General features: G+C 52.3%; 2 long non-coding RNA genes across 5 annotated transcripts; one reads left to right on the forward strand and one right to left on the reverse strand.

Moving 5' to 3' along the window:
• The first annotated feature begins 19,323 nt into the window (after nt 1-19,323).
• LOC103553377 (uncharacterized) lies at nt 19,324-32,540 on the forward strand. 2 transcript variants are annotated; one of them, XR_011540541.1, is made up of 4 exons: nt 19,324-19,396; nt 23,216-23,358; nt 27,119-27,290; nt 28,597-32,540. It is a non-coding gene; the product is annotated as an uncharacterized lncRNA (long non-coding RNA). The 2 variants fall into 2 exon arrangements; XR_545453.2 differs by lacking the exon at nt 23,216-23,358 and having other exon boundaries at nt 19,326-19,396.
• A 4,716-nt stretch (nt 32,541-37,256) lies between these two features.
• On the reverse strand, nt 37,257-54,067 carry LOC103553378 (uncharacterized). 3 transcript variants are annotated; one of them, XR_011540548.1, is made up of 6 exons: nt 53,922-54,061; nt 50,608-53,113; nt 48,321-50,470; nt 43,894-43,989; nt 41,185-41,418; nt 37,257-39,595 (listed from the first exon to the last, which is right to left on the reverse strand). It is a non-coding gene; the product is annotated as an uncharacterized lncRNA (long non-coding RNA). The 3 variants fall into 3 exon arrangements; XR_545454.2 differs by having other exon boundaries at nt 37,257-38,447; nt 50,608-54,067; XR_011540545.1 differs by having other exon boundaries at nt 50,608-54,067.
• Between the last annotated feature and the right edge of the window lie 16,505 nt (nt 54,068-70,572).

Raw genomic sequence — 70,572 nt, forward strand, 5'->3', positions numbered from 1 at the left:
AAATTGCTGTTACTCATCTAACTGGTAATTCGAAACAACTTTGCATTCATTTCCTCAGGAACATCACGCTCAGGCTGCCCTCCCCAGGGTCGCGGCGCAGCCTGGACGTTGCCAAGGCGGGTTTAGGGAGTGGAGGAGGGAAGTGCAGTGGTGTCCCCCACCTGCCTCCTCAGTGCAGCCGTGGACTTACAAGGCCAGTCCTGGGTCAGCAGGAGTGGGAGAAGGGAATCTTTCTGTGGGACCTAATCTCTCCTAATCTTTCTCTCAAAACTATTCCCTTCCTGGAGAAACTGAAGGGCCCGATCAGACATGGCCCATGCAGACAGGCAGATTCCCCCGCTCTCTGGAGCGCCAAGGCAGGGCCTGGGCCAGGTCTGTGGGACCAGCTTCAGCTCTACTCCTTAGAAGCAGCTGACTGAGGCCTGAGATGGCCTGGGGCCTCTCCTGCCTCCCAGGCCTGTGCTCTGTACATATCACACAGCTTAGAACTAGGAGTGGAGAAGCCAGAGGTCTGATTTCCACTCTTCTTTAAACTAGCTGGGTGTCCATAAACAAAATCCTCAACAGTCAAGTTCTCACTTTCCTATCCATCAAGTGGGGCCGGTAACTCTTGCTTTGCTTCTCTCAGAACGGGCTTAGCAGGACCTGAGGAATAGAGAGGTTTTCTGGAAATGTAATATGTAAAGTTGTACTCTGGACCTTCAATGGGCAGGGCTCTGCACAGGGAAAATAAAAGTTCTACAGATGTAAGAGGCAGAGGACTTTGGCTGTTCTATCAAGTAGATGAACCATCCATTCACCCAGTCATCCATCCATCCTTCCATTCTGACATCCATGCATCCATCCATCCTTCCATCCATCCTTCCTTCCTTCTGTCCCTACATCTATCTATCCAGTCAGCCAGCCAACCAGCTAACATCCACCTATCCGTCCATCTAGTAACTATCCATCCAGATATTCAGCATCCATTCATTTATCCTTTCATCCTGTTATCCTTGTATCCAGCCAGCCAGCAAGCTAACATCCATCCATCCATCCATCTAACATTGATCCATCCATCCCTCTGTCCACCTTTTTTCTCGTTCACCAAACAGTATGTTGGTGCCAGACACTAGGCTGGATTCTGGAGATTAAATGATGACTGAAGCCAAATCACAGAGACAGCTCACAGTCTAAAAGAAAAGAGTGTATAAACTAAAACAATGCACTACGAGCTGCTATGAAGAATGAACCAGCTGCTTTTGGAACTTGAAGGCGAGGGTTGACATGGAGAGGGCAGCACCACTAAATTGGGTGACCCAAAAAGGAAAGTTGGAGGGGACAGTATAGAATATACTATAGAGCAAGATAGCAATGGCTGCATGTTTAAAGCAACAGGGTGGCCTGGAGAGTGAGGTAGATCCGGCGGGAGAGGCGACTATGAAGGGGGTGGTTCAGCTGGTGATGCAGCCAGGTGTGGAGTAGGCAGGGCCTTGGGGAACCACTAAATATAGGATGTGTCTGCCCATCCCCAGCAGTGCCATTCCAGGTCAGCCGTCTGCCCTGGAGGAGCGCCACTTGGCTCCAGACCCTCCACGGCAAGCCAGAGTAAGACCGCTCAGCCTTTGTGTCTGGAGTGACTGGAGATCCAGACTGCTGAGCTCCAAGTGGGAAAGTGGGGTTGACAAGGAACCCACCAGGTCAGGGCTGAGGTGCAGGTGGGCAGGGAGGGCGGCACCCAGGAATCTGGGTGGCCTGCTTGGAATCCTTGGTGGTTCCCTGCCTTGGGAAGCCGCCCTGTTCAGTTTGCTGGCTGCGGCGAGGCAGGGCCCACGCCCCAGGAAATCAGGTGTTGGCTCAGTTTCTCAGTGGCTTCCTAGCTGTGTGAGGGAGGGCAAGTCATTTCATTTCCCCGAGCCTTGGTTCCCCACTCTGTGAAAATGAAAGGAGTGAGATGAAACAGCCTGTGGGCTCCTCCCGGCTCTGAAATCCTCTCTCTGGGACCCACACTCAAGGGCAGGCACACTCTGGGCTCTGAATCTTTTCCTGCACGGATGGCCCAGGTGCTGGACGTCCTACCACTGGGGTGATTTGACTCGTTTCTTCTGGCCTGGGCCCCCAGATCTCCTTGAGAATGGTAACACCCATGAGTTCTGTTCTATACGTGGCCCTTCCTCGGCTTCTGCTCCCCTAACCCCGGCAGCTTTGGTATGAGGAGTTGAGTAGACCTAAAGCTGGCAGCTGAGATCTGGGCCCAGAGGGACTGGGGTTTGCTGGGACAGAGGTCCTGGCGGGATACAAGGAAGTGCCTGAGTTTTTAGAGGTGAGTGCCCTGAGGAGGGGAGGAGGGCATTTAGGGTGAGGCTGCCAGAGATAGACATTGCTGATCAGACAGCTGTGCCAGAGGCCCGCCTGGGGCCTGGGGACGCTGGTTTGGAGATCTGAGCTTGATCTCCTGGAATTTATTTTAAACCTAGCTAGCGGCTAAGGCAGCAAATGAAAGTTACACACATCTTTAGTCAGTAGCTAACGAAAGATCCACCATGGCGAGGCCTCCCGTCTGTCACCTGGTAACCACTTCATCTTCCAGCCACGGGCCTCTCACCACTAAGCCAGCCACCCCACAAGGGGCCCCAAGATGTACCCCTCAGTCATAGCTGGTTTCCATCTGAATGTGCCCTGGGTTTCCTGTGGGGCCCAGAGCTGCGGGCTTCCTTCCATCTCTTCTCTCTCCCAGCTTTCTCCAGGCAAGGCTTCAGGCAGTCCTCCACGCAGCCGGCCAGTGACGTGCTGGGGCTCTGGCCAGATCTTCCCACGTGGAGCCCTGAGCCTTCCTTGTGCGGTGGCCACCCCGTTCCTGGGACGCAAGCTTCAGTCACCGGAAGAATAGTGGTTACTGACACTTAGTGAGCACTTAGTCTGGCCAGGCGGTGTCTGAGTCTTTCCCATGGCCTGTTCTCTTCAACCCGGTGCTCATCATTCCCATCTGTGGGTAGCGTTATGCGTCAGCTTGGCCAGCCTGCAGCACCCAGTTACTCAGTTAAACACTAATTCTAGGTGTTGCTCTGAAGGCATGTTATAGATGTGGTTAACATCTGCAATCAGTTGTCTTTAAATAAAGGAGATTATCCTCCATAATCTGGGTGGGCCTGATGCAATCAGTTGAAAGACCTTAAGGAAAAAATTGAGGTTTGCCTGGAGAAGAAGAAATTCCACCAGTGGGCAGCAGCTTCAGCTTCTGCCGGAGAGTTCCAGCCTGCCTTCCTGAGGCCGGCCCTATGGATTCAGACACCAACCCCCACATCATGTAAGCCACCTCCTTTATGTGTAAACTCCTACTGGTTCTATTTCTCTAGAAGAACCTGAACTAATACACCATGTAACAGCAAATGAGCCTGTGTCACACAGTTAGTAAGCAGGGGGGCTGGGGTTCAGGTGTAGGCAGCCCAGTTTCTGAACATGGGTTCTTAACCTCTAGTCCGCTGTTTTACCCATGTTCACACATTGCATTCTTAGTTCTGTTTTATTGATGAGTCTCAGAAAGGTTAAATAACTTGTCCACAGTCGCACAGCTTATAAACGTCTGTCTGACTCCAGGGCCTGAGCACTTTCTGCTCTGTTCAGTGGTGTGCTGGTGAATGGTTAACAGTCAGAAATAAATATATGCGCACATCTCTACATAGATACATTTATTATGAATTTTACTTCTATAAAGGATTGTAGCACATGGTTTATAAATAGTAATAAAATATACAATACTTTTTATTATAAATTCCATCTAGTCAATTGATCCTCACAGAATGCTTTCATCGATATTTCCTAAACTCCTGTATCTGTAACCAACTTGTTGTTACAATTGACAAATGAGTGTAGTTCCTACATGAATGTTAGTTGATCTTCTCATTTACATTAATGAGCTAGATGGAAGTGAAACAATGAAGACGTTTGTTGAATTTCATTTGTTCAGCAATGACATGAATGAGTTTTTTGCTGAATCAGGTAATAGTTTTTGAATACTGGAAGAATACGTCCTCAGATTTTCTGTGCTATTCGTAATGGAATGGCTACAGACAAAACCCGTTTTTAAGTTTAACCTACATCATTATCATTTTCACCCTCATTTTCTTGAGTCTAGACGGTCACCAAAGCAATAGTCAAGCCCTGATGAGTAGCGTTTGCCAATTTCCATGGTGTAAATACTTCCATGGCTGATTTCCAGCCACCAGCGTGAGTGACTGGAGGAGGAGTTGGACAGAGCCGTGCACTAGCACACCGTGACACAGCGTTTCCACACACACACACAACTAGCACACCGTGACACAGCGTTTCTACACACAGATACAACTAGCACACCATGACACAGCGTTTCCACACACAGACACAACTAGCACACCATGACACAGCGTTTCCACACACAGACACAACTAGCACACCGTGACACAGCGTTTCTACACACAGATACAACTAGCACACCGTGACACAGCGTTTCTACACACAGATACAACTAGCACACCGTGACACAGCGTTTCCACACACAGACACAACAGCTGTGAACAACCTCAACATCATAGGGAGTCATAAATTACAATAAAGCAGAAAATGCTTTAGTAATCATTAGCTCTGTTATGAATGATGTAATTGATAATGATATAAATAATATAATTCATTTAATTATAAATTTATCTAAGTTAATTTTTTAATAATAGCTGTTTGACAATCAACTGACAAAATTCCTGAAAATTTAACAATCAGCTTATGAACCCATATGAGCTGTCTCTAGCACACCTAAGTCTGTGCTATTCTTGAAATCACTTATCCTCAGACCTTCTGCCAATGATTTATAGGCAAATGACAATATGGAGCAAATTGTGGGCTGGGGTAATCTAAAAAGGCATTTTGGAATGATTTTCACTTAACTCTAAAGAATGAGTGAGATTTGAATAGATTATAGAGAAGTCCAATAAGAACTAACACCAGTAGTGTCAACGCTTTCCGTAAGTTATTATGTATCATCCTTACAATGTTTTGTGGAAATGGGTGCTATAATTGTCCCCATTTTACAGATGAGAAAACTGAGACACCATGAGGTTTACCCAAGGTCAAAAGTCATATTGTGGGGGCTGGCCCCGTGGCCGAGTGGTTAAGTTCGCGCACTCCGCTGCAGGCGGCCCAGTGTTTCGGTGGTTCGAATCCTGGACATGACACTGCTCATCAAACCACGCTGAGGCAGCATCCCACATGCCACAACTAGAAGGACTCACAACGAAGAATATACAACTATGTACTGGGGGGCTTCGGGGAGAAAAAGGAAAAAAATAAAAATCTTTAAGAGTCTTAGAAGCCCAGGGTGAGGCCAGACTCCTTTAAAAAAAAAAAAAAAAAGTTGTATTGTGGTGGAGCCAGGATTTGAACTCAGAGGGTTCCAGAGCCTACACTTTTAGAAGTTTATTAGAAATGAAGGAAATCTCCCAAATTTTTATTTAAAAGAAAGGACGAGAAAGGGACTGATGGTTGAGGCTCAGACTCCCTGCCTTCTGCTTGTTCCCCTGGACTTATTTCTACCCAGGGCTCTGGGGGGTTGGGGGTCGCCCCCTCTAGAAGATGAGCTCTTGGCCCAGCCCCTCTGAGCATCAGGAAAGTCGGCATGTACTGACTTCTCCAAAGATGCTTTGGCCTCTGTCACCCAGGTGTCCTTTAGCTCACATCCATAGCATTAAGCATAGAACAAGTTTCTGTCCCCGTACACCAGGGCCTGCCTCGGCTTCCTGCAGGACCACGTGGAGTTCAGGAGCCCTCCCAGAATAGCCCTTCACCTCCATGCCAGGCTGCTGAGCCCCGTGTCTGCTTGGAAGCCCATTGGGTAAACTGGGAAGGAAGCTTTGCTCAAGTCAAGTCAGCAAAGTCCTTCTGTGCATTCACTGTGTGCAGTCACCACTCTCGGTCATAGACAGTGGGCTAGAAGGAAGGAGGAGGAGAGAGTGATCCCTGAGGAGCCTGAAGCCCAGATGGGCAGCCAAGACCAAGACAACGGAAGAAAATGGTCCAGGATGCTGTCAGGCCATGGGCAAGGGTCTGGGTGTCCCATCTAGACATACCCCTCGGCGGCATTCCGAGAGATCAGACAGAATTAGGGCCTGGGAGTCAAGACATCAGACAGCCTATGTCCAAGTCCAGTTCTAGCCACTTCCTTGCTACAGGATCTTTCTTATATATGGAGACAAAATACGTCTAACCTGATGGGTGGGAGGACTGAATGAGGTAAAATGCCTGTTAAGTGCTTAGCAGGAGGAGATGCCCATTTAATCGTAGCCCACATTTTTCCATGTCCTCTAGCCCCTATTCAGTGAGTTTTCCCTAAGGACCTACTGTGTGCCCAGATCTTTTCTAGGTGTGGAGAGGAAGCCGAAGAACTAAGCGAGAGGTGGTGTGTGCAGTGGGCAAGCTCACAGGCTCCAGCCTGGCTGCCTGCCCTCACATCCTGGCTTTCCCTCCTATGAGTCCTGTGATCTGGGGCAAGTTTCTTTACCCCTCTGTGCCTCTGTTTCCTCATTTGTAAAATAGGGATAATTATAGTACCTACCTCGCAGGGTTTCATCTCTGTAAAGCAGGGGAAAGAATCTGTCTTGCCTTCCTCACAGAACCACTGGAAAAGTCAAGTGAGGTAATGGATGTGAGAGCACTCTGTCAGCTAAAAATGACCTGTGGTCATCAGAGACTAAACTTATTATTAACAGCAATAATAATAAAGCGCAGTCTCTGCGTGCAGAGGGTAAGACCTTGCCGGGGGACACCCAGAAGATCTTCATTCAGGGCGAATAAAGAACGCCCCTCAGTGCTGAGGAGGTTGTCGTTGGGCTGGAGTGTCTAAGGGAGCTCTTGGATGAGGAGCCGGCCCTCCGATCAGCCTGTCCCAGGACTTCCAGAGGGGACCTTTCTAACACACTACCCCATCCATGTCATTCTTTTCCAAATGACCTTCTGATGACTTTCCAAAGCCTGAAGGACCAATTCCAGACCCCCTTGAAGGCACACACAGACCCCCTTGAAGGCACACAAGGTTCTTCATGGTCTGGTTCCTGCCAACCTTGAAACCTCAGCCCTAGATTCGTGGCCTCTCCCTCCCACGTTCTCTCATCCTCCCTGAACTTGCCCAGCTATGTCCTCTGCCTGGGATGCTCTTCTTCTCTGCCTAGAAAACTTCTACTCATCCCTTAAGAAGCACTCAGGCGCCACCTCCTCTGTGAGGTCTTCCTTGATCTCCAACAGGCTGTTCGTCACTCCCTCTTCTGTAAGGACCTCTTGTGCACCTGTCATATTGTCATTTATTTGACATTTGCCTCTGCATCAATTGGGCTCTTGAGGATTGAAATCATAGCTCATTCATCTTTGTAATGTCCACAGCACCCAGCTCAGTGCCTAGCACTGGTCAAGTGCTCAAGAAAGTTTATTGATCAAATGCATACAACAGAGATTTTCAAACTATGTTTCCAAATGCTCAAGAATTCCACAGAGATATCTCTGGGGTCACCATAAGGCTGATGAGAAAGCTGAATGGGTGCAGTTCCAAAAGTCAAAACAAGGTGCCATGAAAAAGCAGCAATCAGTAAATGAGAAGGAGCTCCTGGAAATTACAGTTCTTACTGCCAAAAGTTGTAAAAATTAACAGAAAGGTTAGAATACAAAGTCAAGAAAATGTCCTAGAACGTTGAACAAATGGCATAAAATATGAGAGAAAAAAATATTCAAACAGGATCAGTTCAGAAGGTTCAACATCCAGCTGCTAGTAGTAGTTCCAGAACGAGAAAAGAAAGAAGATGGAGGAGACAGAATTATCATAGAAATAACAACATTAAAAAAAAAATCCACAGGAAAAAAAAAAGGGACACTGAGTCTCTACATTGAAAGGGCTGAGAGAATGCAAGGCAGACATAGAATTGAGCAATTTAAAAATATCAAAGATTAGAAAAGATCCTGAACATTTCCAGAGAAACCAGAATGTCGACTTACAAAGAACCAGAACATCTACTCCTTTGATTGACAAAGAAGCAGGATCAGACTGAGATCATCTTTCTCATCAGCACAATGGAGGCCAGACTAATAACTGCTTCCACTTACATGATGCTCACTACATGCAGGTGCTGTTTTAAGCAACTTACATACATAAACAAATTCAATCTTCATCACAACACCATGAGTTAGGTACTATTTTTACCTCTGTTTATAGATGAGAAAACTGAAGCAAAGAGAGATTAAGTGACTTACTGGGTCCAGTAAATGGTGAAGTTTAATATTTAACCCTGGCATCTCGTGCCAATGACTGGCCTTTGAATCTCCTGGCTATACTCCCTCTCTAAGTGCTAAGTGTAAATGGCTTTGAACCTGGAATTCTATACCCAGCCAAACTATCAGTCAAGAGTGAAGACAAAAAATAGCTCATATTCAGTCAAGGACCCAGAAATTTACTTCCCATGCTGCCTTTCTGAGAAATTATTTGAATATGTATTCAAGCAAACTGACTTGGAAACCATGAAGGATAAAGTTATGGGATGAAAACTGGTAGAATTAATCCAGGGATCTAGTGTAAACGAATTCGAGAATGACTGGTGTTCAGCCGGCCCATGAAAGCTTGAGAACAAATAATAGCAGAGGACCAGGAACCTAAATAGAATGAAATCAGAAAGAAGAGAGGAATAGATTCTAAACAATACATAAAAGAAGGCTGGAAGACTTTAGGAATATGGTGAAGAGTGGTGTGTTTCTCTTACAAAAACAAACAAAACCGTAAGAAATGCCAAGAGGTAGGGAGAAAGAAAAAACTTCCGCAAGAAATTAATGGCTCAAATATGAAACAAACTAAATTTTGACATGATTTGTAAGAATTGGTAGAGAGCAAGAAAATAAAATCCATTTAATGCTGATGTTAGAAGCATTTTCCTGAGAGTGGTGTGGGGCCAATAATACTGTGACCATAGAGAAGGGGCTGTGGTCACTCAGATCCGCTGCTTGGCTCACAAGGAACAAAGTTACACCATCAACACAATGTAAACACTGAGCCCTGGGTCTTTATGGGCAAAATAGGAAAGGCTTAAGAATGACTACAAAATAGAAGCAAATGCTATCAACCTTGATGAAATGAACAAAGATAAAAGAGATAAGAAATTGGGAGCTAGAAGAGGACAGAAATGGAGGGAAAAATAGGGATACTAATATCCTCATCTTACCAAGTGACCTCGGGAATAGGGGTTACAAATATTACTTAAATTTACAAAGTTAAGCAATGGAGAAACTAAAATAGGAAAAGAATTAGCAACACTTGGGAAGAGGAAGAGAGCTAGGGATGGGGTATATAAGTCGAATCCTCATCCGTGAAGGCTGGGCATAAATAGAGAATGTTAGCTTGACCACATACCCTCATTTGCCGAGGACAGTCCCATTTTACACATGTTGTCCTGTGTAATAATTAGTTCTCTTCCGTTTTACTTTCAACAGTCACCTGGTTGGAGGATTAATGATATGCCATCTTATCTGAAGTTGATAGATGAAAAAGTATCAGTATAAACACATGACATGGAAAAACCACCAGAGAAAATAAAATGAAAACTGTTTAAAGTCATGTCTCATGGGAGGTGGGGGGTGGAGCAAAATGTGTCAAAACTCACCCAACTGTGCAGTTGAAAGGTGTGCATTTTATGGTATGTAAATTATACCTCAGTTAAGTTGGTTAAACCAAATATGGTGGCATTTGGGGATGGCAGGGTGGGTGAGAAGCCATTCTGTATTATTTGATTTTGTTTCAACCATGTACATTTTTACTCTAAGAAGAGTCTTAAAAACTTGTATTAAAACCTATTTTTAAAAACAGAGTTTGGGGTGGGGGTGCTGGATAATGCCTAAGGCTCAGATGCTCCCTGAGGTTTTAGACCAGAATTGGGGAGCAGGGAGTTTCCTCTGAGGCCCCTTTTTCCTCTTCTGGACAAAAGGGGGATCTGAGGAATTAGATGACTGGTTCTTGTTAGATTTGCCTGGGCAGCTGAAAAAGTTACCAATGCCTAGGGTTTACCCAAGAGATTCTGATTTATAGACATTTTTAAAGGCCTCCTTGGTGGTTCTGATGGGCAGCCAGGCTGAGAACCACTGAGTTTTTGAGGGATCCCTGGGCTCCAAGATGTGAGAAATTCAAGATGGCAGGTGGTGACTGAGCTGCTGGTTGGCTAAGAGGTAAGAGTCACCGGATCACATTCTCTCCTTCTGTAGGTGTAGAAACTGTGGTCAACTGGCCCAGAGAGAGAGAGGGTCTAGCCCAAGGTGGAGTGGCGAGTCAGTGGCCTGGCTGAGGCTGGAACATGGATCATTCAACTCCTAGCCTGTGCTTACTCCTCCCCAGCATCAGGGCTCCATGGCTTTAACATGAGAAGGACAATCACAGACGTCCAGTGGTTCACTGAGCACCCGCTGCACACCAGGCTCTATGCTGGGCATTGCACGTGGCTTCTCCCCTTCAATCTTCCCGCCCTCCTGTGAGCCCCAGGTCAGACTTAGCATTACCCTGTGCCAGTCTCACTAGGCTCTAACCCAATATTTCTCAAGGTGTGGCCCTCAGCAATATTTTGCTCTCAATTTCCTGAGATGCTTGTTTAAAATGCAGATCCCTGGGCCCCTACCCCAGACCTGTGGAATAAGAATATTTGGAGGGGGGAATTCAGGGAGGCGCTTTCTACCCAGTGTCCCAGGTAGTTCTTAAGTCCACAAGCAATTGAGAGCCACTACTCACACAGGCCTTCTTTGCCTTTCTTGAGTGGGCCAAACGCCTCCCACCTCAGGGCTTTGCCCCTCTATTGCTTTTGCAGAGTTAACAGCCCCCACCTCCAACTCACTCTTGAGTCGCAGCTTCCTCTGGGAAGTCTTTTTGATTCTTTAGTCAAGGAAAGCTCTTCCCCAACACACTCCTTCTCACATAGGCTGTTCCTCCATGGTGCTTGTCACAGTGACAACTTACAAAACAATGTGCCTGATGTTTTGTCTAATGCCCCCTCCCTGCTACTATCGTGTCCACGGCATTGTTCACAGCCCCTAGCCCCACACTTGGCACCCAGCAGGGGTTAAATAAGCAGCTCAGTTACAGGGCCAGAAACAAGTGGAGCCAGGATTCAACCCCAGACCTGCCTGACGCCGCATCTGCTTCTCAACCTCCGTGATGACCTGTCCCAGAGAGCAGCGACCAGACCAGATGTGGGAATCCTAACATTTGCTCCATTTCCCAGACCCTTAAGCCACTCTGCTTTTGCACAATTAGTAATTCTTTTTGATAAGTACTGATAGCTAACAATTAAGGGGCAGGCGAGAGCTAGGATCTTCTCCCAAGGCCTCTACACCAGGCACGGTGCTCATGAGGCACAGGCAGAACTGAAGTCCCAGGCCCGCTGGGAGTTGCTGCCAGCAGCGCAGACAGGCAGACAACTCCTGGGAGCTCAGTGAAGTCCTGGGTCTCCGTCCTTTTAGGGGTTCGGGTAGCATCACCAATGGAAGTTCCCCCTGCGTCAAAGCTGGCAATAGTGACAGTGTGCTATGCTTCCAGTCAGAGCAGCCAGTCAAGAATCGGCCAGTCCAGTGGCTGCACACGGGACCATTTAGGAACTGAGTCTGGGGAGCCTTTCCTGGGCTCGCTGCACTCATACCTCCCTCAGACAGGGCACGTTTCCGTCGTATTCTAGCTAACTCGCATAGCTCCAATACCAACGTGCCAGTGAAAACATGTTTTTAACATCCATTCTACTAATTAACAAAACCTTCATATTGATCAGAGATAAAAGTAAAGGAAGTTGCAACTTGTAGTCGCTGCCTCTCAAGATGAATTTTCACTTGGTGCAATTGATCATACCTAGGGTACAGATCGAAACTAACACATGCACACATTTTCATCTTCCTGCACCAAATGAAGTATTTTAGAAGTCATATAGTAACCCAACCAGCAGTGGGAGGCAACTTGGATCCTCCAGGCCCCTGAACATCTGCTCTGCCATTTGGGCCAGTGCTGCCCTGAGGCCTGGTCTGACCTGCCCGCTCGAGCTCGGAAAGCGCTGGGATTTGCTCAAAAGTTGGCACTAGTCTTGGTCTGGAGAGGCTCTCTGGGTCCAGGCAAGCCAGAGGCCAGAACGGGTCTAAGATAGTGCTTATCAAACTGTATTTTGTGTCAGGAAAAATTGTGAAGGACTAAAATGGGGTGGAAGGGAGAGAAAGAGAGGGAAGAAAGAGAGATTCCTGGATCTCCTGTCCAGTATATCCTTCTGGGTTTTTTTTTTTTTTCCCTCAGCTTTTCATTATCTGAGCTATTTTACAACTCTGGAAGTTATAGAAAATTGATATTGACGTAAATGATTCTTGTCCATAGAAATGCAAACTATGTCCAATGCAAAGCAATTGATTATTGCCCTATGGACTTTTTGCCAGTTTTGCATCTATTTGTAAATTCAACTCAGATTCCTGATGACCTATATATGTGTCTACTCTTTGCAGTCTCCTTTGAAATGATTATAACATCTTAGTGGTTTCCTCGTTAATTAACGAGTTGAATAAAATCTTTGACCCAGATTCACTTTATATCTGTACGAGAGTCATGATTGTACCTTCTTTTAAAAATTTCACGTGCTTATAAATCGCCTGGGGATCTTGCTAAAGCGGAGATTCTGATTCAAGGTCTGGGGAGGGGCCTGAAGTCTGCATTTCTCTCATGCTTCCAGGGGACGCCCACGCTGCTGGTCCCACAGACGCCACTTAGATGTTAAGCTACTCTTCTGATGATTCATCTTAAAATACCCAAGTGAGATCATGTGAATAAGTTCATTATTATCTTTACCTTAGGTTTGGCTAATTAGCATAAGGAGTGTTAGAAATTGTTTTTCACTTTTTGGTGAAATTATGGTGTAAAAGGACCCTCTGTGCTTGCATGAATAAGGTTTCAGAAACTGGCCAACCCCGGGCCCTGGATCCTCCACTTCACCAGGTTCCACCACCTCATCCTCAGTGTGAACCCCACAGCTTTCCAGGGCCCTCTGCACACTTGCAAGTTCTGTGGGCTCCCAGCTCTGGCCTAACCCCTTGAAGGGAGCCAGAGGGGTGTGGGGGGAGGCAGTTATTAGCCCAAACAGGGTTCCCATTCAGGCTTGGTTTGGCCTACCCCTGCAACGGGGATGCGGACTCTCTACTCCCGTGGCATTCCTGCCCCTCACAGACCCCAGAGGCTGTGCACTGGAGGGTCCCTGGGTGCCCCTCCTCAACCCAGGAGCCCTTCCACGGATGGGGCTGTGCATGCTGAGAGGTTTCCTGGGCTCTGCTGCTCAGGCGGACAGGCACCTGCCCTTCCCCTGCTGACTTCCGGCCACAAGGGCTCACAGGGGAAATCCTGGTGAAACACCTTTCAAGGCAACATCCTGAGCTGCTGTGCATCAGCGGCCTCGGCTCCTGGGGCAGCAACTTTGGACCCCACCACTGCGGTTTGCCGGCCTCTGGGTCACTGTGGGCTGCTGAGCCATTCCTGCAGGGGAGCAGGAGAAAGGCATGCTCAGTTTTTCACCTCCCTGAGCCTGGGAAAGGGTGATATGACACTCTGGGTCCCACAGCCTGAATCCAGGGCAGGAGGACAAGAGTGCAGGGAGGAGGGTGCACTTCGATGGGCTGGTTCCGGAACTCCCACTGCCCCGGATCTTTCTCTCTCCAGGCCTCAGTTTCTTCTCTCGTGCTATGGGGACATGATTCAGAGCCAAGACCTGTGGTGAGGCGGAGCAGACAGGATGTAGGTGAGCATTCTGGCAGAGTTCCTGCAGCCTGAGATGCTCTTTCTTCTGCATGACAGATGACAGGTCGTTTCTCCACATTCAGAGGCCTCTGTGGACACGCCCCTTCCCTCACACCTTTGCCAGGCTTTATCCCTGAGATTCGTGTTTGTGGGTTTGTTTTCATTTCCTGCTATCTGCTCCATGTGCCCCCACCCCCAGAGCAGGCGGCTCGTCTGTCTGTTCCTGGCTGTGTCCCTGCTCCCACCTCAGTGCTTGCACACAGAAAGCACTTGAGGAACTGCGGTTGCTCGGGTGAAGGTGTCCAGCCCTGTGCCCAGCACTTAGTAGGTCCACAGAAAACAGGAGTGCTTTCCCTAGGACACTCGGCGCACACAGCAGCTTCCTCGCTGTCTTATTCCACCTTAAATCCAGCCTCAGTGGGCTTTCTGCTCTCTGCCAAAGCAAACAGAGCATTCAGTCTACTCGCCACTCCTAATTGTCTTATATTTTTCCCGTCAGCCTAGGCCTGGCCCCAAGGTTCCCAGTCACGGGTCGTTGTCTCCCTCGCTGCTCTCAGAGCCACAGAGCAAGCGTGAGCAATTAGAGCTGGAAGCTGCCTTGGCCACCGAGTCAATACCCCACCCGCAGGGCGTCCTGCCCACATGGCAGCGGGGGTCATGTCTCGTCCCAGCCAACACCTGCCAGGGGCCTGCTGGACCGGGGACCCCACACGTGCCAGTTCATTGCATCCTCATAAGGGCATGTTATCCCCATATTTCAGAGGAGGAAACTGAGGTTCGTGTAGTTAAGGGTCTTGCCTGGTGTCCTAGCTGGAAGCGACAGAACCAGTGTCTGAGACCAGGCCTGTCTCACTTCAAGGTCGGGTCCTCACACAAGGTAGAAACAGAAAGGGTCTCAGGGCAGAGGGAAGAGGCCGGGGCCAGCGGTGAGAAGCTGACCTCAGGGAGGTGGCTCCTTCTGGGTGTGGCCTGCCCAGATGAAACCACAGCCCCGTTAGCCCCTGGGCCCTGGGGCAAATCACTTGCTTGGGCGTTGAAGGCCTTTCTGAGATGCAGAGATCCCTCCGCACCTCCACTGCTTATGGGATAAAGCCCAAGGTCTCCTGCCGCACAGAGAGGGCCTCCGCCGTCAAGCTACAGCCAGGCTTTCCAGAATTATCTCCCCAGCACAGGCCACACTCCAGCTTCTTATATGGCACCCAGACATGCCCTGCATTCTCCACCCCCACCCTCGGCCTTTGCTCCAGCCCGCATGTCTGTCAAAGTCTGATCCACCCTGTAAGGTTCAGCTTAGAACCCAAACCCACAGTCCCTTCATTTCAGCCTCATGGCAGATACTGTAACTGTCCCCATTTTACAGATGAGGAAACTGAGGATGGATATTAATGTCTTGCCTGGAGTCGTGCAGTGAAGTTGGGGGATCTGGCAGCAGTTGAGTCCCTCCACCTCACTTCTCCCTAAGCCCCCCAGAACTGATCCTAAAGGAGGTGAGTCTTTTTGGGGTTAGGGGCTGGAGATTAGACCAGAGGTCCTAAGCCCCGAGGTAGTCTCCTGGGCCCTGGGCCCTGTGCACCTGTCCCCAGCCTTTGATGAGATGTACCAGATTACATTTTCTGATTCAGGGATCTGACTCATCCTTGCTCCTGGCCAGTGGGAGCAGAAGCCTCCCAGCAGGGGACAAGCTGACATTCCTTTGGGCTCACAGGAGTCTTTGGGCTCACAGGAGTCGGGAGGGAAGACAGCTGAAGGAGAGGGGAGTTGGGGCAAGTGGTTGGGGGGCAGTTTCAGTCATCTCTGCTCCTGCAGGTTTGTTCGGAGTGGATGCTGCTGCCTCCCACTGTGGAGCTGGCTGTCCCCACCTTCCTCCCAGGGCCGCCACTGGCCTGAGTGTGCACCCTGCTTCCCGGCTCTTCCCCCCTCCTTCCCTTCCTCTGTCACTCCTGACCTCTAAAAGCTTGGGAACTTCATCTTCAGGCATCTCTCTGCCCCTCTCTCCCTCTCTTTCTCCCCACCCCTCAGCCCTGCACCTGCTCTGCTTACAGAATCTCCCTTCCACCAAGGTTATCCTTAGAGACCTGCTTGAGCCTAGTTTGGATTCACTCTCCTACCCCTCCAGTGGAGCTTTCAACCTTACAGGGCAGTGCTTAACACGGGGGAATGTGGTGATAACGGTGGAATTTCAGGCATTCAGCAATTGGACTTGTAAGCTGCATCTGGCCTTCCAGGCTCAGCAGACCAGGAATTTGGCACGTCTAGGATGCTGCAGATTTGTTCTCTGTACCTGAGGCTAACGGAAGGCATGTCTTCTTGGCAGCATGCAGGTCTGGCTCTCGGCTCATGGAAAACTACTGGGACTGATTGGTGGGGCTCTGGCCTGGACCTCAGTGGAGTCCAATGACTTGGGCTGAGCAGAGTTGTCCCAGGCATTCGAAGAGCCACACCTTCTCCCCTTGGCCAGCTGGCTCTCCAGGCTGGCAGTTGGCAGAAAGCTGGCACCTTGGTAACTAATATTGGTGGCAGGAGTGATAAACTCACATGGTTTCAGGGGCGAGGCAAACACAGTGAGAGTGTGGAGCAGACTGGAGTAAGCAATAGGGAGGAGTGGGGACTGGGGCAACTGGAGAGTCCTGATGTGCCTAATGTAATTCAAAAGAAAATATGTTCTGGCTCCCTGACTGACTGCCAACCTCTGTTAATGCATTACAGGGTCCACAGCTCTTTTCCACATGGTTTCATTGAATTATCATCTCCTTTCTTTCTTACAGTAATTACCCCCACTTGGCAGATGAGGAAACTGGATCTTAACAAGGCTAAGACATTCTCCTGGAATCATTTAAGGCAGTGATTTGTGGGCAGTGGCTTGAAGATATGCAAAGAGAGTTCTCTGCCCCGACTTTCTCACGGCTCATCACGTTTGGAGGTTGAAATACAACTATCCGAGTCAACCGTTAGGGACGTGATCTGTTCTAACTCAGGATTTCCATTCAAAACGTGCCCCTCCTCCTCCCCCGTAGACTAATTCTGTCCCACCTGTGACAGCGCATCCTGCTGTTCACCCCATCATGAGGGAGGATCCAGGGGGCCGATGGTGGGGGCCAAAGGGGGGACACGGAGGGCCAGAGGAACAGGGCCCCTGATGGGAGAGAGAAGCCGGAAGAAGACTCTGAGGCCTGGAGGGCCAGATGCTGGGACAGCCCCGTATCCCTCGGCTCCGTGCCTGCCCCACACCCACTCACAGGCAAGGGCACTTCCTCGTGGAGACACGGCCTTGGAGGTCTGGAGTCAGACCTGCCACCCATGGCCTTCTGAACTCCCTGGACTACAGTTTCTTCACATAATACAGTGACATGCAAGATATAATATGCAGTGACACCAAACACACTTCTGCACGTTTTACCTATTAACTCGTTTAATCCTCACAACGTTTAATCCTCGTTTAATCCCCGTAATCCTAGGAGGTAGGGACCGTTATTATTTCCATTTTGTAAATGAGGAAACTGAGGCACCGTTCATGCGAATGCAGAATTTGGAAACTGAGCAGGTTGTATAAAAGACAAAAGCTGTTCATCAGTTCCCAGCTCAGTCCAAATCATCCATCTATTCATTCCACAAACCCTGTTTCCAGGCGCCAGGCTGAGCGCCAACATTATGGTGGGGCACATAGACCTGGAAACCAATTATTATGAACAGTATGACAAATGAGACCTGATAATGTGCACTGCGGGGGTCCAGAAGTGTGGGGAAGTCTGGGAAGGCTTCCTGGAGCAGGTGACACCAGGCAGAGAAGGGGAATTGCTCAAAGTGAGAATGGTGGGTGCAAGGGCCCAGGGCAGGTGTGAGAGACATGTCACACTTGAGGGGCACCAGGAGGCAGAGTGCGGCAGGGGTGGCAGAGGAAGGGCAAGGGAGCTGGGTTTGGGATTATACTACAAGCCAAGGGGAACATTCAGATTCTATCCTGAGGCAACAGGCCTTGAAGTAGGGGAGGAGGGGCTGGCTGTCTTAAATGTTTTTGCTCAAAATGTTTAATAGGTTCAGATTCGAAAAGCGTGAAAGGTATCCAGTGAAAATTCCTTTCAACCCCGTCCGGCCACCCAGGGCCCCTCCTCACGGTCAACCATTCTCATTCATTTCTTACGTGTCCTTCCGGAGAGATTTTATTTCGCTTATATAAACTAATCTCTCCCCCAGCCTCCTTCTCTCTCTTTTTATTTATCTTTACATTTTTAACCCCAAAGATAGCACACTCTTTATGCATCTCTGCACCTTAATTTTTTTCACTTTAAGAATGCGTCATGACGTCTTCTATTTTTGCATGGCTGCGCCAGGGTGCACGGCTAGGGGACGCTGTGCTTTATTTAGTCAGCCCCTATTGATGGACATTGTGGTTTTTCCTAATGTTGAGCTCTTATAGTAAAGGTTGCAATAAATAATCTTGTACATATGTTATATCCTCTGTGTACGAATACACCTTCAGAAAAAAACTTTGCAGAAGTGGAATCACTGAGGCAAAGTATACATAAATTTTATTTGCATTAAAATTTTTTTTATTAAAGTTTAACTTTCAAACAGTCAAGTGTACAGCTCAGTAAGTTTTGCATGTGCACACATCTGTGTAACCACCGCCCAGATCAAGGTGTAGCTTACTGTAGGACGTTTCCAGCATCCCCCTCATACCTTGGCCTGGTCAACACACACCCACCAAGGTAATTGCCTAATCTGACCTCTATCCTCATGCATTGGTTTGGCCTGTTTCTGAGTTTTGTATAAATGGAATCGTAAAGAAGGTACTCTCGTGCCTGGTTTCTTTTGCTCAACATTGTGTCTGAGACTCATCCATGTTGTTGTGTTCATCTGTAGCTCTTTCTCATTGCTGGCTATATTCCATTGTCTGAATATACCACAATTTATTTATCCATTCAACTGTTGACGGGCACAGGGCTTGCTTCCAGCACTAGGCTATTATTAACAACGCTGTTATATACATTCTTTCGGGGGACATTATAGAACTCATATCCTTTGGTTATATGCCAACGCATGGGATTGGTCTGCACATTTTTAATTTGGTGGGTATTGTCGGTTTGCCATCCACAGAGGCTGGTGCAGCGTGAGGGACGGCCTGTTCCTTCTTCTGCGTGGAAGCACTCAGCTTAGCACAGCTCCTAGTGTAGACTGACACATTAAAACCACGTGCCCCTGCTCCAGAGGTCATAAGAAAATGCTTCGGGAGCCCTGAAGCCCCACTTGGAGCAAGTGATTATGATTTTGCCATCCTGCCTCACCAGAAGGATCAGGCGAGAGTGAGGAGGAGCAGGGAAAACCACCTCCATCCCCAGAGAAGCCTCGATAATTAGTAATAATAACCCCTTCCGTCACGTCGCTCTGGCCTTTCTAAAGCACTCTGACGTGCACCAGTGGTTCTCAGCCCAGCTTGCATTAGGGTTCTCTGGGGAACTTTCCAGAAATACCAATGTCAGGGCCCCACCCCCATGATTCTTATTTAATTATTCTTGGGTGGAGCCTAAGCATCAGTATTTTATAAGCTCGCCAGACAATTCTAGTGTGAGGCCAAGGCTGGGAGCCAGTGATAACCCGGAACATCATCCCCTGACGTGGGAGAAACTGGTAAGGTGCTGGGTGCGGGAGGGATTTTTACGTAGTATCTGCAGTATAACCACTTGCTTCCCCTGCGCCAGGAACAGTGCTAGAGCTTTATAGCCCTCATTTCATTTGAGACTGTATGAGAAAGGCATTACAGCTGTCATTCCCAGGTACCACTGAGGAAAGGGGCTGGGTCGGGGGACTGCCCCAGGGCCACGCAGCTGGGCAGTGGCAATGCTGGGTCCAGAGCGAAGGGCGTCTCTGCAGACTGGCACTCATGCTCACACCTGCCTCCAAGTCCTGCCCACCCTTGTGCCCAGCAAAAAAGACTAGAAGGAAATCCACCAAAAGGCTAATGGTGGATATCTTCGGCTGGTGTGATTATGGGGAATTTTTTCTTCCATGTGCTTTTCTGCATTTTTTGAGTTTCGATCAGTGAGCATGTATTAGGCGTATCATCACAAGCTAATAAAAGTCCCTTCAAGTTGCTGAAGTAAATAGCATTGCCATTGTCTGGAGGAGCAAATTGAGTCCAAGGGCATCTGAAGGGACTGAGTGACTGAATCGGGGCCACACTTGTCTCCCTGGCCCACACAGCGCTGCAGACGTCTCAGGAGGTAAGACAAGTGTTGTCTTTACCTGTAGGATGGGGCTCTGGGAAGGTGCAAGAAAATGTCCCAGATTAAAAGCTTGTTTTAATTTGATTATAGATGCTCTTGTAGAATAGCTGGGAAATACGGAAAAATGAAAATAAAGCAAAATAACTTGACATCTCACCACCCAGATGTAAACGGTGGTAAAATTTGAGGACCTATTCTTTCAGACAAGTCTCTATCCACAAATACTCATACAGATCTGAATAAACGTAGTTTTCCATCGGGGTCATGCTGTAAGCATGCGGTTTTGCAACCTTCTTTTTTTAATTCAATATGATGTCATGTGCATGTCAACGAATAGAGATACCTATCAGTCTCGGAATGCCTGCATATTATTGTGTAGCTATGCCATAAAATATTCAGCTATTCTCCTGGTGGTGGACACGTGACTTGTTTCTAACCACATCTTATTTTAAATGTGTCGGAAAATGAATATTTTAATATAGCCCTACCGAAAACTCTAGAGTAAAGTTTTTTTGGTTGTTCTGTCTTTATAGAGTAAAAAGTGGCTGAATTTGAGTGTGTGAATGTGTGAGAGTGTGTGTGTAAATATGAGTCTTCATGGGTTGACTTTGATTTAAATAATTTAATTTAAAGAATATTAATCCCACAGAAATCTTATCAAGCCTTTTCTCTCTCTCTCTCTCTCACATACACACACACGCGTGCGCACATACACACACACACACACCCCAGGCAATCTCGATCTCCCTGCATGCAAGGCGCTGGGGCTGCAATGGAGCTGCCTGTCCAGAGGCAGTCATAATTGACTGGCTGAGGGCATTAAGTCCTTGATTAAACTGGCTGTTCATTTGAAGGGACAATTAACCCAGTTAATATTCCAGGCCAGCCCAGCGGGTTCGTCCCCATCAAAGGACATACTGAACAGAAAGTGGCTGCATCACCTTTATAGAAGAGAGTAGGACTCTGGGGTCCTTACCCAAGGTCCACCACCCAGGCCAGGCTGGGGCCATGGACACTTCAAAGCAAGGAGATTCCAAGCCCAGCCAGCCTGGAGTTGTGTGAGCTTGAGTTTGTGGATGGAAAAGGATGTTTCTTCCAGGGAAGTTTTCTCTCACAGATGAGGCCTCCCCGTCTGCTTGACTTTGTCACATCTGCACATGATTCTTGGAGCTTCAGCAGCCATCTTGTGACCATGTGGGGATGTCACTGGCTCTGTCCTACCTCTGAGCCTTTTGCTATGTCACAGCTTTCTTATTGTTGAAGCCAGTTGGGTTGGGGTTCCCTGTTTCAAGCAGCAGGAAGCATCGTGACTGATAAAATGGGTCCTTCTCATCACCCACCAGCTTCCTGGGGGAGTGGAGGTGAGGAAGCAAAGAGACAGGGAAGAATCTTCCTCCTTTTTCTCTTCCAATGCCTGATGACAGTCACAGGGTAAGGTCTCCCCCAGAGCACACGTGTGCCAGTTGCTTGGATCCTAGAAGGTTGAATCCCGTAAGTGTACTTGTTCTGGCCCTAGAGGTCAGCCACGGAGGTGACTGTGCTGGGGGGAGCAGGGAGAGGAAGCCACGGCCTGGCCTCGATGAGCTACTTAGGTTGGACAGGGCCAGAATATGACTGGCCAGCTGTCAGGCCTGGCCGGGGATCCACAGGCTGGCAGAGTCCAAGAGTGGGCAGGAGTAGGCGCAGGTGAGCAGTTTGGTGGGCAGTGCCAGCTCCTGCAGGAACTAGTAGAACTAACACCCATGATGGAATCGTGTCTTCATGCCAGGCGTGTGCTATGGGTTTGCATGTATTGCCAGTATCATCTTCCCCACACCTGGAAGATACGTGCTGTAACCCTATTTTCAGACAAGGGAACTGAGGCCTAGAGGGGTTAAGTGGCTTGTCCAAAGGCACACACTGAGGAAATTGGAGGCAGATTAAAATTTAAGATCGTACAACTCCAAGCCCTTAACCACCCTTTGTCAACCTATGTGTCCATCCATCCAGACATCCAGACACCCAGCCATCATCCATTCTTTTGTTTGTTCTACAAATATTATCTGATCACGTGCCAGGCACTGTGCCAGGTGCCAGGAATAGAGTGATGACAGCCACAGACCCTGCCTTCTCAGCGCCCTGAGTGGGCAGTGGCACCCTTGACTAAGGGCTAATGACCACACTCAGGCTATGGGCCAGTCTTCTCACATCACCCAGGCAGGATTTGTGAAGATACTTTCTCATTGCTGATCCCCTTTGGAATGTTCTGAGCCAGGAGATCACAGTCCCTGCGTTAGGCTTGTCTTGGCCTTGTGTACTTACTGTACTTACAAGCTCGGTGTGACCTTGAGCAAGGCACTCTCTCTCCAGGGCCTCGGTTTTCTCATCTATAGAACTGGGATAAAAATGTCTTGTGTGCTCTTTGCAGGGGTGTTGAGAACATGAAAGGAAATTCTTCTCTTAAAGAACTTTGCGAACTCCAATGTCTTAGGCGAATATCAAGCAGTAAATCTATTCACCCACGTTTGAGGAAATGGGCTTCTCTTTTTAGTGACCAGCAAGTCTCAGATAAAAATAACCTTTGAAAGCTCATTTGTCATGTGCTTTAGACTTGTCCAGCAAGCACCACTTGGGAACCCCAGAGCCTCACGTGTGCCTATGTCTTAGCTACCCCCACCCTGGCCCCGTCATAAAGGAAGGCGCTGAGGCCCAGATCACTAAGTACAGCCAAGGATGCACAGTGACTCAGATGCGCTGGTCCAGGGCCTATCTCAACACCATGGCTGCTGGCCATGCCAGGAGAGGGGCTGCTGTTGGCTCAGATATTCTTTGGGGTTCTGCACCAGGAGGGTGACAGAGATGAGTATGTTTTCTTCCAGACGTAAAGGAGAACAAGCGTGGCTCCCTAGTGGCTCTGGGGTGGAGCGACCTGCCAGGTGAGGGGCAAAGCGGAGCTGACACTGCTTGACACAGCAAAGGGGTGCCCATCGCCCAGTGGGGGAATGAGGAGGCTACAACCATCGTAAATTCCTGGAAGGGGAGCTTCCCGTTTGCATAGAATCTATAGACTCCTGGGCTGACAAATCCCACATTTAAAGGTTGAAAATACGAATTTCTTAATAAGGTAGAGGCTGGTTTTAATTTTTCTCTATTAAAGGCATTTACAAATTATTTATTGATTAAAAGGAATAGAAAAGAAAATCACCACCAAACCTCACATCACTATGATTTATCTGATGTAAAGGTTTAGGATATCCCGAACAAGAGCTGGGGCTTCAAAAATGCAGAAATAAATTTTTCAGTGCCAAAGAATCAATAAACTACACTCAAGTTGAGACATAAAGCGGTATGTGGAAGGAGCTCTGGAAGTCAGAGATGTCTATGGAGGTATGTGTGTGTGTGTGTGAGTGTGCGTATATGTGTGTTCATGTGTGTGTGTGAATGTGTGTCTACATGTGTATGTTAGATGTTTGTGTGTCCTTGTGTATGTTGTATTGTGTCTGTGTGTATGACAGTGTGTGTTTGTGTGTCTTGTGTATGTGAGTGTATATGTGGTCTCTGTGTGTCTGTGTGTTTAGCATGCGTGTGTCTGTTCACATGTCTGTGTTTGTGAGTGAGTATGTGTATCTGAGTGAGTGTGTGTGTGTATGACTTGGAAGTGACCCACTGCACCTGTTCCACGATTTCACAACGAGCAGTGGGGACTGAATAAACTGGTATCCGGGGGGCACTGGCGTGCTCAGCTATCCCATTGGGCCTCTGATGGGTTCAGTCTTCCTCCCCTTCCCCTGGAAGTTTGCCCGCTGACCTTTCACCCTCCCTGCCCCTCACATGTTTGTGCAGGCCTTCCTGCTGCCCAAGTGCTGCTCCAGGCACTGGCAGGAGGCCTAGCCCTTTGCCTGTTACAAGCTCAGCCATCTCTTGCCCTTACACCCCGTGACCTTGGACAGCCTCTTCTCCTCCCTGGACCTCAGGCAGGAAAGCGAGGTGGTGACAGGCTTCTCTGGCTTTGACATTGTCCACATGGAAGCTTCCTGCCCCTGGTGAGCAGGTGGGATCTGGGACCTCGTCCAGGAACCATCACACACACCACACTCCCTTCCAGACTAGACACTCCTTCAGGGCAGGGACGAGCACTTCAGTGTCCCAGCACCAGCAGAGGGCCTGGCACGGAGTGGGGCTGTGGAAGCACGTACAGGAGGAGGGCAGACTGACTCAGTGGAGCCAGTGCTCCTGGAGCCTCCTCCCCGGCACCCCAGCCCCAGATGCAGCCCTCAGAGCTCTCACTCACTCTCTCTCACCTTGACTGCACCAGGATCACCTGGGGAGTGTTTACAAGTAGTGGTGCCCAGGCCCCCCAGACCAAGTGAGTCAGCATTTCTGGGTTTGAGGTCCAGCCATCTGCATTCTCATTATTCCCCAGATCACTCTAACACATGGGGAGAATGGAGAACTGCTGTCGGGGTGACCATGGCATCTCCAGGCACTGTCCACAGACTCTGTCTCATGGAGACCGAATCACAGGTCTGCAGCCAGCACTCTGCTTCCAGGTTTCCTGCCGAGCTCATAAAATACAGATTTCAGGACCACTCCACAGTTTCTCACTCCAGTGCTCTGGCCTGGACCTGGAAATCTGCATTTACATCAGCTCCTAGGCCTCTGGGACGCGCGGGTCCTTCTGGGACCCAGTGGCAGGAGGCTTCAGTGGCTGAGCCACCTACAGTGTGGTGCGCATGCCACAGGCTGCTTTAGAATAAACATCATCAGTGACAGGAAACCCTAACTTCCCCTAACTGACCCCCTCCTCAACTCTCATACATCCTTTAAAAACCAGTCTGCTCCTGTTCCTTCCTTTTTCGGTGGCTCTGATGACCAGACCCTAATCTCTAAGGCAGCCTATGAAGACCTGTGGGGTCTGGCCCTGCCTGGGCCCCTGCTGAGCCATCTCCGATGGCCGGAGGGCCTCTGTGTGTACAGCTCGCTGCCCGGCTCGCTCCTGCCCATCTCCCCACTTGGCTGGGCTAAAACTCCTGCTCGTCTCTCAGGGGTCCCCTGACCCCAGGTGGGCCCAGGTCACCAGTTTCTCTCTCCTACGGCTCCCAGAGCCCCAGGATGAATCCTGGGGCCTCCACCAAACCATACCCTTCAGGAGGGCAGGACCTGAGTCGGTTTTGCTCACCACTATTCCTGGTAACCCACATGTCTGCCTAGGGCCTCCCATGTAATGGGTGCTCAATAAATATTTGCAGAATGAATAAATGACACAATACAAACGCACACTTCTTGAGTCTCTTTGTTGCTCACTCTGAAGAGGCTTCCCAACCTCACTGAGTGAGCAGGCAGGGGAATGTATAATTGAGGATGTTCAGAAAGTGCAGAATGCCACCACACCTTGCATGTGTGTGCATGTGTGTGGGCAGGCATGGGCCTATGTGTGTGCGTGTATGTGTATGTGTGTGCCTGTGATGCCTGGTAGTTAGAGGCTGCATTTGGGTTGAACTCAGGCAGCTTGGCCCAGGGCCTTTTTCTAACAATCACACAATGGCTCCTGGGAGTCTGGTTTTTCTCCCTGGAATAGGGCCATCCTCCAGGTGTCTGCAGTGCGCAGCCGCACACAGAGCCTCAGTGCCCACAGGAAAGGGGAGAGAGGGTTCCCCAGTTGTCTGTGGTTTGACCACTTTAGGGTAGTCGAAAGAGCATGGCTCTGGAGTCTGACCGGGGTGGTTTCAAATCCAGGCCTTGCCCTTTCCTCGCCAGCTTTGTGACCTTGGGCTGCTTCCTCATTGTGCTCCTGGGCCCAGTGGGAATAATGCCAATGGCCCACCCAGCTGGGAATGTGCTGATCGGTGGGACTGGCTGGTGATGCAGTGAGCATTGTTCTCACCTTCTCAAAGGGAATCTCTCCAAACACCTGTCTCCTCCTCTTGATCCTCCACCAGTGCCCGGCACAGAGCAAGACATACAGTTGGTACTTAATAAAATCTTGTTAGCTTGATTTAGCACCTTGTTTGGAGACTGGCACATAGTAGGTACTCAGTAGTTCCCGTTCACTCCTTGAGACAGTGCTGGCCTGAGACTTAGGGACTCGGATCACAGCCCAGTGGTGTGTGTGTGACTTGAGCAGGCACACTCCCTCTTTCTGAGCCTCAGCCTTTTCCCGGGATGAAAGAGGAGGCTGAGCCACAGCCGCTTTGCGCCTTCCCTGTTACATTCTGTCTTGTTTGAGATGGTTCCACCTATGGCGCTGAGGTCCTGGCGTGGGTGCCCTGGGAGGCTGGTGCAGATGAGGGGCTGGCTGCCAGCACACATCTGGGCGTGTTCCTGGCCTGCAGGACCGGGAGCAGTGTTCCTTCCCTACCTGCTGATAACAGAAAGTTGCTCCTTCAGCTGAGCTGGTCCCCTCTTTTGCCCTGAGCAATTGGATGAAACTTATCAAGACTCCTCGTCTAGAATAAATATTATTGAAATGGAGCGAGTTATAAATAAGCAAGCAGCAATATCCTGTGTTATGAATATATAATTTCCACCTTTAATAGCTGACTAGGCCCCAGGGACTGTCTGAAAATGGCCTGTCTGGTCCTGATATTTTATGTTTTTCAAAAAAGGCCTTCAAACTTTTGTTTCTTAGCCCTTGGAGAGTTAAGTCTCCGGGGAAAATAATAAGAGTTGAAAGTCACAGTGAATCCATACGCCAAGGGGAAGTACTTTTTCCTGAAATTCCAGAGAATGCAAAGGCTCAGGCAGAATCCTAGAGTGAAGGCTGGGGGCGGCGGCTGAGCTTGGCTGGTCCCACCCCCTCATTTCACAGAACAGGAAGTGGAGGCCCAGGTAGGCAAAGACGGGTCCAAAGTCACACAGCAATGAAGTACATTCTAGAAGTCTAGGATGCAAGCCTGTCAGATTCACGAGGCTGTTGGCTGGCTCTCTCTTCTAAAAAGCTGGAGAGCCTGGGGCTCCCTGATTCTGGAGTCCACAAAACCTCACCAGGATGATTGACAAGGAAATTCGCTTCTAGCGGCAGCCCAAGCTCTGGATGAGGGGAGTTGTCTGGGCTCAGAGGCAAGACTGAGAGGTCCAGTGAGCACTGGGGGCTGACTTTTCTCACTTAGATCTTCTGGTCAAATCTGCATCTCATCCTGGTTTTCAGGAGCCTCTGACGCCCATCCTTTCTGCTTCTGCGGCCCCAATACCCAAGGATCAGTGTGGTTACGTGTCACTCCAGCCTGGAGTCATGAAAAGACAGTGGGCTGTGAGGCCCCACAGATCCCAGCAGACCACTGGCCTCTCCACTTCCTGGCTTTGTGATGCCGAACACGCTGGTTGGTAACTTGATCTCCTCATCTGTCAAATGGGTATGGGGATGTTTATCAGAACTAAATGAAATAATGTGTGTAAAGTGCCTAGGATGAGGTCAGGCAGGACCCAGGTGCTATGAATCCCATCCATCCTTCCAGGGCTGCAAGCTCTTCTTCCCTAGGCCACAGCCCTGGAGCTGTGACCATCTCTCACTGCAGACCAGCCCCTGAGAGCCCTGGATTGGCGTAGTCCAGTGATTTCGTGTTGATTCATCTCATCTCTCAGGGAGGATAAATCTTCTCCAGAACCCTACATTCTCCTCCCTTGTCCCCAGCAGTGTCCGGCGTAAGGCCGGTCACACTGTAGGTTTCAATTCGGGACACAGTAAATAAGCACGTTAGTGCCAGGTACCAGGTCTAGTAATGACTATCAGTTATTGAGCATTGATGGTGTTGCATTCAGAAATGCGTTGACTCCTTTAGTCCTTAGCACAACACCGCACTGTTATCCTCATCTTAAAGAGGAGTAAAAGGAGGTTTGCCGAGGTGATTAAGTTGCTCAAAGTGACAGTGTCAGGCATGGCGGGGCTAACACCAGCCTAACGCAAAACCTCTTTTCACCCCTTTCCGTTGCCTTCTTGCAGGGTGAACTGCTTTTTCCAGGATTAGAGTAAAACTGGAAGACAAATGAATTCAGCAGCAGGTCCCCAAATGGTGGGAGCAGGGATAGGTGGGGGAGATAGTAAGGCTTGTGCAGCATGCGAGTTAAGATGCAAATGTCCTCTCTTGTGGGTCTTGAGGTACACTCATAATTATAACCCAGCATCTGAGGTTCTGATTTTGATGGCATTAGCTTTAACGGCTTTTTTTTTTTAAAGCCATTTAATTACTAATCAGTGCTGCCTTGCAAGCTAATGTGAGATGCACACTTTGCATCTGGGGACAAGGGCCCTTCTCTGTGGGCAGCTGAGAAGCCTGCCAGGGGCTGCGCTGGGCCAGCTGGTCTCCCGCCTTTGACAGGTTCCCCTGTGTCCAGTCCCCAGTCCTCTCTGCCATTGACACTTGTTTCTGAAATCACAGAATCGTATCACATCTTGGAGAAACCTCAGCAATTGGCTAGCCTAGCCCCTTCCCCCCTCACCTCACAAAATGGGAAACTGAGGTCCCTAAATGTGCCATGAGTTGCAATGACTAGAATTTGTGGGGCTTCTTTCTTACTTGCTAATTGATTTCATATACTCATTTGCATTCCTAATTTCAATAGTTAAAAACTTTCCAATGCTAAAACCTCATTTTCTGAAGCTAATTTAGGTCTCATTTTCATTAACAGCTTGGCAACAATCATGCAGTGGAAATTTCTCCCAGGTCGAAGAAGGAGCCTCAGCCAGGAAATTAGGGTGTCTGCTAGCTCCTGCCGTGTGTCTCTGGACAAGCTGAGTCACCTCTCTGGTCTGTGGTTTCCCTCCACAGTCAAATGAGGGGTTTGAGTTATCTCAGTGTTTTTCCAAACACTAGTCTGTAAAACAGAGCATGCCACAAGATGTAAATATTTATTATTCAGAAAAAAAAATTTCTTTTGAAAGGTTACATGGCCTAATAAGTTTGGGCAATGCTGGATTCAAGTTAAGTGTCGTTTGTTTGCCAACATGTGCTATGTGTCATCACTATTACAACACAGTGCCCTGTGGCCCTCGAAGAGGAGGCTAGCTTTTCATGGCACATTTGTCAATGTCTTTTGGAGCACAGGGCTTCCCAGGAGCTTGGAATGGGAAACCGAGGAGGGTGGGTCCCAAGTCTCTTCTGCCCTTACTCTCTGGGACTTCTGGGACTCTAAGACTCAAGGAATAAAGGAGACAGCTCTTGAGACATCCTCTTAGCCATAAGACTTAGACCACTCGCTTCCCCAAAATGTCCCCATGCTCATGTTTAGGGGCTCCCTCAGACCGGACCCAGTGTCCATCTTGGGGTCTGATTTTGCCACTCGGCCAGGAAGCTTGCGCCGACCACACCAAAGCTCACCACGCCCTGCCTCGCTGCCCCGGCCAGCCCTTGCTCCCTTCAGCCCAACAGGCTCCTCCCAGGTGAGCCCATTTCTTTATCCTTCCCAGTGCATCATTCCCAGGCTTACCGCCACAAAGCCTTGCTCAGAGGCAGCAGTCTCAGTGCCCTGGAAGGAGCCCAGTCTTGGAATCAGAGCCAGATTCAAATTCTGTCTTTGCGACTTCCTTGTTATGTGGTTCTCAGCCAGCGGCTGAACTTTCCTAATACAGACTGAGCAATGGTCGTGGTCCTCACTGACTAGACTTAGGGTAAAGATGAAAAGGGCCTGACATTTTGCTTGGCTTAAGTTCCCTGGAAAACAAAGCCTGAGGCAAAGGCTGGTGTGCTCCTGCCTTTTTAAGGAGTGCAACTCCTGGGACGCAGGAGTGAGGGAGAGGTTTAAGCAGAGCTGGAGACAGGAAAAACTAAGAGAATAAAAGAAGACAAGAGAATGTTGGCTACCCAATGGCGTCAAGCATGATGGACTGATTGATCTCATGAAAATGTCTTTCAGAAGACTACATGGGGACTGTAACTTAGGATGGTCCCTCCAGGCGGAGTAAGGGAGAAGAACGTATCCATAGGCTCCTACATCCCATTGCTGAAAGGACTGCCCCATGGGGTCTTTATTCCTCTATGCTTCCTGGTGGCACAGGTATGGGTACTGCATGGATCTTGTTGATTTCAGGACTCAATATCAATAGGAGAGCCCCAGAGCAAGGGTGATAATTGTGTGGCACAGACAGGAGATGTGCCTACATTAATTGATCAGAGTCACACAGAGTTGGCCACTGCAGTGGAATGCGGTGGGAACAAATGTTTAAGCCCCTAGAAACAGCTGAGGTCAAGAGGATCTGAACTCGTGCATAAGAAGTGCCTGTCCGTCTACCCCTTGTCCACCCAGATCTGCTCTGCCCTCCCACTGTGTCCTGCTCCCACGCTGTAATCCAGGGCCTCAGTTTTCTGTGAAAACAGGATGTTCTCTCTTTTGCTCCAAGAGGAGGGCTCAAGTCCAGTTAGTCATGGAGTCTCCGTCCAATCTCCAGGAAGACTTAAGGCAAAAGGGTTGGTGAAACAAGCCACTGTCCGTGCTGCCTCAGCTGCTCCTGAGGCCCTAATGGAGTCCATCACATCTCCGCTCCACCACTCAATCTTCATGTCCCTCATCCTCAACTAGCAATTTCGCTGATCTGCGTTGCTTACCAGGCGAGGTGAGCCAGAGCATCATCGGAAAGGGGTCTGAGCTCTTAGTTTGCCCAGTCCTCATGGAGCTGTTATTGCTGCAATTGCTCAGTCACAAATCCTTTGTATCAGGCAAAGGGGCACAAGACACCCCAGAGAATCCCTGTCCCCACCGGCAGTAAAAGCCCTTGCCCCTCACAGTAACCATGGTAAATTACCCCGCCCGTGTGGTGACTCCTTTCTCTGCTCACTAGTCCACTGACATGAGGGCCTAAAGTCACGGGTGGTAATCACAGCTTTAAGTCCAGTGGGATCCTTACAGTGTCACCTGCAAGAAGCATCAGCCTCACAATAGAAGTGACAGCTGCCTGGGGAGGAGGTCCCCCTAACCTTGCAAAGCCTAAGTTTTGTTGGGACAGGAAGCAGAGGGTCACCGGGAGTGATGGCAACAGCAGATGAGCTTTCAGCCCTCGACTCGCAGATAGATCCATGTATTCCAGTAGTGGGGACAGCACCATTTACTGCTTGTTGGTTAGGTGCTGAGACACATCCTAAAGGACAGTACTTTAACCTCGCAGGGGGCTGTCCCCAAGCTGGCAACTTAGCTCAGCCCTTGATGGGCCATTTCACCACTGTAACAGACCCCTGCTTCTGGGTGCTGGGTACCTGATCCCAGGGCCATGTGTCCATCATCATAGCTCTTTTGCCATACAATGGTCGCTTGATGGGAGTCAGTGACATGAGGAACTATGCAGGTAAATAAGGCATCCGCAGCCTTCACATGCTGGTGCTCCTGGAGGCGCTGAGCGGAGGGAGGAGAAACCTCTACCCGGTAAGGACCAGTCAGCATTCTCCCAGGGAGAGGAAGGCTCCAGCGTGATCAAGCCATCAGCGACTGGTGGGCTAGTCTTCTGTAGGGATGGTCTCACACGGAGGGCTCAGGGGCAACATTTGCCATTGACATATTGGGCACAGTGGAGGGAATGAGATGAGCCTTGATGAGAGGGACCCCCCTGCTGTTGGGGCTATTCGTGGCTCACACCCTTGCCACTATGGTCGATGAGGCAGGGAGAGAGGCTGGCTGACACACACAGGATGGGTCCTGCCCTCCTATTGTCAAATGCCTCTCCGGCAGCAGGCACTAATATGACACCCAACACCTGATGTTGTGTGCCTGTTCTCATAGGTCCTCTCAGATGCCTTTTCCCTGATCTCTCACTTTTCTTCCTTCCAGGCCCTTGATCAACCAGCCAAGCCATTTCCCACTGCATCTTTGTATATACTTTCCTCAGATCACTTTTCCTTGAGCTCTGCCCACCCAGGGGATGTCCTTTCACTGCTGTCCCTTCGGGCCGTCCAGATTGGGACCGTAACACAGCACAGTCTGTTTTCAACCACTGATGATATGTCATGTTGACCCATGTATGAACAAGGTGCAAACTTTCTTCTTCTCTGTCAGGTGATCGTAGACAATCCCGAACCATGAAGTCTTAGTTGTTCATCAAGAGGAATCAGTGCGACGGTCTGGGTCACCTCATGCCTTCTGGGCATGATTGGACTTGATCCCCTTTCCACCATAAATAAACTACCCAACCTTATGACTTGGTGCATCTGATAACACCCAGCTCCTGGTGGGCAGGTCTAGTCCCATAGTCACTTGGTGTCCCACGCCAATTTCAAGTGGTACCCAGAGTAGGGGTTCTCTGCCCTGAGAATAATGGCCTTGCTCTGGAACCGGGGGGTGTCTGCCTGCAGTTCTACAAGGGCTTGCCAGAGACTCCACCTGGCAACCTTGTCTGCCGTGGAGACCTCTAGCACCATGGGACCTTTGGGTCAGATGGACCCAGTGACAGCCAGCTCAAACCACAGCCTAGATGTGCTGCAGAGCCCTCTCTTGATCTCAGAAAGTCACTTTGCTTTAACTATGTGCAACTTAGAAGATCTAGTCGGATATTAAATTTTATTTTTGTCACTTTTTTAAATTCAATTTTTTGAATAAATAAAGCATTAAAATAGTTCAAAAAATAAAAATATTAAAAAAAGGTATAAAAAGATGTGCAGTAAACAGCCTCTCTTCTACCACTAATTTCCTTTCCAGCAGAAAACCACTGTGTTTAGTTTCTTGTGAATTCTTCTAGAGACATTTATGCCTATATAAGCAAATATAAGTGTGTGTGTATGTAACTTCCCATCACCACTTTTTTTTTTTTTTGGGTGGGGAAGATTGGCCCTGAGCTAACGTCTGTTGCTAATCTTCATCTTTTTTTGCTTGAGAAAGATTGTCACTGAGCTAACATCTGTGTGAATCTTCCTCTACTTTGTATGTGGGATGCTGCCACAGCATGGCTTGATGGGTGGTATGCAGGTCTGTGCCTGGGATCTAAACTGGCAATCCCCAGGCCACCAAAGTGGAGCATGCAAACTTAACCACTATGCCACTGGGCCGGGTCCACCCACTACCACCATTTTTGAACACAGTTGGTGGTTTACAGTTGTGTCCCTTACTTGTTTCACTCAACAGTACATTCCAGCCGTCTTCACACAGGAACACATAAAGAGGTTCCTCATGGCAGTTCACGACTGGCGAGGCGTCCATTTAGTGGACGTGTTGTAATCTAGTTAACCATTCTCCTACTGATGGACCTTCAGCCTGTTTCCAATCGTCTGGAAACCGGGAGGACTACAGCGAATAGCGCCTACACATGGAAGTGCGGCTTCCCAGGAGGTGTGCGTATGTCATTTTAAGGATATTTTCAAACAGCTCCACTTAAAGTTTGTATCAATTCACACTCCCACCAGTAAGTAGAAGTGTGCTCACTTTTGTGCACCACCACGTTCAGTGCATATTTTAATCTTTTCCAATCTGATCAGTAAAAAATGTTATTTCAGCATACTTTGCTTGGAAGTTGTTTTATTAAACTCTGGTATGCTTATCCCTTGTGCCACCAGTCAGATTTAAAGCTACTTGGGCTTTCACAGACTCTGTATCTTGTGCCTTGATATATAATCATGGAAATGAGGAAGAGAGCAAGAATCAGGTCTAACTCGCTTGTGGCTCTCTCCCTGGTTCCAGGTATGGTGTCTGGCCCCTAGTAGATGCTCAATAAATATTCCCTGAATGAATGAATGGGCCGAATGTGACGTTGGTCCCATCTGTGGAGCAGTTTGTATGTTAAAGAGTACTTTTTCCCCATTTTATCATCAATTCCATCCTCCCCAAAGTCCAGTGAGAGGGCACTAGAGAAGCTGATGACAGCCTACTCTGCACAAATCCCTGCCAAGGGACAGTGCCTCACCCGTAGACCCTGCTGAGAGGCCGTGGCCATGTTTCCATGTTTTATCCCATGGAATTCCCTGTGTCTCTTGCCTGATTGGACCAAGAGGTAGGCAGTTGATGCAAAGGTATCTTATTTATATACTGGCCAGCAGCCTATGATCTATGAGAACTGGCTGGAAAAGCTGGACTGGGCCAGTCAAGACTGGGGATTGGGACTCTGAGTGCAGTAGACTTATAGCTGAAAGGTCAAGAGATAGAATTTGAGTCATAGTGGCCATTATGGGTCATGAAGAAGCCATGAGCTGTGAGGGAGGACTTGCGAGCCTCTGAATGAGCAAAGGAAGCTGGACAGACAGCAAAGAAGGAAGGCCACAGATTCCCCAAGAGAAGTGAATTCCCTCATGTGGTCCTGGGAGGCAAAGTGAGAGCTGTTTCGTTACTGATGGCTTCCCAGTTGAGTTTCATGATTCCTGGGAAAAAATTTAGGATTCTGTCCTTAGATTTCCATGGGACGCCTGAGTGACCCGACAATAAACATTTCTCTACTTGAGCTGCCTGGATTGGGTCTCTGTTTCTCGCCATCAAAAGATCCCTGATTGGACTGCATTTTGCAGATTGGAATCTGAGGCTCTGAGCAATGGAGTTCAAGTTCTCTGCCTGCCCCATCCGCTGACTCAGTGCTTTGCACACGGAAGGTAGTCAGTATATGTTCGGCAATTGCCTGATTGGTTGACTGATTTCTCAGTGGCTTGATTTAAAGCAACAACAGATCTTTTAGCAGAATGTATGTTTCAAAGATGGTGGGAACAGTGACTCCCATCCCACATGCTCTTCAGCAATGCCACCTTGCCACTCCCCCATCAAGAGATGAAATCTAATCCATCTACCCTGAATTTGGGCTGGCCTTAGTAATTCCTTGTAACCAATAAAATGTGGCAGAAATGATACTGCATGACTTCCAAGGTTAGGTCATAAGAAGTCACAATCTTTTTTTTTTTTTAATTGAGTTAATGGTAGGTCACAATCTTGTGAAATTTCAGTTGTACATTAATGTTTGTCATTCGTGTTGTAGGTGCACCACTTTACCCTTTGTGCCCACCCCCCATCCCACCTTTCCCCTGGTATCCACTAAACTGTTCTTAGTCCGCATTTTTAAATTCCTCATATGAGTGGAGTCATACACAGATTATCCTTCTCTAGCTGGCTTATTTCACTTAAAATAATTCCCTTAAGGTCCATCCATGTTATTGCAAATGGAATGATTTTGTTCTGTTTTGCAGCTGAGTAGTATTCCATTGTATATATATACCACATCTTCTTTATCCAATCATCTGTTGATGGGCACTTAGGTTGCTTCCACGTCTTGGCTATTGTAAATAATGCTGCAATGAACATTGGGGTACCTAGGACTTTTGGGATTGCTGACTTCAAGCTCTTTGGATAAATACCCAGTAGTGGGATGGCTGGATCGTATGGTGGTTCTATTTTTAATTTTTTGAGGAATCTCCATACTGTTTTCCATAGTGGCTGCACCAGTTTGCATTCCCACCAGCAGTGTAAGAAGTCATAATCTTTTGCTTGATCTCTTGTAATACTGGCTCTCCAGATGCACTCACCACCCCAAAGAACCCAGCCCCGATGCTGTGAGAAGCCCCACCCACACGGAAAAGCCCAATGGGAGTGCTCTGTTGATCAGCTCAGCTGATATCCCCGCCCTGGTGCTGACAGGCGAGTGAAGAAGCCTCCAGTTACCCCAGCAGTTCAAGTCACCCCCAAGCCTTCTTCCCAGCCGAGGCCCTAGACACGGTGGAGCAGAGACACGCCCTCTCCACTGTGCCCTGTCCAAATTCCCCACTCCAGAAGCTGTGAGCTTAATAAATCAGGCTTTATTTCACCCCACCAAGTTTGGGGGTGATTTGTTACACAGTACGTAACTGACCTGGAACAGACTTTCTTTGCCCTAAAATCATGACTTCACTTCCTATCCATGTCCAGCTAAGGGTTAATAGACACCTTCTAAATTCAGTGCATATTTCCCTAATTCGAGTCCATACACAAAGGCAGAACTTTTCCAGGAGTGAGACTGGCTATAAAAAGAAGGTTCCTTGACTTTAAGCCCAAGAGAGCTTTGTTCGTTAAAACTGGTGAAAAGAGGCTTCCTGATGCATGAAGAAATGACGTCTGTTTCTTGGGTTAAACCCCCACCCTACACACACACACTCAGGATGTAGATTGACTTCTTGTGTGGACAATATGGGCTCAGTTTTCTGGGAAGTAGTTATCCAGTTAGGAAATTCTCCAGTCAAGAAAACCCACCCCGGCCATCTGGCTCTGGTGAGGGCACATAGGCACAAAGTGTGGCGGAGGAGCCGGCCCCTCCAGCACACCTCCTCCTAAAGAGATGGAGCCACCAAGGAGCCCCCAGTGCCGACATGACCTCCCAAGCAGACTGCAAGCTCCTGCCTGCACACTGCGTTGTCAGCTGTAAAGAGCTCTCCAAAGGCACAGCTGTTAGCCTGGACACCGCCTCTAAGTGAGCAGGCTTGGGAAGGGAAGGGACCATGACATGCGGGGAAAACAGATTCCCCGGCATCCTGCTGTGGCTGACGGGAGCACCCACACAGAGCTCCAGAGCTGTGTGCAGGCTCATGGTTTGCACAGAGCTCTTTCGCTGCATTCTTCGGAGCCTCTCCCCGTTAGGCAAGGCCTCGTTATTTCCGTTTTGCTAATGTGAACCTGAAGCTCAGAGAAGCTGAAGGCTATTTTAAAGGCTACAAAGCTATTAGGTGGGAGAACCAGGGCTGAGGCCTGGGTCTCTTTCTTCCTCGTCTGGTGGCCTTTGCATGGAGCTCACTGTCATTGCTCCTTGCATTTGCAGAAAACTTTACTGTTGGCAGACACTTTCACGTTCAACACGTCCTGCGTCGTATCTCCACAGAACCGGCAGTTCAAGTGAATTTGCCTACAGTCCTGCTGCGGAGCAAGTGGCAAAGCCCGGCTCTGAGAGGGTCTCATGGCTCCCAAGCCAGTGGTCCTCCCACCCCGCGGCTGCTCAACACTGATCAGCTGCGGTGAAACCCTTTCATGTGTCTCTCGCCTTTCTCCCCCGGCTGCAGGAATACACGTGAGCCTGGGAAGGGGGCTCGCTGCCAGCAGCCTTTTAGCAGTGATGTTTCTGTGATTATTCAACACTTATTAAATAGCCACAGCATGTAAGGCGCTGCCTAGCTCATCATGACCACGACTGATGTGATATTAAAAGGCAGCCGTGACTTGGGCACCAAAGGGCCGGCTGCACCAGCGTCAGGTCTCCTGCTGGGCCCGCTGCCCTTTCCCAGGCTCTGGGAGCACCCACCCCCACACCCCCTCATGGGAGGTCGTGGAGCTGATCTCCTGTGAGCCGAGGTGTGGCCACAGGAGAGCAGAGACCCCCGGGGCTGCAGCATGATTAAACTCTCTGTTGTGAGAAAGTGACACTGTGATCTGATTCATATCAGTAAATATGTGATTTACATTTAATTCTGAGTAACCTTTCTGGGCTCGGCGAGGTGTGAAGGAATCTGATGGGGCCGACTCCGTGGAGGGGGATGCGATTCATATTCATTAAGATCTCCACATCAGCTAGCTGAAGGGTGACAGCATCCCAGCCTGCCCTCCTCCCTCTCGCCCTCCAGGGTCACAGCTTCAGGGAGGCCCACAGTCACGCTAGCTGCTATTCAGGGCAGGGGTTGTAGGTTAGCGGAGAGGGCTGGAGATGCTGGGGGAAACTGGGAGGAAAATAAACAGCAGGCCCCCAGGAGACCCTGCCCAGGCTTACGGAGCTTCAGATTGCTGCATTAGCTGTATTGATCTCCCGGACGCGGTGGGTATCCATCGAGGGGGTGGCCAGTCTCAGAGGCCCCAGCCGATCTCCTTTGTACAGATCCACAAGGCACTGTTCAGCCACCTCTGGTTCATACAGGCCTGGGGCCGAGAGAGAAACGCCAGCAAAGGCAGGTCGGGGTCTCAGGGCCTCATCCCCAAGGTGCTGAGAGCAGGGGTGCACTCCTGGCTCCTCAGGGCGTTAGTTTGGGTTTGATGCCCTGAGCTGGGATCACTGCAGGTGCATGGGGCCTGCTGAGCTTGGGAAGCAAAAGAAGTGCCCTGAGAAAAAAAGGTGCTTCTCCTGCAGAAGGGCCGTCGGGTTGCTCTCAGACCACTGGCTTGTCCGTCCTCTTGCTGGGCATAGCTGCAGGGATTGCTAACAGTCCGAGAGCTGGCGTCTGCTGCCCGCTTGCTGGGCCGGCCCCTCCCAGAGCCCCACGTGGCTCTGCGGGAGCCGCAGCACTTTCCTTGGTTCTCGGTGAGGATGCTCGCCATCAGGAGTACGATTCAAGATGCGGCCCCCCAGATCACGAGTAGACCGGAGGGAGGTGACCAGGGGTCAAGGCCTCTTCAAGGGGGCCCTTACCCTGCTTGAAAATGTGCCTCTGGCCAGCCCCTGACGTTGGAGGTGTATTTTGTTTGCCCGAGACCTGTTTTTCCCATAGGGCAGGGCTGATGCTTTGCCTGGTCCCATTCTGGGCCCTTTGAGGGACTAGAAGCAAAGAGAATATGGCCTCAGCCCTCAGGGACCTTTCTCCCCAGCTGGGGACACAGCTGACCCAGAAGCCATTAGAGAAGAGAAGGTCTGGACACTCGACCTGCAGGTGCAGATTCAAGCAGAGGGTGAGACCCCGGCGGGGACAGGTGGAATTCTAGGCAAGGACAGCTTGGCCCCTAGCTGGCTGTGACCTGGGGCTGGGCTCTCAGGCCAGCTCACCCAAGGCAGGGCTGTCACCCTCAGAATCACACTGTCACCAGGACCCTACAAGTGCTGAGGAAGGTGTTTCAGAATAAACGTCCCTCAGTTGTCCCACTGAAGTAAGTGGGGAGAGTAAAATGGGGGTGGGGGGATCAGTCTTAGGTCTCAGACTGCGGCCGTGTGCTGGCGATGGGGCATCCAGCACAGGGGTGTTTGAGGGGCCCCGGGGCCGGGCGCTGTGTTCTTTCAGTACATTATGCAATGCCTGGGCTCCGGGCTCTGGGCCAGTCACTGGGCCAGACCGCCAAGGGCAGAGGGCATTTAACCATCCAGGCTGAAAAGGGCCAGGAGGGAGTCAGCAGGCGGCTGTGAGAGGTGCCTGGCCCAGGCCAGAGCGGGGGAGGCCAGGTGCTCCAGGAGGTTCCCTAGGGGGAGTGACAGCTGAGCTGGGAGCTGAAGGAGGCCAGAGTCCCCACCGGCCAGGCAAAGAGGTGGGGAAGAGTGTGCCAGGTGTCCTGGGAAAGGATGGGTGGGCGGGGTCATGAGAGACCAAGGAACCCTCAACGGCAGGCAGTGTTTGTGTGTGGGGACAGAGGAGAGACACGCCTGTCCCAGGCCCTGGCACGGCGTGTTAAGAACTTTGAGCTTATTCCCGAGGGTGATGGGGAGCTTTTGAAAACCTTCAGGCAGAAGAGCGCTAGAGTCAAGCAGGGTTTACAAAGCTCATTCCAGCTGTGCTGTGGGGAGCAGAACACGGAGGAGAGAGACCCGAGGGCGGCTGGAGCCATCCCCCAAGGAGAGGACAGGGCGCCCGACCTGGGGTGAGGGAAGCGGATCAGGCAGGGAAGGGTCAGAGGTGACTGCTGGTCAGGGTGTAAAATGGGGGACAGCATCCAGGACGATGCTCTGGCTTCTGGCATCGGTGATTCTTGGCCCAGACTAGAGAGGAAGAGGAGCTGATTTGGAAGGAAGGATCATGTGCTCCATTTTGGACCTGCTGAGTTTGAGGCTCCTGGTGAGATGTCTGGGAGGCAGCCGAATGCTGACCTGAGGGGCAGGAGACAGGTCAGTAAAGATGTGGGAGCCATCAGCTCAGAGGTGGCATGTGGAGATGTGGGCGGGCAGTGAGAGAAGAAAGACGAGAACAGACCTCTAAGCAGCACTACGTGTAGGAGGAAGAGTACACTGTGGGTGTAATCAAGACGGCGCTGTCAGCCGCCGGGGAGAAAGCTGGGACACTGCTGAGACCAGCAGCCCAGGCGAGAAAGTGTGTCAGGAAGAGGAAGTGGTCGGCAGTGTCAGGCCCTGTCCATAGACCACGTGGGATGTGGAGTTAAAAGTGTCCACTAGATTTAGCAACAAGGAGGTCAGAGGTGGCCGTGAGAGGCCAGCCTCGGGGGCCCGGAGGGGCCAAAGCCAGACTGAGAGAAGTGGGTGGTGAGGAAGTGGGAGACACTTGTGCAGACACCCCTGGTTAAGAGGTTTGGCTGCAAAAGAAAGGCCAGGATGGGGCAATAGCTGGAAGGGGCTGGCAGGTCAAGAAAGGGATGTTTTCAGGACAGAAGAGGCTAGCTCGTTGAAATGTTGATGGCTAGGAGCCAGGAGAGAGGGAGAGAGAGTGGGGACGCAGCAGATAAGGGTGAGTGGGCTGAGCAGTGTCTGAGGAGGTGCAGGTCCAGATGGGACAGGGGACCTGTGGTAGAGACGTGGAGGAAAGAAGGAGGGATGGGCATGGGTGCCCATCCATCTGCGGGTTTGGTGGGTAGGACTTGGGGGTGGATCCTACCATGCAGGGATGCTGAGTCTGGGAGCACCTGGGCCTGTGTGGGAGCGCCAGGTGGGCCACCACTGGTGCTGCCCTGTTCCTCTGTTCCCTGTCCTTCTCCACCTCTCCACTGTCCCCACAACCCGCCCCTACCCCGCAGCCCGGAAAAGAAAGGAAATGCGAAAAGGGCGGTCACCTCGTGGCCCTTGGCCCCTGCTACTCTGGTGAGACCAGCCGACATGGGAGAGGCACCAAGGAAGTCCCTGCGAGGGCCACGGCCCCAGACAAAGTGGTCGGAACTGAGGCGGAGGCCCTGCAGGTGGAGCAGGGCCCATTATCAGCCCCCTCCGAGGGCCCTGGGGGCAGCCGGGTGGGGCAGAGGGTGAAAGGAGCAGCAAGAATGTCTCGGGCTGTGCATGCATACGCGTGAGCTTGGGTGGGCAGGGGAAGCTGTTTTGCAGCTGAGGTTTGAAAAAAAGCACAAAAGCTAGAAAGAGGAATTTCTCCACAGGTCCATGAGTCCCAGAGTCTGAGATGGTGCTCGTTTCCTCTATAGGGAGCCTTCAGCTAGTGAGTGAGTAATTAGGGATAATAATAGCAAGATGGACTGGTTTTTAATCTGTGCTTGACATCTGCCATGCAAAATGTCACAGAGTGATGGTGTGGCAGAACAGGCACCCAGATGGGTGTCGTCCTGGGATGGCCTGTCATAGGGCTCTCAGGGAGTCGCCTATGGGTGTCGCCCCATCACCCCAGCGTGCAGGGGGACCACCCCTCCTCCTGCCCAGCTCCCTTTCCCGTTGTCCAGAGCGAGGCCTCTCCTCTCACAGACACCACCAAGACATGGGGCCCAGTGGGACGAAACAAATACCTGAATGCTGGGGGCAGGACCCAACCTGGGTCAGCTGGCTAGAGTCTGGCATGGTGCTGTCCGTCTGGCTGTGGCTGTTTCTGTGTTCACCTCCCAAGGCGTATTTCTCAGCCACTCAGGTGCTAGGCCTTAAGGCCCACTGCTCACTCCAGGAAAGAGTTGCTGTGATCCACACAAGGTGCCCCAGTTTATTTCGGTCTTTTTCCTTTCACAACATGTGCTGGGGAGAGGGGGCTGACGTTGGGGGAGAGGGAGGAAGGGGGAGCCTCGGTTAGTTTTCATGAAAGTTCCCTTCTCTTGGAGAGCTTCTAGGGGCTTGGCTGGTCTCCAGAAAGACAGAGGAAAGCAGGGCCATTGGAGAGGGTTGTGCAGTGTGTGCACTGCTCAAAGGCATCCTGGCAGGGCATTGGGGGTGGGTGGTGTGGGGCAAGTAGAACCTGAAACCCACCCTGAGTCCACTGGCCAAGCCCAACACTCTAGCTGGGCTGTGTCTGCAGAGAGGGGGCACCTTTTTCCAGTTCACACAAAGGCACTGTATAGGCTTAGCTCAGTCCCCCAGAGAAGCTTCCTGCACCTGTCCGCAGCCAGATGGGCCAGGGTGACCTCCACAGACAAAGGAGTATGACAAGAACCATCTGGTAACCTGGATGTGCCGCTCTGGTGACCCAGAGGAGGGCTGGGAGTCAGGGAATTTTCATTTCACAGGTCTCATGGAAAGGTGGGGGGTGTAGTGTAAGGGTGAAGCTGGCAAGAATGGGCGTGGGAGGGTCCAGGAGGGCAGGTTCAAGGCTGGGATAGGAAGAGGTCAGCAGATGACAGCACCGGCCAGGGAGTCCAGGCCGGCCCCCAGCCCAGCTCTGCCACTGCTCTCCTGGGGGCTCTTGGCAAGTCGCATTCCCTCCCCATGCCTCAGTTTCCTCAACTGACAAAGCCAGAGGAAGGGAGGGGTAGACGAGAGCCGTGACTTGGATTTGGAGTCACAAGAGACAGAGTTCTAGCTTTGCTCCCCACGGAGTCTGTGACTGCGGCCAGTTCACGTGACACGTCAGAACGTCATTTCTTCCTCTGCTCAGCAGGTGGCTGCTTGTCCTCAGCCTCTTGGCCAGCCACCCAGGCCTAGGCTTGGGTTCCAGTTGCCCTCCCTCTCGCTGCCTCCCCGCCTCTCCTTCCTGAGGGGGAATCAACCAGAACAGGACTGTCTCTCCTTTAGCGGGAGGGGGTTCCGTTTCCACCAGCCCCAGGGGAGCAAGAGGAACAGGAAAATTACAGTATCAGCACGAAAATTACAATTGGAGGCGTCTGATTCACCAGGGAGGGTGACTTGTTCCTCTTTCTTTATTTTTAGTCGCTGTTATGCTGGCAAGGAGGCCTGTGCTCATTAACCTGTACTGCCGGAGTGGCGGCTCTGGGAAACGGGCTGCTGGATACACCTGCCCCACCACCCCTGTGCCCCAAGGGGTATTTATAGCCTTCCTTCCCTCTGGCGAATTAATTAACTCATGCTCGTGGCCTCGGACACTGGCTGTTGTGTTTAGTTGGGTGTCCCTTTGAGGCCTTCGAGGGAAGCGGGGAGGGGGACCGGAATGGGTGGGAAGGGAGCTCTGGCTGCAGCCCATCCCAACCTCCCCCACTCCAGCTCTGAGGCCTCCCTTGAATGTCCCTGTCCCCAGCGGAGTGGGATTGAAGGGGTCTCTTGCACCCCAACTTCACTCCTTAGAGGCTTGAGAGTTTGGGATTTTAACAGTCAGACAATCTGACCCATTTGCAGAGCATGACAATGTACTGGGGGAAGAAAAATGCAAAATAAAGCCCCTCCCCTCAGCAGGGGAGCAAGGGCCTGAGACGGAAGGCTTCAGAGTTCTCTGGGCCCAGAGCAGGGCAGCGAGAGCCCAGCTGCAGGGACGGGGGTGCCGCGGAGGACGGTGCCGACAGGGGAGGGCATCCCTCAGGGACCCGGGAGCAAAGATGGGGCAAAGGCCTGCACAGGGGAGCATGAGGGACCCCTTCAGGGTGGACTTCTCAAGCCCAGCCCCCTGCTTCACAGATGGGGAGTCTGAGGCCCAGGGAGAGGCAACATCTTGTTCATTCATTCAGCCCTCCTTTCCTTCCTTCATTCAGCATGTATTTATTAACTCCCCAGGTAGCAGATGAATTAGGGAGCCTACTCTAGGGGACCTATTCTGTCCCCTTAGTGGTCACCACACCACCTTCTTCTGTCTCCCTGCCTAACTGGGATCCAATGTGCCACAGCGAGGCCAGTGTCCACCAGGCTGCACCTGGCCAGTGCCCAGCACATTGCAGGGGTTGCTTATCATCTGGCGACCTCCTCGTCCCAGGTTTCTCCAGGAGGCAGGACTATGATCACTGCTGCAACCCTCTCCTCCATCTCCCCACCAGCACTCTCACAGCTGCCCCAACACAAAACCGAGTTATGCAGAAAGAGCCCCCTGGCTTTGCCCATGCAGCGTCCATGCCTGTGCTCTAGGTGTTCCCGGCCCATCCCCCACAAGGACACTCCTGTATCCTGTATCCCAGAGCCCCCTCCCCTCCCGGCCACACCCAGGGTCCGGGCTCCAGTGCAGGCTTCCGGGACAAGGGCACACACAGGGGTGAGCCCTTGTCACCTCCCACAAGCCCCTCACAAGCCCACAGCCCCAGACACCCACTGTCCAGATTTACAACCAGCTGATCTCAAAGCAAGTGGCTGACCTGGGCACTGGTCACACTGGAGGGGCTGCTTTTGGGACACACGTCTTTCATGGGAGGTGGATGTCTTGCTTCTTTCTTCCCCAGCAACGTCGACTCCTGGAGGAAGGGAGTTAGAAGAAGGGCTAGGCTTGGGCCCCCCTCCCCTAAAATTCAGGAGCGTTTGCTCCTCAGGCCACTCTGTGCCACTCCTCAGTGAGTGCTTTTGGCCATCGAGCACCAGGTCCGCCTCTGTCCTCTCCCGGGGCTCCATCCTGCACCCCAGAAGTGGCCTCCTGGGGCGGGCATGTGGTCCAGCCCTCATGCCAGCCAGGAAAGGGAGTCAGGCGTTTGTCCTCTCCCAGAGCCTGAATGCCCTTGCTGAGACCAGCTGATCAGTCCTCACCAGCACTAGTGATAACAGGAAAACCACCCCCATTAAAGCTGGCAGGCTGGCCTTGCTCTGTGCTGCAGACTGTGGGACTTGCGTGGAGGGAAATTCCCCACCCTCTGGCCCCCAACCCCACCCCTGTCTGTTCTTGGAATCTTCCCTGGGCTGGGAGAAACCTTCACACTCCAGAACTTGCTCTCTCCAGCTCTCCCGTCTTGGCCCCCAGGGCTGAGGCCAAGTTCTCTGGACACAGTCTTGTGCCTAAAATTATTTCCTTATGCCTGCAATTTGCCATTTGCACCTTTAAAATACAGAGCAACTGGCCAATTGCCACGGGAGTTAGGTACTTGCAGGTGCAATTAGCATCTCTCTAGCAAAGCAGAGGGAGGGAAGTGGAGGCAGACAGAAAGAGAGGGATCCGAGAGAGGAAATGCAGGAGCGTGCAAGACAGACCCAAGGCTGTGAGAAAGAAACTGTGAGGGGTGGGGAAGAGAGAACAGGAGTGGGCAGACAGGGAGAGGGACAAGGATGGCTAGAAAGAGAGGGGTGTGTACAAAGAAAAAGAAATCAGCAAGCCAAAGCCCTGTCCTAGAGGAGATGCTGGCCTAGAGGAGAGAATGAGCCCAGAGCATGGCAGGAAGACGGACGTGGGAGCCATGCAGGCTGGCTGCAGCTGGGGGGCTTCTTGGGGAAACTGAGCCCCACGAAGGAGTGGGTTTCCAGAAGCAGACAAAGGGAGATGGGCGTCCTGGTAGTGTTCTAGCAGAAGCAAAGGTCCTGAGGTGTGAGAACCCAAGTCTGAGGACTGAGCGAGACTAGCCACAGCACTGTCCAATAGATGTTTCTGCCATATTTCAGGATGGAAATATTCTGCATCAGCGCCATCTGAAGCAGTAGCCACACCAGCCATGTGTGGCTATTAAGGACTTGAAATGTGGCCAGTGCAACTAGGAACTGGTTTTTTATCGTATTTAACTTTAAGTTAAAATGTAAATAGCCACATGGACAGCACAGACTGCTGGGGGATTGCGAATGAGGCTTGGATGCCAGGATAAGGCCCCCATAGAAACTGCCTTCCTCCCAGCCCAAGGGACTAGGGCAGTGGTGCCAGGCACTGGCATGGGGAGGACGCAGGAGGGGCTGGAAAGAATGGGTGGATCCCATGTCTGCGTGTGGACTTGTTCAGTTGGGTGTCGGGGTCACCAGGAGGAGAGGTGCAGTTGGCCTTTGGACATTTGAGATTGAAGCCCCTACTTCTGTCCCTCCCCCCACCCCCATACCTGCACAGGTGTCTCCTGGTGTCCCATTTCGTGAAGGCCCCAAGGTCTGGGAGGAAGAGGGGGCTGTGCATCTTCCTGTCCCTCCAGCCCCATGTTCCCCAGGCACAGACCCAACCAGGACCCCTACCCAACTTTACAGCAAAACAAGCTCTCAGAGAGGTAATCTGGACTAACAGGGTTGCCACACTCACACTCACATGCATTCACACCCACATTTGCAAGCAGACACGTGGTCACGTGCATGCACACACACCTGGGGGGCTTTGGGCGGCTGTTCCTGGTGGTTGCGGGGAGACAGAGGGGCTTTGCGGTATCGGTGTCAGCCCTGTGCAGGCTCTAGGGGTAAGTGTCATCATCAGCTCCAGCAAGAGTCAAGAAGGACAGAGTCCGCAGACGGGAGAGCAAGGTGCAGAGCCCAGAGACCCGCTGCAGGGGTGTATTCTGAACCCAACGGTCACTGGGTCCCTTTCCCTTCCGCACCTTGGGGTGGGCAGGGCTGCAGCCTGGGCAGGGCTGTGAATGCCAGGCTGCATCTGGGGAGGGGCATGACCCCAACACCACACTGTGCCTTGCCCCACCTTGCCCCTGCCATCTCTTTGCTCTCTTTCCTCACCTGCCACCCCATCACACCCCACCCTACCCCAGCCCACTCATGTCTCAGCTCTGCCTGCCTGGCTCTTCTCCTTGCTCCATCTTGGCTCCCTTGTTCCATTTCTCCTCCTCCCTCTCTTGGGTCCTTCCCTGTTTCCTTTCCTCACAGTCTGTGGCCCCTTCTTCTGTGCTAGAACCAGACATTCTAACCCACATGAAACTCCCACCCAAGGACTGCCACGTGGGACTTGCAGAGCATCCATTTCTTTCCCAATATTGGGCCTGCCTGTGAAAGCCCTCCAGACCTGGGACAGGAGGTCCCTGCACAGCAGCAGCAGGATGAGTAGGATCAGCCCCTAGACTGGCAGAGTGACAGCGGACTTCGTAGGTGACACAGGACAAAGGCCCTTTGCAGAGTCCATGTCTCACCATGTGCATATGCATCGGTGCGAGCTCGTGTGCGAGTGTGTGAGGGCAGCAGCTTCCTTCTCAGCATCTGGTCCCAGTGTGCAGCGTGCTGCGCAGGGCGAGGGAGGCACCCCAGAGCAGCTCGCCTTTGGTTGGGCCGCATTTGATGTTACTGGAAAGCAGAGCCCTGTGGCTAACGGTGCATGACCACGGGGTGCCCTCCATCCCTGGAGTCCTGTGGTGGGATGAGTCAGGGGGCCTTTTCCCTTGTTCCGCCACAGTACTTGATACAGGCCTGGGCACAAAGGGCTGGGTGAGCCAGGGGAGGCCCAGAGATGGTCAGAAGCCTGAGCCTCTGAACTCCAGGTCTGTCTGTCTGTCCGCCCTCTCAAGGTTGATGCTGCCCAAGTCTAGACAGGCGGTGGGGAGGGACAAGCCGAAGACCCCACATCAGGCCACAGAGTTGGGAGGTAGCAGGTGGGCAGGAAGGACATGGCTTCACATATTCAGCTCCAAATCCACCTGCCCCCAAAGCCAGGCAGTGGGACTGCCCCCACCTCCCCCACACTCCATTCTCAGGCTGCACTTCCTCATTTTGTGGACACACACACACACACGCACACACGCTGGCGGAGGCAGTGCTCTGCGTTGATTTCCGCTTGATTTCACCTGTATAACCTCAGGTGCAGAAAGCTCACACAGGGGACCTGCAGATCGCTGCTTGGATTCCTCTCAGGAAAACCCAGTAGTTGTTAGAGGTTGGGGTGGAGGACCCCTAGGGCAGAGGAAACAATAGAAATCCAGACTGTCTGAGGAGAAAAGGAATGCATTAAAGGACGCTAGCTTGATCCCAAGATGAATCTCTGGGGGAACCAGAGACCCAAACGTGGAGGCCTCACAACTGGGACCAGATGCGAAAGCCACCCTGCAGGACTGGCCTGGGGGTCACCACAGTCCTCTCGGCCAGCACACTTGACGCCATGGACGCCGGGCGTGAGGAGCCACCCGAGTCCCGCCTGCAGCTGGCACCCCTGCCGGACGGGGCCCTGCCACCTGCTTCTGCACATGCTTACTTCAGAGCCGCGTCTCCTGTGGCAGCCCCTGGCAGGCTGAGCCAAGTCCGCGGCTGCACCTGCTGCAGAGGAGGCAGGGAAATTTGCCTGTTCCCCGAGGAGGCAGGGACTCCAGAACCCGGATTCCCAGTCAGAGGGAAGGCACCAGTAACCAGAAAGATTGACAAGGGCCCCACACTCCGGCCTGCCCCAGCCCTCTGCACAGGCTGCTCCCAACGACCTGCTCTGCCAGCCCGCCTCTCCAGCCCCTCACCCCTTCTCCTTGGTATCCAGAGTCCACAGCCCCCGCAATTGGCCCCGGGAGCCCCTCTGCCTTGGGGGCCCCATGTCCATGGCAGGTTTCTAGGGCTTGCAAGGCAGGGGTGTCAACAAACCACAGGCTGTGCCTTTCCGGTGACATTTGGCTCAGGCTGGGGCTGAGGTCACCCTCCACGACCTCAGACTCAGAGGGAGAAACACACACCACCAAGCAACCTTCTTCAAAAGGCCTCTGAGAGCAGGCCCCTGGAGCAGCAGAAGGGACCAGGACGGAGCGAGGGGACCCCTGCTGTCTCCTAAGCACAGTGGTGTTGAGGCTGACCCTTCCTGAGCACTCGACACGCACCAGGTGTTGTGCCCAGCTCCGAGCTCCCAAAAGCCAAGCCACGACTTTGTTATGGCCAAGTGACAGATGAGAAAACCCAGGCAAAGGGAGGTTAAATAACTCACCTGTGGCCACCGAGCTACTGAGCAGCATACTCAGGGTGTGAACCCAGTCTGGCCCCAGAGTCCTTAACCACTTTGTTATGTGGTCTCTCTGACTGTTTATCCTCTGCACCTCTACTTCTCTCTCTGAAAGATGGGCCCCAGGGGGTCAAAGGATGTGGTGTGGTGAAGGAGGAACCAGCTCATAGTTGGTGACGTTAGGTCTTGATCTGGGCTCTGCCTTCTGTTGGCTGTGTGACCTTGAGCAGTTACTTAACTTCTCTGAGCCTTAGTTTCCTCCCCTGCAATATGGGGCAGTGAGGTCTCTGCAGGGAGTTTGTGGGAGCAGTGCAGTGCTGGATGCTTAGTGCCTAGTGCAGGATGGGGGCTCAGGAAATGGAGGACCCAGGACATTCAAGCCTGAGTCCCTCAGATGGCCCCGCAGATAAGCAAGCTCTGCAGTTCCCCACGCCACCAATCACAGAGAATCTTAGATGCCCAGAGTGGGATGAGAGGCATGGAGTCCCACCTCCACTTCCAGGGAGGTGTCCTTTCCAGGTATCATGCCCATCACCCCTCTCTGGGCCCACTGAAACCACCTCTCTGTGCCCCCTCATCTCCCAGATCCCTCCTGTCCTCAGGAAGCAGCCATGCCCCTTCCCACTCTGAGCCCTGAGGTCCCCGGGACCAGCGCTTCCTTTGAAGAAAGGAAGATGGAAGAAGGCATGCTTAGCCTCACCAGGAATGCTTCTCTCCTGTTGGAATCAAGAGTGTTTAAAGGGGGGAAGGAAGTCCCCTCAGGTCAGAGAAAAGAATTCTTCTCTGAGAAGAATCTCACTCTGGGAGGGCAACACATTTTGTCTTGGGTTACCTTACTGAGCTGTGGTGGCTGCCTGGAACCTGTGTCAAGATTCTGGAAGAGTGTCCTGACCTAATGGGAGAGAACACTGTGATTGATTAGTAATGTCTGCCTTGGGCGTGGGCTAAGCACACACACAGTATGTATGTGCCATTCTGGATCTAAACATCTGCTCATGAGGCCCCAAAACTATTCTCTTCTCCCTGTCCCCCCTAAGTCTTCTCTCCCCCAAAGTTCCCTGGAACCAGGGATCTGTCATCTGGGATATTGCCCAAACAAAACTCTCCACAGCCTTCAACCACTGTCTGCTTGTTTTGTTTCTTGGACATTCCTCCTTTTTTCCTGAATGATGAGGGTCTGGAGCAGCAGTTCTCCAATCAGGACCAATTTTGCCACCCAGGAGACATTTGGCAACGTCTGGAGACATTTTTGATTATCAAAATGCCAGGGTAGGGGGAGGAAGGGAGAGGGGGTGGTTGCTACTGGCACCCAGTGGGTGGAGGCCAGGGATGCTGTTAAGCATCCTGCAATGCACAGGACAGCCCCACAACAAAGAATTATGTGGTCCCAACCATCAGTAGTGCTGAGGTTGAGAAACCCTGGTCTAGAGAATAGACTGCTTTCTTGCCCCTACTAGAATGATCTGTAGGGCTCCCTACACCAACACCCCCGACCTTCCAAGCTGGAATCAACCTCTCTCTCCTCCTTACAGCCTCTCCCATCACTGACCCCACCTGCCCCTCAGGGTGGCCCACGATTCCTTTCAGGATCTCCCTCCACCCCGGGCCTCATCTCTCACCCAAATGTTTCCACCTTCTATTCCCTGCGCTGCCCCCTTCTATCCACACAGCGAATATCTATCCATCCTTTAAAACTCAGATTCGACATCACTTCCTCCAGGAGGATTTCCCTGCCACGCCCTACAAGAGGACCAATGGAATCAGTTACCCCTCAATGCTACTTCTGTATCTTGCAAAACCCTTTGCTGTTGTACCATCATCCTGAATTGTATTTTTAAAAATTTATTTAAATAACCACTTTCTTCGTAGGACCATCAACTTCCTGAAAGCAGGATGGGCTGTATTCGTTTCCTTACTCCTAGCCCAGCCCAGTGCCTGATACACTGTAAGGGCCCAGTGAAGGAGACGGCTGGGCTGCTGGTCCCGCCATGCCTGGGCCGGATCCCAGGGCTGGCCCCTGCTGGATTCCCCTCAGCAGAGTGGTGAGGGGGGTGGGCTCCCATCCAGCCCCTGCTAGTCACAGCTGAGTGACCTTGGGCAAGATGCTTCACGTCGTCCCCGTGTCTCAGTTCCCTCTGTAAAGTGGAGTAATAATCAACACAATAATCCCACGCAACTGTCATGATTAAATAAATGTATGTGAAGTGCTTAGAGCAGTGCCTGATGCACAGTAGGGGCTCCACAGAGCTAATGCTGATCGCTAGACAATTACCTGACTCACGTTGTAATCCCGCCTTGGGTGTCCTCTGGTTGGTCCATTTCTTCATGGACAATTCCACCTGGGAGCCATGATTGTCTTCCACTGTGGCTGCTACCTATTGGCTGTCCCTAATGTCTTCCTGAACATTCAAATGTGCCAAATGCTCTGGGCTTCTAGGCTGTTCTGATCCCCTTCTCTCCCTGCAGGCCCAGGCTCCCGTGTCCCCCACTGGATCCAAGCCCCCCATAAGCGCTGCAGCACCTAGCAGAGAGCTAGCCTCTTAGATTTACTCTGGAAGGACTTGCTGAGTGAATGAATGACTGATGGGCCTTGTCTGGTGGGAGCCAAGGGCTGCAGGGGAGGGGGAGAGGAGCCTGCGGTTGGGGGAGGAAGGGGGGCAGGCCTCTCCAGAAAGCTCAGGGACTGTTTCCAGGCCGGCTGATTGGTCTTGACAAGCAGGATGGAGGCTGAGCAGCCCCTTGTCCTCTGTACTTTAAAAGGCCAGCGCCCCTCCCAGAATCTTTCCTTGGAGACCTGCTAAAATAATACATTTAGACCTGCCAAACCCAATCGCTTCCGTCTGTCAGGCTCCCTGCAAATAGCACTTCTTAGCAGAGCTCAGCGAAAATACGATTCCAAACAGCATGGGGGCAATCATCCATCAATGGAAGAAAAACATTTTTCCCCTTCCCTTCCACCAGCCCCCATAATTGCATTTTAAAACCATTCCTGTGTTTCTGGGAGAGACACCACGGTACCTGTTGCTTTTTAACTCGGAGCTGAGCGATGCGGCAAAATGAGGCTAAACACAGCAAAGTTATTTTGATTTATTTCCTAACGTCGGAATTTGGAGCTTGCTGCAGGGACTCAGCCGCAAGAAGACGAGATGATGAAAATGTATTTTTCCCTGTCGTTACTCTTTTAAATAGACGCGTGTTTTATTCTTCCTCTTTGCCACTTTGCTGTGCTAGACTGAGCTTTATGGCATCCTGGCATGCCTGCGCTCTGCTGTCAATATCAGAATGGCTGCCCCAGCCTCACTCTCTTCCTCCTGAGGCAGAGAGCTGCAATCTGCCCCCTCCCCACACCCCCCAACCCAAGAGACCTTCGCCTTCAGGTTCGGCGTTGCCCTCTCCAGGGGCCAGGTTTAAAGTAGAGCTCCTCCTGGGGGTGCAGGGGGATGTCACCACGGCATCGTTGGGAATGAGCCTGTAGCATCCTTTCTTCTCTGACTGGGAGTCAGGGGGGACCAAGGGGAGGGAGCTATGATGGAGCCAGAAGGAAGGAAAGGAGAGAGAAGGCGGATTTGAAGACAAAGGTGGACAGCGCCATCATTGGCCATTGCCCAAACCACACCCGCCAGTGAGTTTAGAATCAAGGAACCCTGGATTTGACTCCTGACTCCATTACCTACCAGCTGGGAAGTGGCCTCTGCAGGGCCCCACCTGCAGAGCACGTGAAGTGTACCCTGCCTCCCTGACCTGTGAGATCCAGGTCTTTGTGTCCAACACGATGACCAGAAGAGCCTGGGCCCACCTTCAAATCCCCAGTAACTCCTGGGGGCTCACTGGGGCTCAGGGTCCAGGCCATCTGCCTCTGGCTCCCGTGGCCAGGGGCTCTCCTTCAGGCTGGAGCAGACGTGGCCGAAGATGATGGGGCGTCCGGGCGTTGTTCCAGTGCATCGCACCCTCTCACCAGCTGCCTCCCTCCCTTCCCCCGCTCTCCCGGACAGCTGCAGATGCATGCCCTTCCATGCAGAGCAGCGTCCCTTGCTCTGAGGGGGCTCCCTCCCACACGGAAGGTGCCTCCGCAGAATTTCCTCAGCAGAGACTGTTCTCTCCCTGAGAGGAATTCCAGGGCCAGCGGCTAAGGTTGTTTTCTGCTTGAGAATGAAACGAAACGATTTATTTAATCAGCGGATAGAGGTGCCTGGCTCAGGACCCTGTCCCCACAGGGCTCGGTTTGGGGAAGGGGAGGCCCAGCGAGAACCAAGGAAGCCCCGCTCTGGCCTGGAACAGGCCTTCCCCTGAGAACTGAGCCCTGCAGCCCCTGCAGGCTCCCACACCTGAATGTTCACCTGCACACCTGGCTGGGGTCCCCCGACCCCTCTTGAGTCTCTCTTTGCAGCCTCAGCCTGTGAGGAAGCCATCATGGTTCCCCTCCAGCCCCACAGGCGCTGCAAAGCAGGATCCATGCTTCAGACCCACGTGGCTTCTTGAAGGCTGAAGCTGAGGACAATTCCTCCTCCTGGGGAGGTGGCTGGGAAGAGCACTGTTCTGGGAGTCAGTCCAGCTATGCCTTCCCCAACATGTACAGCCTTGTGGGGGCCCAGGCACACCCCTGAGCTCCGGTTTCCTCGTCTGGTCAACGTCTACCCTGACTGTGACCGACCGCAGGGCCTGCCCAGTGCACACGTTCCCTGGCACGTCCACTCCTCTCACAAGGCAATGCCGGGCCCTTCTGTGAACGCAACATTTCCCAGCTTGCAGCATTGGTGGAGAGGGTGTGCCATGTCCCTCTGCAGATGGAGACAGGTGAAGCCTGAGAGCCTGAGCAGCAACAGTTCCCTCAGCTGCTGCTCAGAAGACCCCGGCTTTCCCAAATCCCGGGCTGTCTCCTGAGCACCTGTGTGGATGGAGAAGGAGGCCTCCACGCAGCCGCAAGAGCTGCTTGCCAACCGGCTCTCAAGGGCAGGCCCAGCGGGTTGCCACGGAGACGCCATTATTAGCGGAGCTAACGGCAGGTCTGTGCAGCTCGAAGCACAGATAACAGGCCCTGGAGTTCCCACTGCAAGCGGTCCACTCCCTCAGGGCAGGTCGCCACCCCCACTCCTCGTCCACCACTGCCCCAAAGGGCCCCGAGCAGATTCCCCAGCTGCCTGCATCCATGATTCTCCCTTTACCCCTAGAAAACTATGTGAGCTTGGACAAGCCACCCGGCCTGTCTCCCACTCAGCTCCCCAACTACAAAATGTGGATCCCTCATGGGGTGTGATGAGGGTTAAATAAGGTAATCTCCATGAAGTGCTCACAACTGTGCCCACCCAGAAGAAGAACCCAGTAAATTTGAGCTATGCCTGTCCAGCCCTGTTCCCTCTGAGGCCAGCGAGGATAAGAATCCAGGGCAGGAACTGCGGGGCCCTGGCTGTCACTTAGGCCCCCCGCCTCTGTTCTATGTATTTAAAACTAATCTCTGCTTGTGCTTTTCCCACCCCCCTGAAACACCCATCCCCCTCCGGTCCCCAAATGACATCCTGACCCCAAAGTCAGGCTTGCAGCATCGAGGAAGCCATCCTCAGGTCCTCAGGCTCCAGCGAGAGTACTCACCTAAGGGGTCCCTCCTCTCTCACGCCTGCGGGCATTTCGTCGGCCTGCAGCATCTCTCTGACTAGTTGATTCCTCATTTCTGGTCTTGACCAGCCTCTCCTCTGAGACTGTGCACTTGCTGAGATCAGGGCAGGCTCCGCCTGCTAGCATCCTGGCCTGGCCAGATGGCTGGCCTCACCCTCCTTGGGGCGGTCACGAGCTCACCCAACACAGGGGTGTGGCAGCCCTCTGTAAACAGGCTGGGAGATGAAGTTTAGTAGATCGCAGATCCTGGCCCCAAATGCCCACCTGCGAAACAGGTGAAGTGACACAGTAGCTGCTAGTTATGGGGGTTCGCCACATGCAAAGCCCTGGGCTTTCTTGTCTCATTCTAGCCTCACAAGCGTATTTTTCAGGTGAGGAAACACAGGCTCAGGGCAGCTGAGTAACTTGCCTAAGGTTACACAGCAAGTTGCAGAGTAGGATCTTCTAGAACTCAGGCCCGCCTGACCCACAGTTGGGAATCTGAACTGCCTTGAATGCACAGAAAGAGAAGCCAAGGGCTCCAAGGCCAGAAGCCAGGGTGCAGCTCTGCCACCATCACACAAGGCAGGCCCAGAAGCCTCTGCCAGGGCTCCTGGCCCTGTCTGGGACTCCTGGGACCCGATTAGGGTGATTTATTTTCCTAGCAGAGAGGAGGCTGTGGGAGCACCTCTGAGGAAGGTGAGGGCAGCCAATTCCAGCTACCTCTCGTGGGACAAATCAGAGAGGAGCAGGTGTGCACAGCCCCCTGCTTCTAAAGTCTTCTGGAAAATAAGGTAGTGGGCCCGGCCCCAGCTGGGCCTGGTTCTCTTGCCTCTGATAGAAACTCTTCAGGTGAAGAGGGCAGCCTGGAACCTGAAGGGGCATTTCTCTGCCCCTGCCCTGCCCAGGTCCTCATCCCTCTCCCGCTTCCCTACTCCTTGAGGAGGGGTGGGGGGAGCGGGTGGAAGTCCTCAGGGATGTTCTCTGATTAGAGGTGGTTCCAGCCAACTGGGCCTGACGGAGAGGAAAGTGGCTTCCCCAGGGGCTCCCAGCAAGTCAGCTTCAGTTCAGTTCCCCCCTCCCCTGGGGAGGCCTGCAGGCTGTGGAAATGATGAAGCTGCTCCCTTGTGAAAACAGGGCCGCCTTGCACGCTGGGTACCATGGAGGAGCAAAGCTAGGTGAGACCTTGGAGACCTTCTAGAACACAGAGATGAAAGTTTGTGCATTAGATTACAGAAAGTTAGAGGCTACTGGGTCAGCAAGCGAGAATTGCAGACTACAAAGGCAGAGTGGGGAAGACAGCCAGCACAGGGTGGCCGGGGGAGGGGGGGGCAGGGCGGCAATGCCTGAAATAAACACGCACTGCACTGCTGTCTGGGGCCATCAGCTGAGGCTCAGGCAGTGGGCAAGTGTCCATTTGGTGTGGTTTTTGAAAGGTTTTAGGAATTTGATTTCAGTTTTTGAAAATAATCCAAGTGAAGCATCAACAGGAACAGGGGAAATACTGCAGGAAAATCCCCATTGAGCTGGGGCCCGAAGCTCTGGTTCTGGTCCTAGCTGGCCCTCTCTTGCTGAGTGACGTGATGCCATTGCCCAGCCTCTCTGCCTCCTTTATCTGTCAAGTGCAGGAAATAATCCCACTGCGCCAACTTCCCGAGGGGACCGCCGAGATCCAGCACAGGAAAACAATCAGACAGTTACAAGCCCCACAAACAGAAGAGGCTGTTATTGCTCACGCACACCCAAGGCGGGACGAGTCTGGCCTCAGGAAAGGACCAGGATTTGTCCCTGCAAGAAAGCCACAGAGAGCCATTCTAGCAGCTGGCACTGACAGAGCACGGCCGGGTGAAGGGCTCTCTTCATTCTGTGTACTGTTGTGACCCTTCAAGGTGACTTTCCTCACACCCCTTTCTGGATGCACCATCGGGGACCCAGAAAGGTTAGAGGACCTGCTGATGGTCACCCAGCTGGTAGTGAGTGCAGCAGCAGGAACTTCAGGCGAGGCCTGTCTGCTTCCGGGGCCACTGCCCTATGTGACGTCCAGGCTCTGAGGGGGAGGCACGGCTAAGAAGCAGACCATGGGATTTGGTGGGTGGGGATACGGCCTGGAGACCAGCCTCAGGGAGCCACCCAACCAGATGAGACTGAGTTCCCCGTCATAAGGAGGGAGGAAGGGTCACAGCATCTGCTCTGCCTCATGGGCTGTTGTGAGGGTTGCCTTGTATCTCAAAACTGCATCCACAGCTGTGCATGGCGATCATCACTATTATAACAGTAAACTCGTTGCTGAAGTAGTTGAAAAGTCATTGAAATGACTTCCCTCCCCCGGGCAGGGCTGCACCTTGGCTGGCCAGGGCCCTGGGACCACTGGGACCACTGCAGGATCTCAGGGAGTCATCTGCTGTGGGGTCGGGGGTGGGGGTCTCACATGGTCAGGAGCCACCCCCCTCCCTCCGACTGTGACCTGCTTCCACTCTCTCTGGGAGTTTGTGTCGACAGCCCAGACCTGCTCCATCCCGGGTGGCCTCACACTCAGACCTTTCCTGAAGCCTTTCCAAACCCTGCTTCCAGCAGCTGACCCCCCCCCCCCCCGCCCCCCGCCGGGGAGTGTGGCACAGACAGAGACACTGGGCGTGGGAGGAAGCTGGAGGAGGGGCGCTTGGTGGTTGCCGAGGGTTGGGCTGCCAGTGAAGCCAGCCCTCGGGAAGGGGGAGCTCCCGCTTGGCTTAAAGGAATGCTGGAAGTGTTGACTTGAGCAGCTGGGAGGGGAGGTGGGAACTGAAACTGCAGGCCAGAGCAATGGCTGGGGCAAAGGTGGAAATGTGGGAATGAGGCAGGGAGGAGGGAGGAATGAGCTGGGGGGGTCACACAAGATTGAGAAATCAAGCCTCCCGGGGTGGGTGAGGGGCGGATCAAGGGGATCAGTCCGTCCTGCCTCTCTGACTGCTCTGCCTTCTGGAGTAAGGGGGAGCTGGAGGGGAGGCAGAGGGCCGTCAGAACCTATCCTCCCTCACAACCACGAGAGGCTGCAGGCCGCAGAGGCAGCATGTGACTCTGCACTCCCTACCAAGTGTGGCTTTCGTGGTCTGCCTTTCAGCAGAAGACAGAGCCAGCCACAGGCAGCCCCACCTGAGGTCACCCCCACAATGACCCCGAGCGAAGGTGGCCTCAGCACAGAGAGAGGCACATGCAAATGAGCACGGAAAAAGTGACAAGGGCACCTGGGCGGAAAGGTTTCCTTTCCCAGGCCCCGGTGGGAGGTGGGCGGTGGAGGTGAGCCGAGGCTGAAGGCTGTTTTGGACAGGGTGAGTTCAGCCCCTCACCTCATGTACCCAGAGAAGCAAGGCGCTGCCCTCAGGGCCTGGGCCCAGGCCTGGGTCTCCTGCCACACGCCAGGTGACCTGGGCAGGTTCCCTCTCTCTGAAGCCCAGTTTCCTCCAAACCTGTAGGGAGAGGGGGAACGGCGGGTCCCCCACGTGCACTTTACTGACTTTCTCCTCTGTGACCTGCGGGACCTGACATTTCCACAGAGTAGTCAAGAACTTGAATGTTCCCAGGCCCCGGCAGGTGACATAGGACACACAGGGCAACGGGCATGAGGCCACCCGATACGGAGCCCAAGCCTAATGGAACCTGGTTCCTCTGACTTCTAAAACCTCATGTGGGCAAACAGACAGAGCACGGGCGCGCAGCAGCCCAAGGCCACTGGCCGAAGCCCCTGCCGCCATCCTCAGGAGGTGCAGACGGAAATCTGGCAGGCTTTGAGGAGACAAAAAGCCCTGGGCAGACCGGACATTTCCCCTCCTCTATGGGCTTCCGCCATCTGGCTGGAGTGAGCCGGAGGGAAGGAGTGTGGCGGGCAGGACCCCAGCTCAGGGCACTGGGAACACCTGCTCACCCTCAGCTGGTCCTTCTCCCTGTCTTCTGGGGTCTCCACCTCCCCACTGACTTCGCCTGTCTCTCTCCTCAGACCGGCCCATGGGGAAGCTCAGCCCTCAGCACCCTGCCTTCTCCGGGGATCTCTGCAGAGTAAGGCTGCCCTAAGTCGGTGACAGGCAAGGATGTGGCCTAAATCAACACAATTTAAGGAAGAAGAAGATGGACAAGGAAGTGGTTTCCATGCTCCCCTGGGGATGGCGCCCCAATGCCTTCGGACAAGCCTGTGCACCTGCTGCTCCGGGAGGTTTGACCGGCCCACACCCAGGCTGGCGCTTCCTCGGTAAGGAGTGTGACCCTCTGGGAACTCATGGTCTCTAGGAAGCAGGCACGTGGGAGTGCAGGAAGAGGCAGGATGGGGCGGTAATCCACACAGAGCTGCCTTGCATCCAGGGCCTTCATGACCCAGCGATTCTGAAGTGAGATATTATTGTTCCCATCTCACAGATGAGAAACCTGAGTCTCAGAATGGTGATGTGACTTGCCCAGCGTCACTCAACGAAGGAACTGGCAGAGGAGAATGGGTCTCCCCAGGCACCTTCCCCCACACCTAACAGGCTGAACGCCTCTGGGCTCCGTCATCTCATCTGTAGAATGGGCTCTCAGCATCCAACCTGCACCTGGCAAAGGAGGTGAAGAAGGGCAGGGATGCCAGCCCCACACTAGGGCACACAGCCAACTGCCCCTTCCCAGGCTGACAGGAAGACAGGAAATGACTTGCCCAAGATTCTCCCTTGACCTCCCTTCTGGCATCAACTCCAAGCCTGGCAGGAGCTGCTCCGAGCAGTCGCCACGACTGTGACTCCTTGAGGTCAGTGTCTGTTACAAGGGCCATGGGGCGTAGTGAGCCAGACACTGAGGACAAATAACAGGACTTGAGAGGGCTGGGGACCCTCTGCTATGACAATCTAAGGGTCTGAGTCCTCCAGTTCAGGCCAGAGGCAGGATCTAAAGACTCCCAGACGATAAGAGAGCAGGCCCACTGGGCGCTGAGATTTCAGCAGCAGAGGAGTTGGTGTTCCACAGGGGAGGAGGCCAGATGGAACAGAGCAAAGACCACAGGAACCGAAACTCCACCCTGTGTGGGCAGGGCCGGGGGGGGTTGGGTGGGAACTTTCCCAGGCCTTGACGCCCAGACCCCAGGCACACCCCTTGACCCCATGACACCACAGAGAGAGGGCTGCAGCCTGGAGTTCCCATCCCAGCATGTGTCTGCCTTATCCTCAGTGGCTGTGCCAAGAGCCCGTTGGATCCATTCATTAACGCAAGCATGTAAATCCTTAGAATAGAAAATACAGACCTGTCATAAGAGAGGCAAAAGGTACGAAAGGATGAGCTGTGAAAACCACGTCTCTTTCCCTCCCCGGGATCTCTCCACCCAGCTTCCCTCCTGGGAGCCCTCCACCTTGATTAGTTTCTCTAGAGCCTTCCAGGTACCATATGCGTTTGCAAACACAAGCACAAGTGTGTATATGCGTGTGTGAGTGTTCTTTCCCTCTCTTTTCACACAACTAGTAGCAGATCAATATATCCCAGAGCCCTTTCCTTATAGGAACACATAGAGGCCACTCTTTTTTTTTTTTTTCCAGAGATTTAAAAAAATAGCAATTCCTTACTTCGCACGGTTCTGTGGGTGACTGGTGTCAGTTGGAGGTCTGCTCCATGTGGTGAGGCCCATGTCCTCCATGTGGTGGCTCTGTTGAACAGCTGCACAGAATCCCATTGTATGGACACCATCATTTATTTAATATCCCCTCTTGAGGAACATTCAGCTGACTTCCAATCTTTTCCTTTTATAAATAACACCACGACGCAGGACCGAGTGCACCCTTCACGCATCTACATGCGTGGCCAGTGCCGGGAGCTGGGTTGGCTGGGCCTGAGGGAAGAGCAGGGACTCTGTGAGGGTTGCCCACTCACTCTCCTGAGACGGGCACAGGTTCCTGTCCCTGCCGGGCCTCTCTGCCAGCGCCGGTCCCCACTTCCTTAATGCAGGGAGCTGACATACTTTTGATCTTTTCCAATCTGAGGGTTGAAAGAGGGTTTCTTCTTGAAGTTTTAATTTGCATTTCTCTTCTGAGGAAGGCTAACTTTTCATATATTTAAGAGTCATTTATACATTCTTTCAAAAACTGTCTTCCTCTCCTTGGCCCATTTTTAAAACTGGGTTATTGGCATTTTCTCACTGCTAGGTCGGAGTTCTCTGTCCATTAAAGAAATTAGCGTGGCTTTGCAATCTGAGCTGCAGTTCTGCTTCTCAGTTGATCACTTGCTGTTACGCTCGGGGTCACCCATTGCCTAGCCTTGTGTCCTCCTTTAAAACTCAAAGGGAAGGGAAACGAGCTCAGCTCCTAATCCCCAGCGTGACCCTGGGCTGGAGGCAGAGCCTTCCCAGACGTGTCCTCGTCTGTAAAACAGGGGGGCTTCACAGATCCCTAAAACCCCTCACCGTCCCACCAGTCTGAGATTGGGGTGCAAAGCATTGAACGATCAGACACGGGCCCAAGGGGCTCTGGGTGCTGAGAGAGTGGTGGGAGTGGGCTCAAGCACAACAGGGGCCAGAAAGAGGAAGTGGGAAGACCAGACAAACCGCTGACTTCAGCGCTGCTGTGTGCAGGGCTGCGTCCGCCCCATCTTCCCAAGGAACAGGGTGCAGGGGGGGCCCGGAGCACCCAGCCCTAGTGTCAAGGGGGTCAAATCTCTGTGCTGTAACGATGGAGGGCTCCGCCACCTCTGGGCTTGACAGCCTGGCGGAGGTGAGTCCCTGCTCCTGGCAGGTGACTTGGGAGAGCGCACTCTGGCCTGGATGAGCTCCAGGGGCCCAGGCCCAGGCATCACCCCGCGAGAGGGAGGCAGAGGCCCAAGGGATTAGCCAGAGGCCACCAACAAGAGAGGGGCAGTGGCAACATGTGAACCCAGGGTCCCTGGGCCTCAGCTCCCTGTTGTGCACTTGAACCGAGTCCCTGGAAGCCTCTAGAAGAAAGGCAGTGTGCCTGTCAACAGTAAGAAGAGCTCACGTTCTCAGGGCTCTCCCATGTGTCCAGCTCTGCACACGCATTTGACCATCACCCTCCACACATCCCAGTGACTCCCTGGGGGAGCTCCCTGGTATGGCTCTCCGACAGATGAGGAAGCTGAGGCAGGTCTGCACACACACACCCAGGAGAAGTGGGTGGACCCAGGAGAAAACAGCAGCTGTGGCTCAGCAGAGAAGTCCAGTCTGCATCCAAGGGGCTCGCACTCGGGCCTTGCTGGGGAACAGGCCCCTGGCAGGCCGATCAGAGGCTTTCTGCCTCCCTCCCCTCCCTGGGGCTGGGGCACGAGCCTTCCGTACCAGCTGGTCCCTGATGTGTCCTTGAACAAACTGAGAGCAGCTCTCCTTCCCGTCTCAGCACCCGGCCCAGGGCCTGGCCCCAGCCACTGCTCTCCCTTTGTCACACGAATCAGAGAAAAGTCTCCAGGCCCAGGAGTCATGGAGAGGGGGCACAGGGCTGCAGAAACGGTGGAACTCTGCTCGGGACTCTCGGAAGTCCCTTGGACAATGCTTGCCCTCTCTGACCTCGCTGCCCAAGGAAGTAGTTGGGCCAGATCACGGGTGTGGTCCTTTGTTGCTGAGAGCAGCTCCATATTCCGGAAGTGAAGCCCCTCCCAGAGCACCCGACACTTTCGTCACACCTCTTGCCCACCAACATTCTACCAGTGGTTACTCTGTGAGGTCCAGAGGGCAGTGACCAGGTAGGTCCTGTTAGCTCTGTCTCCCATCACCCAGCATGTACTCACAGATGTTTGTTGAATGAATAAATGAGTGTAAGTGACAATGCTAATGAAATTGCTTACTGTGACCCAATACTTTTTTGATAATAGGTAATGGGGAGCATGCAGGTTGTTCTGTCTGTAAGGGGTCAGACAAGCTAGAGACAGGAGGATGGCTCAGCAAGGAAGACAAATTTCATTGCTTTGCCACAGGCCACATCTAAACAGCCAATAAGGAATGCAATCAGGTTTATTGATGCCCTTTTTAGAGCAAAACCCACCCTGCGCCAGGCACACCACCAGATTCCTCCCTGAGCAGGAGCATTTACACTCTGCGCCCCACGGGGGCCAAGCTTTGGGGGAAGGGGGAAAGGGGGAGTGGCGGTGTGGGGAGGGACAGAATTCCAAGCTAAATAGCTTCCAGGCCACCTCCCTCCCGAGGCTCCCCAGCCTCTGTTGCTAGCACCTTTCAAGGACCAGAGTGAGCAGATGCCCTGTATCTGCAAAGCCTGCAGCTCCCTGCTCATGCACCAGGTCACTCAGCAGGGCAGGAGTCCTGCCTGGTTTAACCCTCTGCAGACTCCTAACCGGAGGAGGCCAGGTGGGCAGCACTGTCTGTCCCGAGGCTGACTCCTAGCAGGGGATGAGGGAAGAGGGGTGCAGGCCTTAGCTCACACGCCTGGTCCTGGCTGTTCAGAGTCCACCGTGGCTCGTGGGCCTTTATGGTGGTTTTCTTTCATCTCACAGCTGCTGGGGAAGGAAGGCTAGAAGGGGAGAAATGTAGTGGGCTAGGCAGCAGCCTGAGCAAGCCGCAGAAGGCACTGGCCTGGAAATCCGGCTCAGGAGCCCGAGAGCATTGGGGAAAATCCCAGCTGTGCTGCTTCTAGGCTGAGTGGCCCTGGGCATGTGACTTAACCTTTGTGGCTCCGTTTCCTCATGTAAAATGGGGATGCCCATCAAGTTTCCATTTCATAGATAAATTAATACATGCGAAGCGCTCAGAACAGTGCCTGCACAGAATAGGATTTGATAAACATGAGCTCTTTGTACTAGTCTTGGCTTTCGCTGGTGTCTTCTATCCTTCCACGGATCCGGTGCTGCCCTGTGATGGGCCTGGACCAGCCATTTCACATCCCTGCCTCACAGAGTCCTCCACCCAGCTCCATGAGATGTGGATTATTACTCCAGTTTCCCAGATCGGAAGACTGGGACTCAGAGACAAGTCATTTGCCCATAGTCACGCAGCTGGTAAAGGCAGAGGGGAGGCACACCCCAGGTTTGCCATCCTGGAAGAGCGTGCCCTGCTCATGAGGCTGTTCTGACCCTCCACTAATGACTCTACGTGACTGTGGGCGAGTCATTTATCTCTTGGGTCTCAGTTTGTTCATCTGTGAAATGGCCTTGCTAGTGGCTCTGCCATACCTTGCTCAGTAGATCTGGATAGTGGGGACGCCTCGTCTCTGGCTGCCTTGTCTGTACCCTGTGGGGTCTGTGGACAGGCCCCCGAGGGGAGGTAATGGAAGGATAACAGGGCTAGACCCTGATTTTCACAGTCTTGGTTGTGGGGCCATGAGCAAATTCATTCCTCAGTAGTTCAATAAATACCTAAATAACATTGAGTGAGAGCAGGGTGGGGCAGGGGTCAGGAAGACAAATAGGACTCCGTTCTGCTTAAAGGAGCTCCTGGTTTCGCAGAAAGGCTCTCAGATCCCTTAGCTCCCCCGGACCTCAGCTGCTTTAATCTGTACAATAGTGCTGCTGTGTCTGGTCTTTCAGAACCCAGGAAGCCTCTGGGGGCAGGTGGCGTTCTGGCCTCAGGGGCCTGGGGTTGATGCTGAGGATCAGGCGGGAGTGGGACGGGGGCCTTTCGTGTCAGCGGCCCAGCTTTCTGGAGAAGCAGTCGCAAGGGGTGTCTGGCAGGCTGCTTCCGTCCCGGCGTCCCGCAGCAGCGTATCTACTGTTCCCAGTTCTCCAAGCAGTCTTTTTCGATGAACGCTACCCAGTCTCCCTTGCGGGTGTGAGCGGTAGACCGGTTTGTAGAGAACGAGGCAGATGGTGGGCTAGGCTGGGTCATCTCTTGCATCTCCATGCACCTCCAGCCAAGCAAAGAAAGAGGCACTGTCAGTCATCTTTTCAGGAAGCTGCTTCTGTGAAAGGCTGGCCCTGGCCCACTCTCTTCCTGGCCAAGGGGAGGCCCCTTTGCCCCTTGGACCTGGCCTGCCACCCACAGCGCATTGGGCTCCTCTGAGATACTGGACCACTTTAGCCCGTGAAACGTTGAGCTGTCCCTCTCTCCTACCCTTTCCAGTACAGCAGACCCTCGTAAGTTTCTTGGATTAATTTGAATTGACAGAGCTGAATGGAATTGACTTGAATCTAATTAAAATGAATTGAATTGGATGCCAGATTAGAGGCTTCATCAGAGCCCATAGAAATTTGGGTTTTCTAAATGCTAGTCCGTAGATCCAAAAGGCCAATTTTGAGCCCTTGTTTCCATTTCCCTCCTGGGGAGGAGTGGGTGGGAGTGGGAGAAGCAGGGGAGAAGGGGAAAAGGGAGCGGGAAATGATGGCTTCCTCTGGAAAACACCACCTTCCAGCAATGCCCACCCGCACATGCTTTCCCACTCGAGCTTAAAAATGCCAGAAAGGTTTTTGCCCAGCAGCTAAACAGAAGCCATTTGGAGGTTCTTCCTTTGTTCTCTTTGCAGGTGGCACATGTGAGTATTGGCAATGCCCAGTGGCGAAGCTCCAGATCAGGTACAAATTGGGGCCTGCAGAAGAACGTTTGGGTGTGATCGGCAAGAAGCTCTCCCATCCTGTGAGTGAATGACAAGCGTGCGGCCTGAGAGGCCCGCCAGGATGCAAAGCCCAGAGTTTGCCATGTCCATTCTCTTGACCCTGCAGAACCCGGCAGTGCTGACCACTTCCTCCTAGCAAACCTCCCAGCTTTGGGGTCTGTGTCTCCCTCTCAGTACCCTTTGCAGGCCGGGCCTCCCCTGGGCGGCGAATGCTGGCCTCCTCCAGGGCTGGGGCGCCTCTCCCTGGGTTTTCCTCTCCTCCAGATTAATCCCATCCACTTCCTCCTGGGTGGCGGAGGGTATGCCCTACATCGATTGTTTCCACCACAGTGGTTCAGTGATCACCAGGACCAGAGAACTCAGAGGCAGCTCTCGGACTCCACAGCCACCCTGAGACTCAGACCCAGAAAGCCACCCACCTCCTTAACTTGCCCACCTGCTTGCCCCACAGGCACCCTCAGAGTTAAAATTTCCAATAGCGAGTCCACTGGTTAACCCCTCCTCTGGCCTTCCCCGTCTTAGGAAACAGTAACAGCATCCATCTATACGCCCAAGCCAGAAATGGGGCTTCGTCCTTGACATCTCCTTCTCCTTCACTCTCCATAGCCAGTCCACCCCCAGACCGTGGCCGTTCTACCTCCTAAAATCTCTCGGATCCCTCCACTCCTCTCCATCTAGACCACCTGAGTCGTCCCTTGCCTGGACAAATACAGTAGCCTGCTCTCTCTTACACCCCCTGTTGCCACTTCCAATCAATCCTCCACAATGCTGCGGAGTGATGTTGCCAAATGCAAATCGGATCACGTCACCAGCCCACAGTGGTAAAAGCCAACAGTCGTTGCCCATTGTTTTTGGGTTAAAGCCCCAGCTCATTAATATGCAAGAAAAATAATCCCTTGTACCCTCCCCACTTGCCCCCTTCTGGGTCCCCAGTGCCTGGCATGCTCCCTTCTGCCCTGCCCAGGACCTTTGCACATGCTGTCCCCTCTACCTGGAATGCATTCCCTCTTCCATCCCTAGAGTTAGCTCCTGTTCATCCTTCAGGTCATGCCTCCAACATCAGGGAAGCCTGCCTTGACCTCCCTGATCAGTCAGGCCTGTAGTAAAGGCTTTGTCCACACCATCCCTCATGTCACCAGCTCCAGCTGGAATTGTACATCTTTTGGCATGGCCATTTGATTAGCATCTGTCTCTTCCTCGAGACTGTAAGGCAGGGAAGGTTCTCCTTTCCTTCACCACCCTACTCCCTGGGCCAGCCCCGGGCCTTACACAGCAGGGGCCCAGTGATGAATGAATGAAAGAGTGAGTGAATGAACAAATGCAAGCAGGCAAAGGGGGCCTATGTCTGAACACGGGTGTCGCCTTCCTCCAATGTGAGGCTCCTCCCACAGCCAGGCTGGCCTCCTTACTAAGCTCTGAGACAGCCTCAGTCCCGCCTCCTGGCTTTGCTCACCCATGACCTCCCTCCCCGATCCTGTAAATACATCGCTCCCTCTTCCCTCATCCAGCGAAATTCGTCCCTTCAAGGCTCAGCTCGTGTTCAATTCCAGGAAACGATCATGAGACAGTTACCAGGAGGTTGGCTGGGAGGGGATATTATGTGTTGGAATTTTTTTACCCCATATTGCAAATATACTCAATTCTCCACGGCCTAGTGGTTCCTGGAAGGCAGAGCGTGAGCAATAAAAGCATTTGCTTCGGTCATATTTCCAGAGACAGAAACTTTCCCGCTCACAGTGAGGATGAGGTCTAAGAAATCTCCAAATGCTGTCAGATCTGCTGAGAACCACATCTCATTTCACCAAAAAGCTTCTAGGAAATCAGCTGGAAAACTCACCGAGCACAAAGGTGGGGCTGGTCCCAGTGACGGGCGGGGGCAGCTGCGGCGCAAGGCCCTAGACGTTCCCAGGAGGAGCAGGGAGAGGTGGGGAGGTCCCAACGCCTTGATGCTGCCGACACCTTTTTCTCAAAAGGGACTTTCAGAGGCTGAGCTCATGAGGGGAAGTCAGGCCGGGACTGGCTTAGAAGGCAGGCACCTCGGAGGACTCTGAGAGCTTGGGCAAGGTTTAGGGCCCAGGTGTGACACCAAAGATGATAATCGGGACAGTCCCTGCAGTGGGGATGGAAAAAACATCAAGTCCCACATCCTGACCCGAGTGTATGCATCCCCAGAGCTCCCGGATGGTGCTGAGGAACACTCCAGCACATCAGTAGAATCACCAGATGGCAGGGCCAGAAAGGGCCACAGAGCTCATCTAGTCCAATCCCCCATTTGATAAATGTGGAAGCTGAGTCTAGAGGACCATGGACTTGCTCAAGGCAACTAAATAACTCCGTGCAGTAATTAGAGCTAGAAACTGGTCTCCTGGATCTTCCTGCTGCATCAAGCTACATTCCAATTTGGATGGCTCCGAGCCTGTCACGCTGCTGCCTGCCTGTCCCTTCTGCACACTGACTACACCCTAGTCAGGCGGAGGGCAAGCTGGTGGATAGATGGAACTGACCTCTCCTGAGCTGGAAACTTGAACGTAGGAAGGGAGCAAACCTGAAACTAGTATTTATTGAATACGCATCAGGTGCCTGATACTGCGCTTTCTATGCAGAATCTCGCTGTGGTAGATTAAAGACAGCTGCGATTTTTTGCTTCTCCTTCCATTAAAAGGTGAAGTATAATCCTTAAATCTGGGCTGGACCTAGTGACTTGCTTGACCAAATAACAGACTGATAGAATGTGCTGGAAGTGATATTCTGGGACTTCTGAGGCGAAGCCATGAGAAGCCTTGCATCAGAAGCCTTGGGCTCAGGGTGTGCCCCTCAGAACCCTACAACGTCAGAAACCCAAGCACCGGGAAGCCATGTGTTATTACTCAGATCAACAACCCCAGCCAAGCTCTCAGCCAGCAGCCAGCATCAAATGATAGCCAGAGAGTGGGCCACTTAGCATCCAGCCCAGACGAGCCTTTGGAGGACAGCAGCCCAGGTGATGGGGGACCCCAAGCAAGAACTGCCCCACTGAACGCAGTCAACCCACAGAACCACGAAAGAGAGTAACGCATTTCTGTTTCAAATCACTGTGTCGCAATGCTTTGCTCCGTAGCAATAAATACTTCAACATTCATTCCATCCTCTCAGAACTCCTGGAAATGGTTACTATTTTCTGTTTCCATTTTAAAAATAAGGAAATCTAGGTACAGAGAGGTTAAATAACTTGCTCAAGGTCACACAGCTAGGTGAACGGCAGATCTAGGATTTGACCAGCCCACTAACTCCCGCTGTCTCCTAAAGAATTGATTGGGATCTTGGTTGCGAACTGCAAAATCCACTCTGGCTGGTTTCAACAGAAAAGGACACAAGCCGGCTCACAGAATTTGTGGGAGGGCCAGAAAGCCAGACTGAAGTGACATAGCCAGAAATGCCCGACTCCACCTTTAGGGCCTCCATTGAAACGCCTCTGCCGAGTCCCTAGAACACGGGACGGATGCCTGGAGCTCTGCCACTGGTGCTCCCATCCCCCACCAGCCAGAGAACTGAACCCATCTGCCACGTCGGTGCTGGAATATCAGCCCCTGCACCCTGACACATGGCCCTGCTCGTACTTCTGAACCTGAGTCTCGTCGGGGACAGGGAGTATGGTTAGTGACATCAGGAGCGCACGCCTGGACCCACGCTGGGGGTGTGAGCTGTCTGGCTCTGGGAGCGGAACTCACCTGTGAGGAAGGTGTAAGCGGTGTTCATTCATTCCGGCAAAGCTGTCTCCTGAGTCCACTCTGCGCAGCAGCTCCAGGCTCGCACAGTCCAGGGTGGGAGAAGGCCAAGTACGGCAGCAGTCACAAGAGACCACGCAGGGGATCCCTAAAGGTACGTGAAGGACGTGGGACGCTTTGAGAGAGGGCGGAGGGACCCTGACTTCGCTGGGTGGTCAGGGAAGCCTCGTGAGGAGGTGACAATGAGTTGAACTTTGAAGGATGGGGAAGAGGTCACCAAGTGGAGGAGGAGAGAACAGAACATGCAGAGATTTGGAGATGGGGGAAAAGCGGAGCAGGGATTCTAGGAAAGCGGCAAAGGCTCCAAAAGCGGGAGCATGGGCTCCACAGGGAAGCCAGGCTCCTGAGTGCAGGCCTTGATGGCGGGGTTACAACACTGGGACTGTAGCCCCGGGGCAATGGGGAGCTGTGAAAGGGTTTTAAACAGGGAAGTGGCAAGATCAGTTTCGAACATTAGAAAGACCATTTGGCCCATGGGCAGTGGTGTACTGGAGGGGTGGCGTGGCAGCAGGGAGCGCAGGTGGGGAGCTGCGGCAAGAGATGGGGGAGTCCTAAACCGAGGCAGCAGACTTGGGCATCCTATGGTCACCCTCTCCCTCTGCACACACAGACACTAACTCTTCTTCGGTCATGATGCATAATACCCAACCTGTCCTCAGCCACTGCCACCGGCACCACCCCCTTCAACCACCCCTGTTCTGGAAGACTTGTCTCAGCTTCTACGGGTTGTTCTCGTGCTCTTTTCCCCACTGATCTTCACCATTGTCCAAGAAACCAATCAAGGGCTGGCCTTGGCCCTTTATAGCTGCCTTGGCCTGGGTTTCCTAGAAAACAGTTATATGCTAAGGCTGTCTTGAGAGGTGCAGGGTAGCAAGAGGAAGAAAATATGGAAATGAGGCAGTGATGGAAGAAAAGCAAATACAGAGTGGGGTATTACTGAGCTGGCCACAGCCTCACAGTCAGTTTCTCGGCCCCTTGGGATGTCTTCGGGACAGGCCGGGTGGAATCACTGAACCTGGGAACAGCCCACTGGGGGCAGGAAGGGAGGAATTTATCTTCTGGCTCCTACTGTCTCCTGTTTCTCGTAGGTCAAGTTTAGGATTAACACTCTCTGCAAACTTGGGTTGCATTAGGGCTTTCCAAGAAGCCTCAGGAAAGCTAAATCCCACACGCCATGGCATACCACTTCATCTGAGCCCAGAGTACTGGGAAGACCCCTGTGGGGCCACTCCAGTCAGAAGTGGGCACCAGAGCCACCGCAACTCCCACCACAGTGTGTGTGATGGAGTTCGTGCCAAAGAGGGGCCCTCTCCCCCGGGAAGGCTGAGACGGCAGGTGGTCTGAAGAATGAGGTGCGGGGACTCTCCGTTCAACAAGCACCGAGGCACAGCGGACCGGCAGGCTGCGCAGCTCTGAGAAGCACATAAGCTAGATCTAGAGTGCAAACAGGTAACCCCTCAATACCTGGGGAGCATCATTCCTGGAAAATAAAGAGGCTGCAGATGCTAAAGCCCTACAGAAACGCTAGGGTCAGTGGCTGAGCAGCCTCCCGGACGAGGTGCAGCCCGTGATTACCTCCCTCCCTCAGGACATCCTGTCTGTCTCAGTCACATTCTCCAGAAGTGGCCCCTAGGTTGAGGATTTATTAAGAGAGCACTCCCAGGAGAAACCAGATAAGGTGTGGGGGAAGCAGGACAGGGGTGGAGAGAAGCCAGCCAGTGTGGGCCATGACCCTGGGCAAAGTGCCCCTGAGGGCAGCCTTGGCCTGACCCCAGGGTGAACTCTGCGATGTAAGTCACTCCCCAGAGTTATTCCAACCCAGACAAAGGAGCTTGGCTTCCATATGTCCCTATCATCAAACGTTGGTCAAGAGCCACCAGTTGGAGACTTAAATTTCCAGGCACTTCCGGCTCTCTGCAAACCTCTGAAAAAAGGCTGCTGAGTGATAAAAGCAAAGACCCTGGAGGTGGAAAGCAGGGATCCATCGTGCCGAGTGACGGAGAGAAGCCCCACGCTGCTCTGTGGTGCGTCTACCGCGTCCTGCTCCAAGGAAAAGGAAGCATCCGTCCATTTTTACAGAATGCAAGTGCAGTTAGGGGAAGCTGTATTTTCATAAATCAAGGGTCATTTCTGAAGTGCAATTTGGGGCTGCATGCTCCAGTCCAGGATTTTGGAAATCCACTTGGCTTTGGTGAGCAATAAATATTCTTGCTGGGGTCTAAAACTCTGCAGGTCTGAAGATGATGATGGTGAAACTTGCTGCTTTTTAAACGAGCTCAGTGTCCCATGCTCCTTACGTGTTGTCCCGGCTTTGGCTCTCCAGAGTCTGCAGCTCGGGCTGTTAAGTGAGGAATTGGGTCCGTGAACAGAAAATCAGTCTTTCCCTGAACCCACAGA

The sequence above is a fragment of the Equus przewalskii genome, chromosome 1 (assembly GCF_037783145.1).
Source record: "Equus przewalskii isolate Varuska chromosome 1, EquPr2, whole genome shotgun sequence".
Classification (NCBI taxonomy): domain Eukaryota; kingdom Metazoa; phylum Chordata; class Mammalia; order Perissodactyla; family Equidae; genus Equus; species Equus przewalskii.